Source organism: Thunnus thynnus, chromosome 4 (assembly GCF_963924715.1).
Source record: "Thunnus thynnus chromosome 4, fThuThy2.1, whole genome shotgun sequence".
In the NCBI taxonomy this organism is placed as follows: Eukaryota; Metazoa; Chordata; class Actinopteri; order Scombriformes; family Scombridae; genus Thunnus; species Thunnus thynnus.
In genome coordinates this window covers 2,216,292-2,288,380 of record NC_089520.1, presented here as the reverse complement: position 1 = coordinate 2,288,380, position 72,089 = coordinate 2,216,292, and positions in this window count along the sequence as shown.

Here is a 72,089-nt window from a genome sequence, read left to right as displayed (position 1 = left end):
CAACTGTTCTACTTCCCACAAAACTGAAGTGTGGGAAAAACGAATGCCAAACTGTACGTGTTATACAGGTTTATACCGTTTGTTTACCTACCGATCACCCAAAGGAAGTATATAGACAAATATATGATGAATATAGCTTGTATAACCATATAGTTATGAATTTTAAATAGTACACCTTAAATCTTTTTACATTTGTAATATTTGTATGTATTTGCTATATATTTTCTTTTACAAATGTAATTCAAATGCAACCTACTCACTCTTCATCAATCAATTCATCAACATTTTTATTAGTTGTAAATATTATTATTTAACATATTTATCAGTGACAACAATCAGAAACATGTCCTGGTGGTTTAAGTGTTTAAAGGTTTAAAGTTTACATTGTTTCACTGATAAGCAGCATGTCTGTGGTACAATAAGCCTGATGTGGAGGTTTAGTGCAGGCAGACTGAAGAGGGACCTAACGTCAGGTACTGGTCAGGTACTGGTCAGGTATTGGTCAGGTACTGGCTTCACAGGTTTATGGAATAATGCTTCTTATTGTCGCAACACCCATCTGAAATTAAAAGCACAGGCTCTGGAAAGTCTCCCCTTGAATGTTATATGACAATTAATTAAGAATTGAGAGTTAATTAAGAGTTATGTTTATTCATACTGCCTACATGCCAATCAATGTGTTTTGCAGTTGGACTGTGACCTGATCACCTGTTGCCAAAAACCTCAAAGTGACCATCAGTCGCTCCCCTGGAGAGATGCGGTCCTTGTAAATTAGTATTTTGATGTCTTATAAGTGCTGTAACCTTTTCTCTGCTCTGGTGCAAATTGAGAGAAGATTACAAAACCAGATCTGACTTCATTTTCCAGCTCATGACAAAGATGAAAAGCTCCCTTGTGTTGTCTCCTTAATAACACTGCTGGCTCCAGATTTTCTTCTGATATTTCCAATATTTCTTGCGTGTTTGGAGAGATTATTAAACACAATAATACAAGGAGTGTCTCTAAATTACAGTAGATATCCTCTTCGCTCTTCATTTTGAGGTCATTTTTGAAGTCAACTATTTGAACTGGTAGGTTTGTTTGACCAGTGTGACTTGGGCAGTTAGTTTTGTTACTTCTGGAACAGAACACGGAAGTTCTGGTTTCTGCTTCAGCTCCCTATAATAAACTGTGCCAGAACGCCTGATGTGCCTAACAACAGTAACTAAGGAGGAAGGCACTAAAGCCAGGGACAAACCTAACTGAGACAGACCACACACAAAGATCGTTTCCACCAACTGGCACTGACTGTTTTAGTCTTTGACAGTCAGGAAGGAGCACAAACGTTACGACTGAGTAATCACACAGACAACACAATGAACCACTGCTCAGTAATGTCTGGAAGTCTGAAGGCAAACGACCCTGCAAATCCTGCGTGAACACTTAACTGTTATGTGTTACTGTACCAAAAAAAAAACACGGATGGAAATCAGCTGTTTATATGAAGTGCAGTTTGTGTAGAAAAGGCAAGAAAAGTTGAGAGATCCTGGATGGAGAAGCGTAATGTTGATCATAACTGGAGGTGAGTGAAGTTTGTAAAATGTAGCTAACTTAAGGTTCTGGTCAGCTGGGTTATGGGGTTAGGGGTTAGGGTTAGGGCGTTAGGGGTTAGGGTTAGGAGTTAGGGTTAGGGTTAGGGCGTTAGTGTGTTAGGGGTTAGGGTTAGGAGTTAGCGTTAGGGTGAGGGGGTTAGGGTTAGGGGGTTAGGGCGTTAGGGCATTAGGGTTAGGAGTTAGGGTGAGGGGGTTAGGGTTAGGGTTAGGGCGTCAGCGTTAGGGGGTTAGGGTTAGGGATTAGGGTTAGGGGGTTAGGGTGTTAGGGGTTAGGGTTAGGGCGTTAGGGTTAGGGGGTTAGGGTTAGGGTTAGGGGGTTAGGGTGTTAGGAGTTAGGGTTAGGGGTTAGGGTTAGGGGGTTAGGGTTAGGGTTAGGGTTAGGGTTAGGAGTTAGGGTTAGGGGTTAGGGTTAGGGGGTTAGGGTTAGGGGGTTAGGGTTAGGGTTAGGGGGTTAGGGTGTTAGGAGTTAGGGTTAGGGGTTAGGGTTAGGGGGTTAGGGTGTTAGGAGTTAGGGTTAGGGGTTAGGGTTAGGGGGTTAGGGTTAGGGCGTTAGGGTTAGGGCAGCCCTTTTGCTGCAATGCAACATCATGTCATCGACAGACTATTCATTTACCTCGCAATTGTCACAACAAAAGATAAAACAGTTGTCGCTGTGATAATTTTCCAGAGTTGTAAAAGTGCAGTGACTTTAACGCAGGGCTGATTTATCTGAATGTAGCCTTACTGGTCCTACATCAGACAACTTTTTGTCAACATTGAGTGTATAAATTCTGTGGAGCAAACACTGCAGACATGCAACACAGGAAACTGTCCATTTCATTTAATTTCAACAAAAGTAAAAACACTGTTGATATAATTGGAATACAGCAGTCAGGTGCAGGATTTAGGATAAGTCTGCTAGGGTGTTGTAAATAGATATATACAGACAGACATATGTTACATATGTCTTATGGCGAACATGTTTATTCAGTCTGTTGTGAATTTGGATGTGTTTTGTGTACTGGTCTGAGCCCAAGATACACTTCTTCCTTGAGTGATAATGCAGTAAACACACACACACACACACACACACACACACACACACACACACACACACTAAAAAAGATGAGACTTAACACAGGTTCAAAGCAGTGAGTGATTCATGCTCATCAGACACATCAGACACACACACACACACACACACATCAGTGGGTCATTATTCAAGTTCATAGCACCAAGAATCACGCTTATCACATCCACATAGGTAAATGCACTCGTGCACAAACACACACACACACACACACACACACAAACACACACACACACACACACACAGTACTAGGTCAGGGAGTCATGCTCATCTTGTTTTTTTTCTCGCCCCTGGATTCACTGTTCCGGAAGAAAGTCTGTTTATAATCTAGTGAATAATATTCACTAGGTCAGATAAAAGCAGCCTTGAGGGCAAAAAAAGTATCACATTTATTTAATTATATTTAATTATTAAACCTTCATTAAACCAGAAAAGGTCATTCGGGGACAAATCTTTATTCAGGATAAATAATTCAGAGACTGATACCTTAAATTCATTAAGCGCAGACGGATGTTGCTTTAAAAATCTTCTGGCTATTATTAAATATTCTGTTGTTGCGGAACTTGCTTTGATTATTTTATACATTTCCCACCAGTATGTGAATGTTTCTTTCAATATTCCTTTTATTTTCAAATTGTCTTAACCACACTTACGTTTGTTTGTGTTTATTTCTGGAAGGACTCCAGCTTTAATCTCAGACATACAAGAGAGACCTTGAAGTAAGAAATAAAAAAGAAATGCCTCCTCCGTCTCCTCCCTTGACTACTCGGTTGCTTCACAAGGTTTCTTCAGGTTCACCAAATTAAATTTAAGATATTTAAGACCCATTTAATACCATACAGAATGCAATTTAATACCTTTTTCATGGTCGTACTTGTCAAAGAATGACAGAAAACCAGTAGGGACAATAAGGTCGACAATTATTTATTAAGTTCATGAATTTATTGACATTTATATTACATTTTGTCACTATTTCCCAGCTGTGCATAACAGTAATTCTTAGTAATATGAATTAACATGACCTGGACCCAGATAAGTGGCAGAAAATTGATGGATGGATTAACAACAAAATTATTATGTTTTTTTTTATAAAACTGACATTTGCCCACTATGATTTGATGAGCTTACTAAACCACATTAAGGAGAGGATTAATGTCTCCAGGGGAGGTGGGGATGATTTTAACCTAACCTGTGCTGATCAGCAGACAGCTGCGATGACCGACAGTTTTCAGTGAACTTGCTGCTCCTCCTGTAATTTAAATCCTATCCGGAGCGACGCCCTTGTATTTTAAAGTGAATTCCTGAGTTTTTTTCTTTCTACTTTATCAGTTCAGTGTAAAATTTGACTTTTACTTGAAAATGGAAACATGCTAACACCATCATACAGGCCTATTTGGGAACCAATTTGATGACATCAAATGTGCTGTTGTAATGTCAGCTACAGATACAGTGCATCCAGAAAGTATTCAGACCTTTGCAGCCTTTCGTTAAAATTGTTTAAATTATTTTTTTCCCTCATCAATCTACACTCAATTCTCCATAATGACAGATTTGTAAAGGCACAGACCTGTCTACATAAGGTTTCACAGCTGACAATGTATATCAGAGCAAAAACCAAGCCATGAGGTTGAAGGAACTGCCTGCAGAGCTCAGAGGCAGGATTGTGTTGAGGCACAGATCTGGGAAAGACTACAAAAAAAATTCTGCTGCATTGAAGGTTCCCAAGAGTACAGTGGCCTCCATAATCCAGCTGCGCCAAACTATTTATTTTATGTATTTTTTGGGACCATGTCCAGTGTTAAACATAAATGTTACCATGTGATATACTGTACCAGAGTTAGCTTATAGCTAATTTTCATCTGCAGTCCCTTCAGCAAATCACAATTAAAACATAGAACAGAGCAATAACAAACAGTACAAAGCAAAAAACACACAGAAGACATAATACAAAATAAAAGCTATACACAATAGCACATCACATACACCCACAATGTCAACTGGAAATGACTAATGTATGCTTGTCAAATTAAAAGCAAGATTATTTGCGTTCATGAGAAGACCATAAGATGAAATGTAGATTCAGTGGTTACAGAGCTGCGTAGCTTTTAGCAGACTTTTTAATTTGATTTTGAATGTACTGATGGAGCTGCAGTTCTTCATACCATCAGGTAGGACATTCCACTGAGTTGTGGCTTTCACAGAGAAAGCTGACTGCCCAAATGCAGTGTGACGAAATGGTACAATCTTGTATAGAGGATATTCTGGAGGATCTAATAGAACTTACTGAGCAAGTGTACAAAAACTCGGATCCAGTGTCACACCAAGATATTTAAAATCAGTGAGTATGTCAATCCTATTACCTTTGATGAGAATATCAGCGTTAGGAGGTTGTACCATAGTTTTAGAGAAAAACATACCTTTTGTCTTGCTTACATTTAGACTCAGACGTGATTAATCAAGCCAATGTGTGATCCTTTCTAATGCAATTATTAGCTTAGCAGCTGCTAATTCAACTGTTTTTACATGTGTATACACAACAGTGTCATCAGCATACATTTGTAGTTCTACATCATGACACTGTTGAGGGAGATCATTTATATAGAGGCTAAATAAAAGGGGACCTAACACTAGCCCTTGTTGAACACCCATTGTACACTTCATGTTAAAGTGCGTCAAGAACTTTAACACATTGTATCCTATTAGATAAATATGAAGACATCCATGCCAGTGCTCTTGATGAGAAGCTAAATTTAGGGAGTTTCGATATTAAAACATCATGATTGACTGTGTCGAATCCTTTACGCAGATCTAAAAATACAACACCAACTACTCCTCCTTTATCAAGCCTTAATTTGACCCCGCCCAGCCAAACTGAGCAATCGGGTTAGAAAGGTCTTGGTAAGAGAGGTGACCAAGACCCCGATGGTCACTCTGGATGAGCTCCAGAGATCCTGTGTGGAGATGCAAGAAACTTCCAGAAGAACAACCATCACTGCAACACTCCACCGGTCTGCCTGTCTAAACTGGGGAGAAACACTTTGACTTACAATTATATTGTCCTAATCTGACTTAATTTGGATTTAACAAAATTTGAATTGACATATAAGTAAAACAAACTTAATACAAAATTTATATTCTGTCTACCATATTTTCATCATCATGACTGCCAATTTACTGAGAGGATTTTTAGTTTTTATCATTTTTATGGCTTGCTTTTGGTGCAGCAACTTCTTATGGACAACTCTGTGAATGTCCTTGAGCGACCCAGCTAGAGCTCTGACTTAAACCTAATCGAACATCTCTGGAGAGACCAGAGGAAACGGCTGTCCACCAACTGTCCCCATCCAACCTGAGATGAGCTTGAGAGGATCCGAGAAGAATGTCAGAAAATCCCCAAATCCAGGTTTGCAAAGCTTGTCGTGTCATACATAAGAAGACTCAAAGCTGTATTCACTGCCAAAGTACTCAACTAAGTACTGAGGAAAGGGTCTGAATATTTATGTCTGTGATATTTCAGTTTTTCCTTTTTAATAAATTTGCAAGGATTTCTAAAATCCTGTTTTCGCTTGGCATTATTGGGTATGGAGTGTAGATTGATGAGAGGAAAAAAATGAATTTAAATGATTTTAGTATAAGGCTGCAACATAATAAAATGTGAAAAAAGTGAAGGGGTCTGAGTACTTCCTGAATGCACTGTAGGTACTGCTGTTTCAGACCTGTTTTTAGACCATAATTGTTTACATTTTGGAAACTCTCTCCATTAAGAGTTGATGAATTGCCTGTTAGTTCCTGTTTGTAGTTTGTATTGTTGCCATGGATGTACAGACAACTATCACTGGATCACTTTGATACTGAAGGCAAGTTCTGCAGCCTCTTTTTTCTATGATTTATGGAGATTTACTGGCGATGAACATCAAAGATAATGATATCCTTGGTCAAATTGAATGAATAATATCAAAGCAGACATGGATAAATATTTAAGACCTTTGTAAATGACATGTAGCACTTTTCAAATGTCTAAAGCCTTTTTTGAGTGAAATGAATTCAATGCACTGAGCAGCTCATTGGTGCAAATATAGTGTATGCATGCTCAATAAAACAAGGTTATATAAATAAATAAAGATCCCAAAAACAAAAAAAAAAAAGACAAAACGCCTTCACTGTATCAGTCTTACATGGACGGCTTTCTTCTCCTTTCTGAAAATGTGATAGGGCACCTGCTGACCTCCTGTCTAGCCAGCTGACTGACACAGCGAACCCAACAAAGTCCAGTTTAATAAACTCCAAACCACCACACCACCACAGACATTCAGAGGCCTGAAGGTGGGGTTTGCTGAGTCTCCCCAGACTTTAAGAGGCTTAAGTGCTATACACATCCCAAAGGTACAGAACAGGGAAGAAAAAAAAAGAAAAAACAGAGATAGATGAGTGACAGTGTTAGTAAGCCACTGCACATAGTCCATTTACAATGTTGATGTTTCAATTTCCCAGCATCACTTTGGGATGAATTCCATATTTTGTTTTCCATCTGATTCAGAACTGGCCAAGCTGGACTTCCTATGCTCATGGAGAATCAGGATAAACTGCTCTGGAGGATGTCAGAAGGGATTGTTTTCTCATTTGGACCTCCTTCGCAGTGGACACATAGACAAAGGAGTGGTCTGGGCACTGAGGGTGGAGATGGGACTGCATAAGTGGGCTTGAGGGACAATAGGGACTTATGTTTATATACTACTAAATTGTTTCCCCAATTATGTTGTGTTGAGAAATGGAATTACTGCCTGGATTATGCTCACAGGCAACAGGGTTTTAAATTAATAACTCTACGTACAACTGTTAAATCAAAGGGAAGGCGTCAAGGTGGATGGTGGACGTACGATACGCTGTTGACACCAGAGAGCGATGTTTACGTCCTCAGTTCTGCATGCGTTTAGGCTTAGACAACAAAAACACTTTGGTTAAGGTTAATGAAATATGTTGGTTTCACTTAAATGTTAATCGATATGTTGTGTTTTATGCTTCAAATCACTGTTGCTGTATGGCCTTTCACTAACCTTAACCAAGTACTGCCAGTGTCTAAACATCCATAAAAAATGTTCAGTAATAACAAGCAGCAAGTCCTCCAAATTAAATGATAAAATGTGTTGTTGGTCCATGCACTCCAGAGCGACACACAGAAGCATTTTCTGATTTGAAGCAGTCAGATTGACAATAATTGTCAGGACATCACTGGTCTGTGCCTCCAAAAACTGGGTCCGCACCATTACCACACCGGTGTACGCCATTTAAAAGGCGTTTCTGCCGGCACTGCCGTACACCTTACCTCATACCCATGGCTGATACAAACACAACAGGTTAAGTCTTGATGCCAAACAACAATGCAATACATCAATAAATTGATGAATAAAGTTGGTGTATCTGCTTAATGCATTGCATGCCAGGCTGTACATTAACAACTATGTTGCCTATATTCCGTTTTCTATTAAACAATTGGTAAGCAATTGAATATTTCACTTAGTTGATCTAAGCCAACATAGTATTTGCCTGTCTATCAAATTAAAATAATGTTGCATAGTTGTCATTTGGCCAGAGCCCTGCAAAGCATGCTTCTGGTATTTGCAGATGGTCGACAACTGCAAGTGCTAATTGACCCTCAAATGTTAAACAAACTAAAACAGCCTGATACAAGTGAGTGCTTAACGGTGGTGGCAGCGTAAATGGGTATCTGTAACCAGTTTATCAAAATAAAAACACAATTCATACTATATTCAATTTTAATTGCTCTGTTCCATTATGGCTCATTTGGTTTAATGATTTGCTGCAGACTCGGCTGTAATGGAGGAGCTGTGGAACCAAGTACAAAGTACAAAGTAAGTATCCAGTATGCTGAAGAAAATTTAGGCTCAAGTAATACAAGTACCTCAGACATGACACTTTTTAAGTTTTCTGAGGAACAGTGTCTTCTAACTGTATTATCTAAAAATGGTAAGTTGGCTTGTTGTGTTCATTCATAGTTAAAGACTGTAGAGGCAGAGTGCTTGTTATAATATCGCATTGAATTCATATTGGCATGTGAATCCTGCCATTGTGAATGTGAATGTCCATAATGTCAATGCCCAATTTCAACCTTGGGAACCTTTTCTTCAAAAGATCAAAGGCTCGCTCAATGACCCGCTGCTTTGATGCAAAGGCGATGTTGTAGCTGACCTGTTCTGGGGACAGATTTCCATGCATGGTGTAAGGAGGGTTGTACTGAATATGCAGCATCTCCTAAGATGTGAAATTCAGCATTCCTTGTTAGAGCCGAGCTTCTGTTGACTGGACTTGTGGAATGCATTGGCATCATACAGGGAAAACCCACACTGACATCGATGAATTGCAGGTTTTTCTCTGCATATTCCCCGTTGGATGACACTGTGGAACTGAAATATTTTGGTTTATGGTTGAAATGACTGTTTTCTTAAGGTCAGGGGACCTTCCCTGTAATGGTTACAATAACAGCCTTGTGGTTAAGTTTTGAGGACGAACAGTGTTGACTCACAGTTGGAAATGAAAAATGAAAAAGTCTGATGTTTTGTTGACCCATCCATCCACCCTGACCTCCATAGGCAAGCCAAGGTTATTTGGATATTACATTTCAACAACAAGGCAATTCAAAGTGCTTTACATAGAGCATAAAAGGCATCCTTACATGGACTCTGTCGCTCTATTATATGATGTTTTTCCTGGGAGGAAAGTCTTGAAAAATGTTGTCAGTGAACATATTAATCAAACATTCATTATCAAGATTTTTGAAGAGATACATTAATTAACATTTTCTCATTATGCTGACAGAAAACAGAATTTGGGCACCATTACATTTCCTTCAAAATTAATTTTCTGCTTCAGTTCTGTGGTATATAAATTAATTTCTATTGACAGGGTTGCTCTGAAAGAGGGATATAGATACAGGGTTGAGCTACAGAAACAGACACTGGCTGAGAGGTCGACATATGCTCAGACTGGGAATCAGACAGGCTCAGGTAGAGAAGCAGATTTATGCTCAGACAAAGTGGAACAGACAGACTTTTGTTGAGGAACAGGGACAATGTACTTCAAATGAGTGGAGCTAGATTGCTGGAAAACTGGGGAACTAAATGAGTACGGGGGTAGATGGAGAACTAACAGGTTGGGAGATAGCAGGGCAAAGGGCAAACTAGCTGACAGAGAGGCAGGAGATGAGCATTTTTTAAAATAGAAACTGCTTTAGAGGTCGGTGGAAAGCAGTTAAGTGACAAGCTGAGAGTCCACAAATGATGCCTGCTGGTGCTCGGGGTGGCCATCCAACTGATTTGCTGAAGACTTGGCAGGCTGACGCTGTGGGACTTTGTAAATGCTGGGCTCAGGAAGCTGACACACCAGGCTTTTAGACACCAGGGACCAGGACCGTAGAGGCTTCAAGGAGGGAAGCAGAAGGCTGCCTGATGGAGGTGAAGGCAAGAGGTTAGTCGGCAAAGATGCAGCCATCATTCAACTGCTTGATGGTTTTTAGAATGTGGGAAGATTTTGTGAAAGAACGAGGAGCTTTTTGACAGCATTGAAGAATCATAAATAAGTGAGATTTTCCCCTTTTTCTTCCCTTATCTTATTATTCCACACTGTCTGACAGTATCACACATACAGTTTATATTCATCAACCTGTTCAAACTCTTGAGTGAAATATTCAAACCCAAGTCTCCATGTTTTAAATGGCTGCACCGTTACATGAATTTTATTTGGTATATTTGGAATCTTTGGACTCTTCATGATAATTTAAAGATCCCCTCCAGTTATGATTTAAGACAGAAATCTTAAAATGAAAATCTATTCCTTCTCTCTCATTGAAAAATCCAGTCTATGAATATGCAAATACACCCAGCGAGCACTTTATTAGGAACACCTGTGCAATCCAATAACACACCTCTGCTATAAATTCTACTTTTACGACGCTTATATATTTTCAGATTTTGCTGAGGTGATAATTCTACTTTATGTTTATTATTGAGGGCATAGACAGTAGTGGTGATGTATTATATTGAAAAGAGTTCCTAATATTTTGTCCACTCCATTAACATACTAACCTGACGCGCCAGATGGTTAGAATAACCTAAGAAGTCGTCCAATGGAAACTGTTTGGGAAAAAAGGGCATGCACTTTCAAAATAAAATACTTGGCAGGTGATTGGATGACTCATCTGTCCATCACCATCAATCACCAGCTTATCTCGCGATGCTGATTGGACACAAGCGCATAACTTCCTGATCCTGACAAGATGGATTCTTTAGTGATCTCGTGATGTCATGACCTCGCGAATCCAGCTGCCTCACAAGGTAATTAACATACATAACAGGGATGTGCAGAGAGCCCAATATTTGTATTTGTATCTGTATTTGTATTCGGATAAAAGTGGAAAGAGGCTTAAAAATCCTGTTTTTGTTTTTATTACACTTTTAATTTTAGAAAATTATTATGATTACTGAGCTAAAACTTTGCTCATCACCCTATCTATTTGTACACCCATAAAACAGAGACAGCACATCATGTGACATGTAGGGAGGAACTTCAAAGGCGATTATTGCTTTGCTCTTTTCATTTATTGCCTATTTTTTTACAACCTAACTTTGTGGAAAGGAGAAGGGGAACAACAGTTCATGGAGAGTCTTTAAGAGCACTTTGCTTGTGTCAGTAGTTCAACTTTATCTCTGGGGAACACCCCCAACAAATACTTTTTAAAATATTTGTATGAAACAAATATTCGTATAAAACCCACTATTTATGCTTTGCCGAATAATGTATTTGTATTCGGGCACACCCCTAGTAGATAAGGTTGTAAGCCAAATATTAGGAACACTTTTCAATCTGACTATATTGACATTTAAAATGAACAAAAGAAGAAGTTAGAGACAATAGAGAGTTCTGAACTTAATTTAGTCTTAACAGAGGGCTAAAACGGTGAGAAAAACGATGCGTTTGATAAATTTAGCCGGCTTAGTGTGGACGTAGTCTAAGACCACATCCACACCAAGCCGGCTAAATTCGTAAGTGCAACATTTTCTCTCTGTTTTGACCTTCTGTCCAGACCAAAACAACATTTTTCTCCCTGAGAACAGAGCTTTTCCCAAAACGGTCTCCAGAGTGTGTAAATGTGAAAATGCCAGCTCGGCGTTGTGTTGTGTGTACGGGGGAACATTGTCTGCAAAGGCTTCATAAAGAACAACCTTTTTAATTACAAAATGAGCTGATGTTAGCAACACAATCAGTTTAACTGAGGGGATTTTGGATGTTTCATCTCTGTAAGCCAGTTAGCGGGTCTGTCGTGGTCACTGCTCTGTCTCCACTGGGACTGTCTTGTTTTCTTTGCAATTCCCCACTGACTTCCTGCTCTCTCTTATTTCTTTCTCTCTCCCATTATCCTCGTATCTTTTTCTCTCTCTCTGTCTATACTTCTCCACCACTTGAGTCATCCCTGTCTGCTATCATCCAGACTCGCCCAGACTCTTTTCCCTCTCCTCAGCTAAACCTGTCTTGTCCTCCCTGAGTCCCTCGTGAGCTGCTAGTCCTTCGCCTCAATCCCTGCCCTGCCTCCCCCCCCCCCTCCCCTCCTCTCCTCTCCTCTCCTGCTCTAAGCCTGTATCATTTCCTTTCTGTCAACCCTTCCCCACACTCCCTTCCTCCACATCTACTTCTCTCAGCTCTCTCTCTCTCTCGTCTTGCCCACTGGGCCTGTCCTCTCTTCCTCCATTTCCTATGACTTCATTGTTTTATCTAACCTCTGCCTCCTCTCTATCTCTCTCCACTTCACTTCATCCAAGAATCCCTTTACTCTCTTCTTCACGTTCTTTCTCTTTTTCCTCAACTGAGCCATTGTTCTCCCCCCCTGAGCATCCCTCTTTCAGTCTCCATTTCTTTCTCTCTCCAGCCTGCTTCGCTCTCTTCCACTTTTTTCTCTTACCCCCCCCCCCCCCCCCCCCTTCTTTTTTCTGTGTGTCTCAGCAGTGAGTGCCACGTTAATAATTCATGCTGTCTCTAATCTTAAGTTGTAAATAGTTAATCAGGAGCAGAACTGGGTGACACCTTTTCGTGGCCCATCACTGCACCCTATAGCTCTCTCTCTCTCTCTATCTCAGTTTAATATGATTCGCCCACATGCTCTCTCTCTCTCTCTCTCGTTTGCACACATCTGTTTCTCTCTTGCCTCTTGTGCTTCTCGCCATCTGCATGTTTTCTGCACATTTGCTGAATTTCATTATCATGTTCTATATCACCTAATTGCTTATATTCTCTCTCATTCTGCATCTGTCACTTTAGCCTTATTTCTACCACCTAATAACAGGTTGGGATCTTATTTAATCATGAATTTTACTCATGTAATTGTTATCAGTTACGTTTGTGCAAAATTTACTTTCTTTGGTTTGTTTTTACTCAAATTTTGTCACCAAATTTCACAGATTATATTGAAAAATATAATGTAACACAATCGACAAGACTTTGTTCTTTGTGAATTGCTTTCAAAGGGACCTGTATGACTGTTCCAAAAATGACTTTTTCCAATCTGCCACCTCTGTGGTGATCCCCCCTCTGGTGCAAGTCTGTTGGAAATCAGCAACAATGAAAAGAGTAACACCTGCACACCGACTGTATACTCCACCAGCAGTGCTTGTCAGATGGTCAAATAGCTTTGGAAATCCCCTCCCGCACACCTGTCCAACTTTGGGATTTCTGTAACTTTCTGATACCGACAATCCGACATTCTCGCCCACTTCAGGTGTGTGGAGGTGAGGAAAATCTCTTTTTGTCACTTGTCATGTGAACAGCGTGTAAGTACGACATTATAAATGTCTGTCAGGAGAGACTGTGTGGAAATGTTTGCTGTTATCCCCAAAATAAAGAAAGGAGATGATGCTTTATGTGATTTTCTGTGTTGATATAAACTGTTCTGATGTCAGATGTTAAACAGGGGTTTCCAAAACGTGAGGTTAATATATGTAAAAAATGCCCCCTGCAAATCAAAAGCCAGGGCTTCAGCCTGCTCTGAACGCTTCGTTTGCAAATTTACCTCAACTTCCTCCTCGTGATGACATCATATTATTGAACAGCTTCATAGCGTTTGTTGCTATGAAGGTTTTTCTTCGGGTTGTTCACATTGTCCACTCACATATTTCAAAGGCTGAACTGCAGGGCTGCATAAAGGACCAGTTTTAGATAAATAAGGAGTTTTTTTTAACTATAAATCATACAAAGAACATAAATATAGACCCAGAAATGTGCATGATATGTCCCCTCTCTATGACGGCTGGCTTTTTAAACCACTTCAGCACAACTGTAAAGACTTTTGACCCATCCATCCACCTGGACCTCCTCCCTACGCAGACTTTGTCACTCTATAATGTCACCTGACAGCCGGTTTTCTCGCCAGAAAAACGGCTGCAAATGTCCTGAAGTCTCGCTAAAAACACCCGCTTTTGTCGGTTGAAACAGGTTTTAAGGTGGTCTCGAACCAGTTCTCTGCTGATTTCCAACTTGCTGCCAAGAAACTTACTAACCATCCACCTGCCCCTCCTCCTCCTATAGAGGAAAGATCAACTCATATAGATCACATGTGAACTACGTCACTTTAGAAATGTCGAGATGATACGTTTTGTTGACATTTTCATATGATACGTATTGTTGAAATGTTAATATGCTACGAATTTCACGTGTTGAAACATAGATATTCAACGTTTCTGTGGTTTGGAGAAACGTACATCGCCAACGTTTTATTCTGGCGACCAGGCTGAATGTTTACATGGACTATAATTGATAATATAAAGCACCAGTTTAAGATAAATAAGGAGTTTTTTTTAACTGTAAATCATACAAAGAACATAAATATAGACCAGGAAATGTGCATGATATGTCCCCTTTTATGATGTCTGGCTTTTTAAACCACTTCCTTCCAGTGAGGTCAGACAACATATCATACAAACTAGTTGTGTACTTAGCTTAAACTGTCCCTTTTCCAGTTTATGATATGTAATTATCAAAAAATCTGGACAAACTATGCTGACTCGCCGTTTGAAACGTGACATGAACAACATCCTGTCATGTTAAAGTCTGATGTTTTGTTGACCCATCCATCCACCTGGACCTCCTCCCTACGCAGACTTAGTCGCTCTGTAATGTCACCTGATTCGCTCCCATCATAACTACTGAGGCCGCTAGAAGGAACTGTCTCTTAAACATAAACAAATGTTTTGTGACACTTCCTGAAACAACTGATTTTGTTGGGGTTGCTGTAGCATAAAATGTTTCTAAACCAGATACTGCCATGTCATGGTTCTCATTATCATTCAGGATTTTGCTCTTTTGATGGATTTGAACTTGCTCCTCCAAATGGCTCTTCATGCTGAGTAGCTAGATGAGCCTCTTGAGTTTGCAGCCAAAATATTATCAGGGGTATCATTAATAATTTCCACTGCAGCCTCCATATTTCCCCCGAACCCAGAGGAGAAAGAAAAAAAAAACACATAAAAAATCTCACAGATTATCGAGAATCCTATTTACACATGTAAATGATTTGCTGGTTCATTTTTTTTTTACTGACATGGCAGATTTGTACAGGATTGGAAGCAGATCATCCCTGCAGTTGATGCCACTGCTGTTTAATATGGAATGACGGTGAAGATTAAAGCAGCACAGAATTATGCTGAAAATGCTGATGGCAATTAGGAACTAAAGTGTGATTCAGAAAAGCAGAGATTCCTGTCATGATCCCAGTCAGTTCTCTGTACGGTAGGAAAATGAATTTTTTTTAAAAAAACACATCCTCAAAGTAAATTGCAGCTGAGATGACTTGGATTTTCTTGCACAGAATTAGTGTGCCAGACAAGAAACCTTAATCTTTACCAAAGTACACCAGGCAATCTGCTGTTACAGCCACATCACATTCACACAGGATTTAAATCACTGTAGATCTCTACAATTTTCACAAACCACCAGATGCCCTCAGGTAATGTTAGTCCTGTGTGCGAAAAGGACTTTTTTATGAGCTCAGGTCTTTGGAGTATTAATCTCTAGCTTGCTGCTACCCTTTCACATCCTACTGAGTGTTCAGGAGGCTAAATATTTAAAGACAACAACACTGATATAATGACAGACTAGAAAGAAAATACATGCTGCTGGAGGGTGAGATTCATGGAATTAAACAAACTGTGAGCTTTTCTATATGTTTTTTAGCTCTCCCACCTCTATTCCTGTCACTCTTGTTTTTTTCAGTGTTTTGAATGTCAGCGTGGGCTGAATCACACATTTGCTCGATATCTAGGGCGAATCTATAAATCTGTTTGTTTCAATTTTGCTTCGTTCTCCACCTCTCGCTCTTATAAATTCAAATCTATTCCACTGGCAGCGGAGGATAGAAAATCTGTTGCAAAAGTCATATACTCCATCAACTGAGGTGATGTTTTCCTCCAGACAGGTTGGTATTTACATTTGAGGGCATCTACCTGTCTGTGACTTACTGTGAGTGCAGCAGTGGGATATATGACTCAACATACAGAAGAAAAATTATATATATATATGAGTTCAATTTCAACATCAGAACATAATTTTCACATTCGTTTTTTCATTATCTCTATCCACAATAGTGGAATAATAACAATAATAATGATAATAAGAAGTTTATTTAGTATAGCACCTTTCACAGAAATGAAATCCATAAGTGCTTCACAGGAATAAGAGTTAAAAATAAGACCATAAGAACATACATAGAGTAAAAACATGCCACAAATTAAAAAGGGTTTGACCCTAACCCTAACCCTACCCTAACCCTAACCCTAACCCTAAACCTAACCCTAGCCCTAACTCCCTAACCCTAGCCCTAAACCTAACCCTAAACCTAACCCTAACCCTAATGCCCTAACCCTAAACCTAACCCTAATGCCCTAACCCTAAACCTAACCCTAATGCGCTAACCCTAAACCTAACCCTAGCCCTAACTCCCTAACCCTAACCCTAAACCTAACCCTAACCCTAAACCTAACCTTAGCCCTAACTCCCTAACCCTAGCCTTAAACCTAACCCTAAACCTAACCCTAACCCTAATGCCCTAACCCTAAACCTAACCCTAACCCTAATGCGCTAACTCTAACCCTAGCCCTAACTCCCTAACCCTAACCCTAACCCTAACCCTAACCCTAAACCTAACCCTAGCCCTAACTCCCTAACCCTAGCCCTAACCCTAAACCTAACCCTAATGCGCTAACCCTAACCCTAAACCTAACCTTAACCCTAATGCCGTTACCCTAACCCTAGCCCTAACCCCCCCCAAAAAAGGTACCACAAGTAGAAGCACATGAACAATTGATCATTACACATCACACACACCAATCAGACAACTCAAGAAGACACAAAAGCCAATTTAAAAAGATGGGTCTTCAATAGTTTTTTAAAAGCTTCTATAGAGACCGCTGACCGTATTTGTACAGGAAAAAGAGTCCCATAGCGTTGGAGCCACAAATGCAAAAGGCACGATCACCTTTCGCTTTCAGCGGCGAGAGAGGGACAGCCAGTAGGTCCTGGTTGGACGACATAAGTGACCTACTGGCGATGTAGGGATGGATAAGGTCCATGCAGAGCTCTATATGTAAAAGCAAGAACCTTAAAATGAATCCTAAAACGAATTGGCAACCAGTGCAAAGAACTTAAAATAGGAGAGATGTGAGTCATCCTGCTGGACCTGGTTAACAGTCTTGCTGCTGCATTTTGGACCATTTGTAGCCGGTTCAGAGATGCTTTGCTGAGACAAGTGAAAATGGAATTACAATAGTCCAAACGGGATGATATGAACGCATGGATGATCATTTCTAGTTCCGGTTGTGATACGATGGACTTGAGTTTAGCGATATATAGTGACGGCAGTTTGTTCCAGACTGAAATATCTACAACTATTATTATAAACAGTGAGCTGGAGAGAAATGTGAGGGATGTGGGGAGCTTTAACCTTTAACCTGAATTTACAACTTATCACACCGGCTAAAATCTCTGAATGACAAATAGATGACATTTTATATTTCTGCCATCATCATATGAGCTAAATTGTAGGGGAAAGACTATATTTAGGTTCACAAACTTTATTCAATACGACAGCGTTTGTGCTCATGTACCAATTAATTAATACACATGTCATTGTAATTGTAATAATTATATATATTTTTTTATGTTATTCAGAGTTCTTTACTTGCTGTTATCCTTCCCCTGGCTTTCTCTAACGTTCTGTATTTTTCTCTCTGATTAGCTTCCTGTTGGCCTCTGTGTACTGTATCTCACTTTTACATATATATCCCTCCTGGTCATTTTAAATCATGTTTCTTGTGTTTTTACCCCCCGATTTCTCTTTCTAATTCCCCTCTTCCTCTTTATTCCATTGCCTCCAGTGTTTCTCTCTACCCTAATTTGTCTTCATCTTGTCCTTTATTTTACCTCCCTCTCTGCCTCTCTCTCTCTTCGTCTTGTTCCCACCTCTCCTTATATCTCCTTGTCACTTTATCCTCCCTCCTCTTTATTCTCTCCTCTCTCTCTTTTTTTTTTTGCTCCTTTTCTCATGCATGTGAGATGTATTATAATCAGCTTTGTATCAACAGTAACACAATATTGTATAAAAGGGGTCATGTGTCTATATGTTGCTGATGTCAGGAGCAAACTCCAGAGAGTCAGCATATATGTCAGGATTAAAGATATAAATAATAAAGCATGTTATATATATATACATATATATACAGCTAAAAGACAAAAAGTGCCAGATTGGTTAAGAAGTGGGTCATGCTGCAGGGGTGGTACAAGTTTCTACAGATGTCTAAATCAGGGATACATCTATATAAATCTTTCTGACTCGATTCGAATCCAACACCTCAACTCAAAATATCTGCTGATACCAATTATCAATCTGTAGCTTACTGCGTTGAACTCATTGGGATCATTTTTATGTAAGCTATCACGTGGCTAAAGACTGCTGAAATAGAAAAGTGGCTGATGGTTTGACATTTTGTTCTCTGCACTCGGTGTTCTACGTCGATTCTGTTGCTTTTTGGTATATTACTGCCGCTCTACTGGCTTACGGCACTTAGAAACAACATGCCGCTGCTTCTTATGCTATGATGCTGATGCTGTATGTGACTTATAAATGAATTATGACTCCTAGTTCAGATCATTTTTCAGTGGCAAATTGGTGATGTGACACTATTGTTCTGGTGTCTACTGACTTGAGACGCTTATAAATTGTATGTTACTCATGTTCTGACGTCACATACCACTTCTAACCTGTATATACGCTGACTTATACACTGGCAGATACCACTTTTGTGCTGGCATACCAGTGATGTGACACTCTTGTTGTCATTTACCATATACCTCACCAACTTATGACGACTCCTTACAGACATGTGACGCTGCTAACTTGTGGTACAGTATCTCGCTTTGTGTGCCACATGAAAACAGTATGTAGCTAACTTGTAGCTGATGCCATAACAAAATACTAAAACATAACCACTTATTTAGTAGGGATGTGCAGAGAGCCCAGTATTTGTATTTGTATCTGTATTTGTTGAGGCAGCAAAATTATTTGTATTTGTATTCGAATAAAAGTGGAAAGAGGCTTAAAAATCCTGTTTTTGTTACACTTTTAATTTTAGAAAATTAAAGTGTTACAATAAGTGTTCATGAAGCATGTGTCAGTATTTCTGCTTTATCTCTGGGGAACACTCTCAACTCTGGGAGTGATGTCCAAATTAGGAAATGTGCGTCATGTAGCAGGTGGATGTGACTCCCCTCACTGAGACCTGCTGATAGACGTCACAGCGGAGCAGAGGAGAGACACTGAGATAGTGATGTAACCAACCTGCATGCTGGTATTTTACATGGTTTATTTTTCTTCCTGAAAATAAATAATTTTTGAAATATTTGTATGAAACAAATATTCGTAAAAAAACCCCACTCTTTGTGCTTTGCCGAATAATCTATTTATATTCGGGCACACCCCTATTATTTAGTCAAATGTCACTGATATGATGAAACTTTTTGTGGCAAAGCTAGTGGCCAACATTGAACGCAGAATTTGACACTGTATAATGTTTGCCAATCAGCATGATATCACAATGTCGCTCTTTTTATTTCTCAAATTTGATTTATTTATTTAATGTAAGAAATGCTATATCGTCACCTTCCCAAAATAATGGCCCAAGTCATTTTTTCAGGTTTCTCAGAAAACACAAAATAATCATCATGGTGTGCACAAGCTGCCTCTAGACTCTCCACAACAGGCTACTATAACACCGGTCAAATGATGTTATGATTATTAATATTATGTTCAAGTGAGATTTTCATTAAATAAAAACACTAAAGTAAAGAAGATCCTTTGTAACTTTTTAGTTATACACATAATTTCTAGCTGTTAGATTATAATACGGTATTCAAATCTTTCTTAATTAGATCATGTAATATGGGAAAAAAATGAGACAAAAACTGTAGATGAAATATTGTTTAAAAGGCAGAAAAGAGTTAACAGAAAGTCTTGTAATCACTTGTGACAGCCACAGATTCTGGAGCCTTTACACTCTTTGCTAAATGCTAGCTCTATGCTGACTAAAAAGACTAAATAACTACGCAATATGACGATTTAGTCACACTCTTGACATAGGCTTTTATACTTCAGGGGTAGAATCGCATGATCTGTTCGACTGAGGATGTAGGCGATTATACCAGAGGTGGCCAGAATCATGAGGAGATGATTTTTATCAAAAAATGACTTGGGCTATTACTTTAGGAAGGTGACAATATGTAACATAAAGCTTGTGGATGATTTTTCAGGTGGCATACAGAAGTGACATATGCCGGTAGAGAATCATTGCATGTATGTCAGTGAGGATGGTATATGGCAGTGGAAGAGGAGAGACTGTTTTCATGTGCAAAAATGTCTCCTATTCATCATTTGAAGACATTAACCATGTGCCACATGCCGGTTGAAAAGCAGCTAGTCAAAGTGTCAGTGAAACATGGTATCTGCTACTGAGATGGGAACAATGGAAACACTAAATTTGATTATGACTGTATTTATTTTGAATCGTCGTCCTCTGGCTGATACCTAATCCACATAATGGGCTCAGTATTGCAACCCTACTGTAGTTTAAATACTGTTTTTCTTCTTTGAAAATGTGTTTCAAGCTCACAGGGATTAGTCTCCACTCATACTCAATAGATACATCTGGTGTGTGAAATATAAAGGTGTATGTTTTCAGTCACATCTCAATTTTTTGTCTAAAGATTTTTCAAAAAATTGTCTTGTGCCACTGTCCCTTACAGGAAAACCTACAACTGAAAAGAGCGAAGCTGCTGCTGTAGCGACCAGGGGCACCGAAGCCATAAAGGGGTTTTTATAGGTTTTATTTTCTGCCTTTACTGCATCAACATTAGAGTGGAGAAAGATCAGATAATATGGCGCTCTTGACCCAGAGGGGACGGACGGGGAGATAAAGAAGGATGAGGAGGAAGGATGTGGAAGAGAGAAAAAGAAGTAAGAAAGATTGAGGATGGAGAGTGAAAGAGAAACAAATATCCTCTTCACTGCTGAGCTACTTGTAAGTGTCAGCCTTGTTACTTGAACTTCATTCAATGAAAAGTCTTAATGGGAAGTGCGAGTTTAATAACCTGAATGGCTTAGTTTAGTGGACAAAAGGTAGTGATGATACATAATGGCAAAACCAGTCACCACTGAAGGGCAATTACACCTTTACACAAGCACACTACTAGCTAACAATATGTTCATTCATGACCCCGGCCATGTGTGCCCGGGAGGCAGTTCACAACAATATGAATCAAAGTGTAATTAACTGGACTCGCATGTAAAAATCATCACTATGACAGTGTTTATATTGTACGTTCCACACATTTGGCCTCATGCAAGAACATTTTTCTGTGAAAGCTGTTGTAAATCTCCAATGAACGTCACCTTTTCACGAGAGATCATCAGCATCGTCGACGCCCCTAAAATGTCCGTATAAGGCGACCTAATCGGCTCCATTTGTGGACGAGTTTCATTCACAAAAGAAGAATTAGAGGTTGCTGCTGTCAGAAACCAGCAGACACATTTATATTAGAGGAGCTGAAACAATTAGAAAATATGAATCCATCAGAGCAGCAGCTGCACTGTGACAGAAATAAAGAGGGAACACTTTGACGTGAAGGTAGATGCTAAAAAAAAAAAAAAAACATCTTTCTAAGGCAAAGCGATCCATGACTAATATGACAGACGGTCATGTGACGTCACAGAGATATTAGAGGAGAGAATATTACAGCCTGTCAGCTGCAACACAACATGATGCTGGACAGAGAGCTGCTGCAATAAAAATGTTAAATTCTAAGAAAAACTCTTAGTTAACTGGCAGCCATGATGCTGATGATATCATGAACAGAATATTCATTTAACATTAAGTTTGTTTTAGTGACAGATTTTACTTTAGTTGTATCATATTTAAACTCAAGTGTTTCTCCCCTCATGAGACTTTCTGTACACGAATCATACGACAGCTCTGAACTCATAAATATCTTGTTGTACCTTAGAGGAAAAGTTGATGCAAGCAACAGATTTTCTTAAATCACTTGTACGTGCCTGTTATGAACGAATCTGCTTCTTGCATGAGGCTCAACGAGTAAACAAATAAAAGGACATTTGGTCAAAATAACTGTTTAAAAAGCAACAATAACCAACTGGATTTGTGTCGTCCAAACATCCAGATGTGCACAAAAGTACAGAAACACACTGGATTAACACTCAACTTGTGTGCACTTTACCCAAACACACACACAAAAAAAACCCCACCCTTGAACACTGAGCGTGCCCCACAAATACACAGATATGCATGAAGACACTGAAGGAATTAAAATGAAAGAAGCTTCCTAAATAGCTAATGTCTCTCACAGTCTCAGGCTTTAGTCAGTGACTGAGTCACACCAGCGTCAGCCATCCTTGGCGCGCCACTATGCCAAGCTGTAATGGTGTTGGCTGGATTAAAAAAAAAAAAAAAGAGAGAAACTAGAAATATTCATTGTTGCTTTGAGACCTTCAGCGTTAGTCAGTGCATGCCTATAAAAGCCTGCGTTGTCAGGCAAAATGTGGTCAAGGAGTTGGTGATTTTCTGCCAATCAGGTACATTTATATCAGAAAATCATGTTTATTCTCAACTGTTTTTCAGTGAATTAATATATTACTTTAATTAACAGTCAGAAAATGGGTTAGGGGTTAGGGTTAATATGTGTCATATTAACAAACTATTATTTTCTCCCATGAAACAGTACATTAAAACAACAGTCTGGTGCTGAAATGTACACTGAAACAGATTTTTCTTGCTGTATTAATTCCTCCTGTCCATACTGGTTATAAGGAGATCCTTTCCTAATGTGCTGGTAAGTGATGGGGAGTCTATCTGACATTTATATGAGGCTTCAGTGGTCCGAGTTAATCAGATCAAATGAACTAAATTCCTTCTTTTTGTGTCCGCAGACTGTTTCTGTAATGAACTGCAGTGTTGGGAATTTTGCACTACAAAGACTGCAACTTTTGAAGATACCAACTTGATTTGACAGATGCAGACAGCTGAAGCCCTTTGGAAGTTTGGGATTTATTTTTACACAAAACGACGGCCGTGGATTTTATCTCTTTAGGGTCACTATAATAATACACTGTAACACTATAACTACAGCAAGAAAAACCTGTAACAATGGAGGCAGGAAGTGGGAGGAGCTATTTCAGGCACCCTTGGCTCCAGAAGTCAAAATTCATTTTTCCCATAGACAGCTTATTTTCTCATTTATTTATCAATTAATTTTCAGTAAATTACTGTCCTGTTCAATAAATCAAATCAATATCCTTTAAAGAAATATTTCAAATGGGAATACAGAATGAGGAAACAGGACCAACGAACTCTCACACTTCGCAACTCTATGTTCATACAAGCATCTATTGGTTTAAAACAGACTTGAAAATATGTGAACCTGTTTTTAACCCATAAGAACCCATGGAACCCTTTCAATGTTCTGGAGAATTCCTTTAACAGCTTTATCCTTGATTTTAACTCATGAAGTCCCTAAGTGACATCTACTGAACATCCTGGTGCCGTCATGTGACAACGTGTGAATCTATGTACCCGTGACATCACTTCCAAAATGGCGGTGTGCCTGGTCAGCAAATGTGACAGAACTAGCTAATTTTAAAAAGCTTGTTTTTCTGTTACTAAAGGTAGGTTTCAACTCATTTAACAATTCTGATGCTTTAATAAGACGTCCTGTGTTACATTTAACCTGTTCTGACCACATTTCCTTTGTTCTTTTTGGTCTTTTTTATATTCCCCATAATTTTCCTTTAGGGAGAAATGGGTCCAGGTTCTTATGGGTTAAAGGATTTATACCTACTTGCTGTCTATGTTACCTTAACCATCACAACTAAATGCCTAACTAACCCCGACCCTTACTGAAACCCTAAACTGAACCCTTAAACCAAGTCTCAACCCTCAAACAGCCTTTTGATCGTCAGTCCCAACATGAGGACTCACTGCCAAGGTCTAAAACTGAGATTGGTCCTCACAAGGATAGAAATGTCCAAGTATATACACACACACACACACCAGTGTTATATGTGCTGCCATGTTTCCTCCTGCTGTCTCCAAATGAGCCTGCTGAGGTTTTGTGGATGGTATGGGCGAGGTGTAATTACTATAATCACCTCTAGGTGGGGATGTGTCATTGAAAAATATCTTCTCTGTTCTACATGTTGTTGTGTATATGCACCGTTTTCTCTCTTCACTCTTCTGCAGAAAATATGAGAGACCCAGATTCACAGTTCATCCTCTCAGTTAGACGTCTGTAAACACTACAAATCATCTTCTTCCTCAGTGTGTCCACGTCACGTTGTTTTAAGAGTCTAAAAATGTAGGAATGTTCATAATGATGACAAATAAGAGCTTTTTTTGTGGATATTAATGAATATTATGTGTAATGAGCTTGCACAAAGTCTCCAGCAGAACATACGAAAACAGCTGAATCCAGATTTTTACTGATGGAAGAGTTTCCTTTCAAAAAGAGAGAACCTTTGATGTAAAATGAGTCAAAGCACAAAATGAAATGAAATGAAGGTGTTTTGGCACAGTGAGTCCTTGGTTGATGAAAACGTGGAGACAGTCTATATATTCCAATACATGAGGATGATATTTAAGTGATTCACTGGGTGACCTAAAGATGAAGTTCAAGTCATTTTACCTTGAAAAAAAGAAATAAACTCAAACCACGGTCATCAGAATAGAAGGAAACGTGTTGAACCATGTGTAGATGTATTTTACTCCTGTGCAAGTTGTTGCATCATGATAACTGGATTCATTATGTGTTAATTAGTAATGCCTGTAATCTAAACCAAATGTTTTACTCCTATTTTAACAAATAATCTCTGCATTATTTACAGAGTTTGTGTAATTACACGCTGAGCCTGCTGAACCCTGATGTAAAAGAGAGAAAGGAAGGAAGGAAAATACAAGCAGTTTGTACAGTAATGTTTGATAAAGGAAATGCTGCCATGGTAACCGCATTAATACTAAAAGAGGACAGATGAATGAATCGGAGCTTCGGTGACAAGCTGCCACCAGAATAAACAACTACAGAAATGAGCTGAAAGATCTCAGAAAATCCCATTTAAAGCATTAAATGAAAATAATGTTTTAAAGAAACGTGTTTTAGTGACAGAAAGGAATGTGTGTTATTGCAGAAAAAGGTCTTTGGTGATTAGAAATCACTACTGAGTGCAGCAGTCTTTGCTCTGTGAACTGCTTTGGGTTGAAGCATCATCTATGAAGAGCACCTGCTCTGAGTGACTGAGTGGATTTTGGCTAAAAGAGCAACATTATTCCAAGTTTCATTTAGAGTTATTTCATGTGATTTGTGCAGAATGTCGATCCTCTCCTGATACGGTTGAACCACAGTGTGATTAATAATCAGATGATGTATCTCTGCTGCTGCGTGACTGAACTGAAATGAAATTCCAACACATCCTCATAATTAAAACGACCAAATAGATCGATTGTATCATGTGACTCCAGAACGACCTGTAGGAGCATTCAGCCTGGTCGCCAGAATAAAACGTTGGCATTGTACATTTCTGCAAACCACAGAAATGTTGAATATCTACATTTCAACACGTGAAATACGTATCATATTAACATTTCAACAATACATATCATATGAAAATGTCAACAAAACATATTATATATACATTTCCAAAATACGTATCATCTCGACATTTCTAAAGTGACGTAGGTCACATATGATCTATATGAGTTGATCTTTCCTATATAGGAGGAGGAGGGGCAGGTGGATGGTTAGTAAGTTTCTTGGCAGCAAGTTTGAAATCAGCAGAGAACACGGTTCGAGACCACCTCGAAACCGAAACCAATGTCCGCTTCCTGTTTTAGCCGACAAAAGCAGGTGTTTTCAGCAAGACGTCGAGAAATTTGCAGCCGTTTTTCTGGCGAGAAAACCCTAACCCTAACCAAGTGGTCTTTATGCCTAAACCTAATCAGAACCTAATATGCTACGTTTGTAGAAATGTTGATATGATACGTAATTCATGTGTTGAAACATAGATATTCAACGTTTCTGTGGTTTGCAGAAACTGGCGACTGAGTTGGAGCGTTTTCTAATATGTCGCCTCTATCGGCAGCTTTCTAAAACCGTCACTGTTAAAAAATAATGATGTTTAATGATGTGACAACACTGCGGTTCAGGTCTGGTTGGGTTTAGGAAAAGTTCATGGTTTGGGTCAAAATGATCACTTTAAACGTGGTTTATACTTCCTTAAAGTTACGCAACCTTCGTCATCATGGCAACAGTAAACAACACGACAATCATAGTTACTGTTTTTAAAAAAACTGAGTCATAACTACAAAGGCCACTAGATGGCGTCTGTCACTCAAACGTAACCATAGGTCATTTTCAGCGACTGGATTTATGATCTATACTGTCGTTTTCTTGGGAGGACGAGCTGGAAAATTCACCACATGACCACCAAACCCGCCGTGTTGCTTCTTCTTTTTGTGAGAGATGATATCTGCTTCCAGAATGAAACCAATGAAATTAGAATATAATCAGACGGCTGATTAGTTGTCCTGCTTTTTGTGACTGTGAAGTGGATCCTGAGCTACGTCACGTCATGTTGGACAGATTATCGCATTTCCACACACGGAACATCTGGATAATCTGTCTCTCAGACCGACTCATGGAATGATTTATCCAATTAGATTTCAGTCTTTTTCTTAATGTGTCTTTGGTGCTTTTTTTTTAACCCTTTCATGCATAGTGGTCACTACAGCGGACAGCTATTCAAAAGCCATTTTCCTATATATGCATGGGGTTTTAATGGTATAGTTGCACATCAGCCAACACAGTGGACTCTAGTGTGTCATCCCATACACTGCCATCCATTGGCCAGCCTTTGTAAGTGCAACACAAATGTCTCAAAACCAAGATGGCCGCTCAACAGCTCAGGAACATCTTGCCAATCCCTCTATAGTAACAGACCCTTGCAGGTAAATAAAATTTTGTAACATCAAGTAACAACTAAGGAGTAATACAATTGTTAAAATTTCCAAGTATTTATTTTATGTTGGGAGAAAATGACAATTAATCATCTGTCCACTAAGTTGGACAAACTCCACTTCATGCCTAAAGAGGAATAAAAACACTGACTGAGGTTCTCATAATTCATGCATAAAAGTAGCTAATCTCTGTTATTATGTAATCTACACACTCAACATGCATGAAACGACCAGTAATTATAAAACCATACAGAGTTTTATAGTGATCTAGTCTTGTTTTGATGTTTAATGGAATTGTTTTGAATCCATTCTAGTTTTTAACATCACATGTTATACTCTGCTTCAAAACTGTGCAAATATAGTTGACAAAAATATGAAAATGTGTTATTGTACAGAATATGTACTTCTTGAGTGATACAGCTGCAGCTTGGAGCCTTATGTGAAGCAGAATTTATCCAAAAGTCAAAGATCTGTGTGTGTGTGCTCAGTAACGTTCAGGTACATTAACATCAGCTATAGAAACAGGCAGATTTACTGCTCTCTCCCTGAACAGAAAAGACTGTTTGCTACGTGATTTTAAGTGAGACCAAAGACGAAGTCCATTTCCTGTTTTATTGCTCATAATATGATGATTCAACGGCTGCACTGTTCAGTAAAATGTCTTTAATTTCTGATGATTTTTTCTGGATGAATGATTATAATAAACTTGAGCTGTGTTTGAGGAAGAGAAGCTTTTTTTTTTTTTTGGTGCCTGATTTTATTTGTAGAGCAGCTACAGAAGACAAAGTTCTTTGTAATGTAAATTTTGTGTGTGTGTGTGTGTGCGTGTTTAAGCTTTTCTCAGTGTATTTTCATGCATGTTTGGTTTTGTATAACATTTTGCAGGGTTACAATTAGGGGTAGCCATGTGTTTTGACAATGAGCGTTTACATGGCAATTCATTTTATGTTGTGGAAGTCTGATGTGGTTTTGTGGTTTTGCTCTGTTTTTTTTTTTTTTTTCTTCCTCCTGGCTCTAAACTCAGGATTCAGAACACAGCTGATGTTCATTGTAGCTCTTAATTAGCTTCTGATCCTCAGCTGGGAGTTCAGGTGAACACTTGTTGGTAGAATATGCTGCAGTCGTGTCATATGGGATGGATAGTAGAGATTGGAAAGACTTGCAAGCGTTCACGTTATCGAGGCTGCGTTCAGTCACCCAAATCATATTTAGTGTGAACAAACCAAACCTGATTTATCAGATCCGAGTCATTTACATACTTTTTCTTCCTGGATCCGATCTCTGGCTATGTGTCCGCTATCAGAACGGTCAGATCGGACTACGTGTGGTTTTTCAGATCACCTGTCGACTTCATTCAGTGTCCTCACAGCCCGGTAAAAATAAACATGGAGGAGATCTCATTTACCGTATAAAATTACAGACTTACTACAGACGGGAAGTTTAACCTTCAGAGTGGATCCCAGCTCATAAAATTTGAGTAAAACTTTTTTTTTCTTCTCTTTTTATGGATTTCTCTTCTTTGCTGTCCTTTTTCTCTGAAAACCAGTAATACTGGGATGCACTAGAGCTCTTATTTGTGTTACATTAGTCTTGTAATGTTGTTACATGGCTGTGATTTGTGATTTAGGGGCTGTTATTCAATGGAGAGACGAGGAAGTTTCACATTTATGGAGAAGCTTCTATTCAAGCCAAACTAGAAGGAAACTTATCTGAATGCTAGCACAGCGCTCTCGTCCATGTTTATGATTTGACTGCTGCACAAATGATATTATTGTTGTTATTCTGGTACGAATGTGGCTCACGATGTAGTTAAACCTGCGCATGTGTGGCAGTTTAGGACCTCAGCAGTGTCACAAACATGAATATGAACCATCAACACAAAAAAATCAGATCTGACTGATGTTGGTGATGTAAATACTAATCATAAGGACCTTTTATTTGTGTATATTACAATACAATACAGAATTATGGTAATACAATAAAAATTGAGGCTGAATTAAACGTCTTAACTGCATTACACAAGAAACAAACACTGACATTGACAATTGAACATCATACCCATTAATTTTGGGTTTAATAACATTGATGTGAGACGTCCATATTTGTTTGCTTTTCAGAAACTTCCTGTATTATTATGTGCCGAGTCAAATATATCAGACCATTCAGAAAAGTGAGAGTTTCCCTCCGTCGTGATTAACAACAATTACAGCAAGTCAGAATCTCATAATCATGATAACTCAGATGTGACAGGAACACAACAGCACTGCTGCGGGTTCTGAGGATGAAAAAAACCAGAGACTGAAGACCTTTTTTCTGTGTTGTGCATCTCACAGGGGTGTAAACCTGTGACCTTCAGATACAGGAAAGCCTTTTAAAACACCAGCGCCTGCTGCCAAATACTGTATATCATTCCAGAAATTATTCAGCTGCTTTTTTTTAAAGCAATAATTTATTCTGGCTCATTACCCTCGTGCAACTTTGAGACATGCACTGGCGGACCTATGAATGATTCTGGGGAATTCATAACACTACTATGCCCCATTTATTATACAAGAGTAAATCATACAGGAGTAATGGTGATCTCAAATCCACTTTGCATTAATAATATGTGTGGTAAGCGGAGAGGGTCTTGAGGGTGAGCGTTTGGGTCAGCAAGGTGTGTCTGCCCTCAATTACCCCCTTTCTCTATATCTCCGTCTTTCTGTGAATGTGCAGGTAAATGAGACACAGACTCTGACGAACTGCGGGGGAGATGACGTCACGTACGGAGGCTGCAGCAGGCTCACATGTCTGCACAGAGACTGCCAGACTCATTTCTGGAAGAGTAAACATTTGTTACACCACTGGCAGTCTGTTGCATCGGTTTGGATTTATACTGTAAATCAGCGTAACAACTGGTGCTGAATTCAGACAGAAACAGAAATGTGTGTCACGACTGACCCGAGAGACTGAGTAGCATCAAAAAATTAAGTTTATTTTGTGTCTGTCCTCCACTCAAAGCAACTCACTATGAAACTCCTCAACTGAAAGAAAATGAAACCTGTGACTGACTTCACTTACACTTCTCTACTTCATGTGTTAGTGTCAATCATATAGTGTATATAAAGATGGATGTAGCCACGTTGGGCTAATGTTAGCCACATACGTTAGCTAAGGACAGCTGTCCTATTAGCACAATACAATACCCTACTGAAAAATCCAGCTTGAGCTGATAGCTGGCAACCAGCTTGACCAGTTTGAGCTAGGTTTTTGACAAACCAGCTACCAGCTCAGAGCTCATAGCTGGTTTGAGCTAGGTTTTTGACAGCTGGTTGACCAGCTACCAGCTACTACTGGTGACACCAGATACCAGCTCCTATTCTTACCAGCTTAGATTCTTACATTACCATTTCAGATTCTCACCATTAGCTCTTATTACTTCACCAGGCCCAGCTAAGATTCTTCCCAGTTAAAAGCTCTTATCGTTATCAGCTGCCAGTTCCTATTGGTGGGACGAGCACCTGCTAAAATTCACCAGCTTGTAGGAACTAGTTTTTGGTTTACAGTTCTTTACAAAGGATGTGCTATGCCTAGCTTCTCAAATGTCTTTAAAAATGTACTTCTAAAAAAAAACACACTCATCCTCTAACATACTTATTTGCAGCAAGATACATGTTTTGTCTACAATAAACCATCTAATGCTATTTAGACAAATAACCTTGGAAATTCTTTGAAAATCTTTATTTTGTGTTTGAATTACTTCACCATCGAGCAAGGTATTGAGTAATCGAGTAACATTAAATTTAGTGAAATATTGTGACAATAGTCCGACTCAGTGTGAGTCCTGAAGGTGTCACAGCTGTCAATCACAGCTGTCAATCACAACTGTCAATCAACACCCACACAGCAGACATTAAAGCTACTATAAGTCAAATCTCATTAACGGAGCAATAATTTCCAAAATGACCACCAGCACTCTTATTAGAGGGCCTGAATTTAGAGATTGTTGTCATGTATATACAGAGGTTCCAAAATATTGGACCCCATCTTCCAAACATTTGAGATTATCTTGTTATGTTTGCAGTGAACTGCTAATGTCACTAAAGTATCTTCCAGTTATCAGGGCTGAAGTGCTTCACTTAACTGATTATTCTCACACATTTGCAACTAAACAATAAATATGCGCAAAAATAAATAAGCGTTTCTTTCCTTTTGCCAACATCTTACAGCCATGAATGTTGACAGACTTGAGGCCGACGTGTGTGCCGGATACAATTTGAGATTAACTCGTGATGCATCGTTTTTAACATCTTTGCATCAGTGAAATCCGATTTATTTATATAAAATTATTAGAAGAGGCTTTTTATACCTTTATTTAGAAATGCAACCTATGGTTTTCTATTTAAATTGACTCCTACTTTCTGAACTTCTTCTCAACTGCTAGCATGCTACAGCTAAGTGGTGTGCTGCAAAAACGTTCCGGGTGGAACTCTAGAATTAAATGGATTATTAAACTATTTTAACATTAATTGTTTGGGTTATGGAGCGTATGCACATAAACTAGAGACAGAGAACATTACACCACAAAGGACTTAAACGTAAAAAGGTCCAAATGTTTTTTTTAAAGGTCAAAAATAAACAGCGTAAACAAGATGCTCACAAAAATGACACTTTTTTAATTACTTTATCATTTGCTGTAGACTTAAGAAATAAAATCAAGCTCTCTGTACCATAGTGAATTGCACAGCATTATTCTTTTGCATTGTATTGAATCACACTGCATTACGACAGGGGTGAATTGCATCATATGGCATCAGTAGTTGCATCATATGTATCTTTAATGTATCGGATCGATGTCGTATCGGCCTCAGTGATGGAGATGCACATCCCTGGAGGCCGTGGAGGAAACACAAATTATGTGACTACATTGTGAAAAGTAAAAAAAAAAATAAAATAGGTATCTGAGGAGATCTGCAGTTTGCTGTAAACTTACCTTATATGAAGAGGCAATTTGTTTGCCATAAGTCTGCTGTGTGCAGTAGATGATGCAAGAAAACAGCACACATAACCTCATACTGACCTCGTGTTACAACAGGAATATTTGAAATGGAATAAAAATATATCTGAATAAATCAGATTCCCTACAGTTCGCTCTGCACTGAAGAAACAGCTGCAAGTGCAACACAGTATAGGAAAAAGACTGTGGTCAGAAACACAAGCTGGAGTTGCTGCGTTAAAATTTCACTTAGAAAAATGAACAACTAAATAAATCAGCTCTCAGAGTTTGCTACTTTTTTCTTGCAGGCACAGATTCAGAAAAAAAAAACATGTGAGGTCAGATTCTTGTATGATGTGGATGGATTTTTACAGAAGCTTGGGCCTAAAATGTGTGTACTAGTCATGTTGAGTCGGCAGGCTTCTGGTCTGTGTGCTGGTTTTCTTTTTTTTTTTTATCTCTGCTGTAATGCAAATAAAGTGAAACAGCTTCACTCAGCAGGGAGGACGAAGGAAAATAGTGGCCGACAAAAGGTTACAGCTTCAGTGAGCAGTTTGCTGATGTGTTCAAAGACACATTCACACACACACACACACACACACACACACATAAATGCTTCTACATACATTTATTATATTATATTATACACATAAATACACATTATTCTCTCACACACACACACAACATGTGCTCTGCAAAGCAAAGATGCTTCTGACTGTGTTAAACAAGCCCTTAAATCGTCTTTGCCAAATGGAGGGATTGGAGAGAAGGAGGAAGTGATTTCCCTCGCAGGGAAAAATGCCATAATAAGTGTATTGTTTTTCAAAGTGAAAACCTTGAATCCGAGTCTCATCTCCCCAGAGATGCAAGAGGCTTATTCTTCTTAGCTATTTGCAATTTAAAATAAATTTCTATGGCTCTGTGTGTGTATGTGTGTGTGTAAAATATGTATGTGAGAGACCGATTCTTGAAGAAAAAGATGGATGCAAGGGACCATTGAGGAGAAGAAGATGGGAAAAAAAGACGCAATTATATTCTCTGCTTCATTTTAATGAAGTGCAAAAGTAATTCCCCTATGAAAGCTGCGGTAATTGCCCAAAGAGTCTTATTATGTGACAATCATACTTAGAACAAAATGCAGTATGAAATTGCGAGGGAGCGAGAAGCCTGACAAGTTAAGATAATTAAAATATATTTTGTTTTTATTTTTGGAACAGAGTTTCTTTCTTTCTTTCTTTCTGTCAGCATGTCAGGGTGTCAAGCTCCGCTCTCTCCTCTCTGTCTCCTCGTGAATATAAGAGGCAATTATACAGCGAGAGAGATTTGGCTCATGTTCCCAAAAAAAAAAAAAACAGTCGACATCAGAGAGCGGACCGTAACTTCAAACACAATGTAATCTCCCTGTCCCCAACTCTAATCTGGACATTAGGATGATAATCTATTATTTGACTGGTTTTATATAACATTCTTAACTTTTAAAAAAAAAAAGCTCAAATGAAGCTGTTTTGGATAATGGGACTCTTTGGATATGTTTCATTTGAAATGCTTGGAGTCACACCAGTCACAGCGTTTTGAATGGAGACGAGAAATCCTGATTCAAAGACTCCGTAATATTCAAAACTAGTCAAGTTTCTGTGACACTTTGAATAGATAATCCACCCTTGAATACTCATAAACTGTTATGCATCATCAATTTCCAGTTCAGTCTCCGAGTTATTTTGTAATGAAGTTTTTTTTTTTGAAGAGGCTGCACAGTCCTTCCCTAACCGCCTTCACCTAGTTGTAATTCAGTTTATGATTTCCTCCATTTTCTCTGAATGACTCCCTGCAGTCCTCAGAGAGGATGACTGAACCTGTTGAGTTTCAGCTGTAGATTATACTTGTGACTTGAGAGAGCAATTAGTGATAGTGATTAATCGTGATAGAGAGAGATGATTCCAGTCCCATTGTGCCTCGCACTTAAAATTCGACATCTTGCATTCGGCGCTATCGAGGCTTCTGTGAAGAGGAGGAATGATTTCCTTCTCTTCTGTGATGGATTTCTTCCTCATATTATCGTTGATGGAGAATGGTGGTGCTAAAAGGAAGCTCTTGGACTGATAACAAAACCGTTTATCATTGATATTTGAGATGGCTGAAAGATTTTCTAGCAATCAAACTTCATTCTAACAGCTCAGAGAGAAAAGAGAGAAAAATACAAGACAAAACAACAAAATGGATACAGATGTGCAAGGTGCCGAGCTAACAGCAGTTTACTGATACAATTAAAGTGTTTAAAGGTGGAATCTGTTCCACAAAATGCTTTTCACAGTCACTCTGACACTGATGTCATGGGGCTAAGTGTTGAAGAACCCTTTTTTAGGGACCAAGCCCAAAAGGCAGAGGACTACTGTAAAAACGTTTTTCGTGTGTTTGTTCGTTTGTTTGTTTCTTTATTATTATGCCACTTAAACCCTAAATTTGACCCCCTAAACATGCTTAAAAACTCACCAACTTTGGCACGCACATCAGGTCTGGTGAAAATTTTGATAAAATGTAAAAATTAACCCCCAAAGTGCCAAAATGTGCTCTCTAGCGCCACCTATGTAACTAAAATGGCCGCCACAGCCCATAGGAATGTCATAGAGAGATCAAACCAAAACTCAATTATTCATCTCATCAAGACCTACAAATCATACACTGACACCCCTGACCTAATTCCAACAGGAAGTCCGCAATTAGCCTTTCAAAATAAGACTTGAAAACCATGATCTTTAAACCTAACCAGACTTTAACCACAGTGTTGTCACATCATAAAACATCATTAACAGTGATGTAATAGTTTTGGAAAACACAGACAGATGATACCGTCCTGCTGATTACTGCTGATAGAGGTGCCAGATTAGAAAACGCTCCCATGAGTCGCTCTGGAGTCACATGATCAAACCACATATCTGCTTGTTTCATTTGGAGTCTTTGTTGCACATTTCTCAATACTGAGTTCTGAGTTCAGCACAACAGAAGTCAGTGTGGACTCAACAATGGGTCACTTTTCATCGCTTTGACACAAAATGCATTCAGTGACCACATCTTTCAGATCTATTCATGACCTGCGGTCTCACTCAAACTCAAACCAACAACAAAACTCTGTGTATTAACAATCTATTTTGCACACGACTGTCAAAACTATATTTAAAACTTATGTTCAAAGACCAAACATATAGTGGAAAGGTAATGCACACTGAGGGCTGTAGTGAGGTGCTGATCACTGGAGGCAGATTTAAAAGCAGGAGAGAGGTGTCGCACTCTTTGGCTCCGTATGTATTTCCTCTTTTATTATGATGACATTTCAGCCCTGAGGCTGAATCTAAGGATCAACAATCAGGCTGTTTGTTGATCTTCAAGAACGCCTGAGGGCCAAAAAAGTCATCATAATAAAAGAAGAAATACATACGGAGCCAGAGTGTGCGACACTTCTCTCAATCTCAATCCCAATCTTTGTCCAAAATCTAATAGGCACATTTTTGGATTAACAAAAACCCAAGTACCAACCCCTAGGTGCACCTTTCTAGTTAATGAACCAAATATGGCATCACCCATGTCCCTTCTTGGACAACAATTGGCCTGAAGTCACATGACCATATATCCAACCAATCGTTGTATGTCCCATTGGGTGATATGTGTCTGGATATATATGATTGGTTGTCTTTTATATTTTTTTTTAAACTTTTTTTTACCTTTTTTCATACCCAACTTTATTTAAATGGTGTTTGTAATGTGTTTTATGACAAATCCTGATGAAGGCCACGAGCCGAAACACGTCGGTCAACTAATAAAGTTGTTCTTCATACTACAAGTGTTGCTGGAGTTCTCATCTTTCTAAATTACAATAACTCTGACATGACATGAATGCAGCATCAGCCTACTGAACTCACCGCTCTGTCAATCTCAATCTTCTCAGACTAGAGGAGGAGCGGATTAATTGGAATATAGCTGAACTTTTGTTTGTGGAAACTGCTCAAATGGTACAAAAAAACTGGTCAAATTATCACAACTCACCACCAAAGAAAACCACCAGAGAAAAGCAAAACTAGCAACCAAGAACACATTGTGCAATGTCATAGAAATGAAACAGTTATGTGTGTGTTGTCTAGACATCATCAAGTGTGTCAAAAAAGAAAGAAAAAAAAAGAAGACAGAAGGAAGCATAAAAGAAGGTCGGTGCTCGATTAAATATAGATACAGACGTGATGGTCAATGACATCAGCCGAGAGCTGAAATGTGAAGCTCCACTTTCAGACAAATGCAGTAAATGCATCGTTACCTCTTTACCAAAAGCCTTCAGTCCACAGAACTACATGATGAATACATTTCATGCAGAGTTAAAAAAAAAATCTCTTAATACTCAATATAAAGGAGCCCCAGTGTTTTTGGCCAGATCTTTAAATTAATCTGGGATTTAAAGGCTACCAGTGCAGTGAAGTCAATATTGAAGTAATGTGAGCTCTGCATGGGGTCAAAGTCTTACTGCTGCATTTTCAAACTGTAACTGAAAACGGTGGCTTGACTGAGGCTTTATCCAGATGGGAGGAAATGGAAACGTGGGGTCTTTGTTTTAGATGATTTGTATAGGATGTATTTATGTATAATCTATAATTTATGTCTGCTGTGACAGAACAAGTCCTGCATGTGTTTAGGTTTAGGCAAAAGAGTCAAGAAAGTACTAACTGACTTTTTTCTGTATTAAACCAAGAACATGATGTTTCTCTGACACAACCATATATAGTTTAACATTGATGTAGTTTCTTCTAGCTGATATTGTGCTGCAAGATCAGATGTTTTGGTGGGAAAAGAAACAATCAGGTACGTTTTATCTGAACAATCCATGGATACGTTCAGTATCAACATTTTTGCAACTTGCCTGATACGTTAATTAACAACATTTTTTCATTATGTTGAGAGAAATTTTGGACACAGGACACAGCGTTGGACAGATAATGTACTTTTTTTTTAATCAAAATTGAGTTTTTAGAAAGTCAGAGCAGCAATTCTTTCACTGTAGCGTCAAACAACTCGTTCAGTTGCTTTTATCCAACCATGGCTACTAAAAATTACATTTCTATACTAAATTTTGTTCCTAATTACATGACATTGAAGCCGTAATCGCTGCCTGGTTTATGTTCATAGTAGGGATGTACCGAGATCCCAGTATCTGTATTTGTTGAGGCAGCAAAATTATTTGTATTTGTATTCAAATAAAAGTTTAAAGAGGCTTAAAAATCCTGTTTTTGTTTTTGTTTTTATTACGCTTTTAATTTTAGAAAATTAAGGATGAAAATTAAAGTGATGTCCAAATTAGGAAATGTGCGTCATGTAGCAGGTGGATGTGACTCCCCTCACTGAGACCTGCTGATAGACGTCACAGCGGAGCAGAGGAGAGACACTGAGATAGTGATGTAACCGACCTGCACGCTGGTATTTGACATGTTTTGTTTTTTTCTTCCCAACCTGGAGTCAGAGGGATCAGCTCGGCGTTGTTTAGGCAACACAAGTCGTAGCCTTTAATCTTAAAATCGAAACTGTGTCAAACCAGAGCACACAGACATCAAACACACACAGTGTGAACACCAGCAGAACCTCCCATTTACAAAGATGATCTCTGTGATCTGTTCAGCATCAGCATCAGTAAATCTCCACTTTGAAATATTAAAAAAAAAAAGTTGCTCCTTATAATCTGAGATCTTTTGCTGCCTTTTTCTTCTCCAGTAAAAGTTTTTTACAGCTACATTCATGACTGTGTGTAAACAGGAAGTGAAGAAGCAAACGCAGCGTGTATGAATGATGTCACTAAACATGAAAAAACATGTTTCACTAAAAACACTTAAATATTGATCCTTGCTGGCTGATACACAAGAATTACAATCAGCAAATCAATCAGAGTTATGAAATCAATGAAAATGTTGGTTCGGCTTCATCAATAAATCTTCTGACATCACTAAGGCTCTGAATGTCCCATCAACACGGTTCTTATATCCTTGAAACTCTGACAGTCTCCTCTATACACTCAGATATGGAGATCAGTGCTGGATTGAAAACTTCTGCACATAAAGACAAGAGGTTGTGCTTGTTTCATCTGATTGGTCTCAGCTGTGTTCAATATGCTTCATCATCAGCTGTGGCACGTTCATGCAGGTATACACCATAGACATCTTATATTTTAACTAAGATTAACTACTGAGATTTTAACTAAAGATTTAATGTTCATGTATGTTTAGATTTAATGTTCTCGTCCCCTTCGCTGCTTGGATGCTTCGAACGCTTCCTCAAACAGCACAACCTGCATAACCGTTCGCTATAAATGCTCATTCCTCGACATAAGTGTCTCTGACTGAATTTATTTATTTTCATTAGTTCAGCACATATGCTTGTCATACATGGAAACAAAATGCCGTTCCTCATGGAACATAGTGCAAAATAGAACAGACTTTAAAGGGGACATGTTCTGCTTTTTGTGATTTTCTGTTATTTATTTCCTGTTATGATATTAAACATGGTCAAAGTTCCAAAACTTGAGGTGAACGTATGTAGAAATGCTGCCTGCAAGTCAAAGGTCAGGGCTTCAAGCTGCTGTGAACACTTTGTTTGTGAGGTTTTTTTTCTACCTTGCACTTGAGCTGATGTCAGCTCGTCATTAATGCCCATTAACAACCATCCGTTCTGTAGCCTTGGTTGCTAAGGTGGTTGCTAAGGTGTTTCCATGTGTTGAAATGTTGAAAATACATGCAATTAAAGTTAATACACTAAAACATGCAAAGAACAGTTATGGATCTTTGCTTTTTGTGATTTTCTGTCATTTATATACTGTTATGATGTTGGATGTTAAACATGGTCAAAGGTCCAAAATGTGAGTGTGTAAAAATGCTGCCTGTAAGACAAAATCCAGGTTTCAGCTGCTCTGATGCTTCAATTGACATCTTTTTTTTTTTTTAACTTTCCCGATGAGATGAAGTCAGCTTGTTGCTCATGTCCATGAACGTCCGTCCGTTCTATATATTATACTATATATTTCGTTTAGCCTCCAGAGGAAGCTTCCTGAAGCTGACCAATCAGAACAGAGTGGGCTCATCAGGAGGCGGGCCTTAAAGAGACAGGAACTATAACGGCCTGTTTCAGACAGAGGCTGAACTGAGGGGCTGCATAAAGGACCAGTAGAAGATAAATAAGGAGTTTTAAACTGGAAATCATGCAAAGATATTCCAGTAGAGCAACAGAATATAAATATAGAGCTGGAAATGTGCAGAATATGTCCTCTTTAAGGACATATGTGAAACAACAAATAGATGCAAGAACAAAATAATTGTAGACTAAAAGTAAAAACTGAAAACTAAAAATTAACATAAAAGGTGCAAAAAACACACAGTCTTATGAATAAAAATGCATGTTACTAACATGCAGAACGCTGGTATTTCTAAACCTCAGGGTGATGCACGTAGTGACTATGCAATAAATAAAAAAATTCAGGAAGTTAAAAATGAGCAAAAGCACTCTAGAGTTCAAAGGTTAACGATACTGTGTAGCAGGATGCGGCGCGTATTCTCTGCTCTTGAGATGGAAAGCGATCAGTGAATTTTCTCTTTCTCTTCTGATCTCTAAATCTGTATTTTCACCAACATATTTTCATCTTTTTCCAACCAAAGTCTCACACACACACACACACACACACACACACACACACACACACACACACACACAGGGTGATGTTGTTTCACTGCACTGTATTTCAGGGGTGAAATTTGAACAAAAGGAACTTGATCAGATTCCCGGTGTGTCACAGTCTGCTCAGTTAGCTGCGCTGACAAATTTAGAAACACGTTTTAACACTAAACACGACATCTACCGATGCAGCCCAATTACTCCCTGAATTGACTCAGCTGTGCACTTATTATGTAAGTCTCATTTCCAGCTTGTAATCCACACAGGAGAGAGAGAGAGAGCGTCGGCCTGGAAGCAACTTCTCTTGTCTTTCTTAGTCAGCAAAGACTTCAAGTTCTGTGTGTAAAAAGGAACTTTACTCAGGATTGATCTTCCCCGAATGTCCCACATGCCTCAGTCGTTAAGTGGAAATGCTAGTTAACATTCATGTGCTCAGTTTGAGCACTCTGGTTTCTTCTGGGGTTGAGTGGCAGTCCCGCAGGATGTTGTGAGAGGAGAAAAAAAAGAGGGGAGATGTGGAGAGGTTTGGAGAAAGTCAGTGAGGGAGGCATTAAGGAACAAAAAAAAGAATTTAATGACAAATGCATACAAGAGAAAAGGTTGACAGGGGAAAAGAAAAGGGGTGAATTAAAGAGATAGAGTTAGAGTCTACATGTATGAACGAGCTGCAGATCTTGCAGGGAAGAGAAACGGATATAAAGACAGAAAAGTGAGGATTAGACTGAGAGTGAGCAGAGCTGGAAAGTTCTGAAAACATGAGAATGTATGTGAAGGAAAAAGAAACGTAAGAAGGGGGGGGGGGTATAAGATAAAGGAGAAGAAAATGTGGAATAAGATTGCAGATTGAAAGAAAGAATGCAGAGTGAGGAGGTTTGATAAAAGCAAGTTGCACAAAGAAAGAAGAGAAACGATGAAAACAAAAGGAGGGTAAAGTAGCTGAGAGGAGAGAGAGGTGGTAGGACAAGTGGTGGAAAAAAACGAGGAGAGGATGTGACAGAAGGTGTAGATGTTAGATTAGACGGTGAAAGAGGAATAGCAATGTAGAGAAGGACAATGTGAAGTACACAGGAGAGATGAACAAACAAAGAGAAGAAAATGAGATGTAGAGCTATCGCAAGGACACGAGGAGAGGAGAGGAGAGGAGTCCTCTCTCTCTCCTTCTGGATGAATGGAAAACAGACGAGGAAAGGATGAGAGACGAGTACGAGACGTGATGCAGAGAAATTAAATGAGAGAGGATGAGAGGAGATGATGAATAGCGGAGGAGAGCGCTGAAGGAGAGGAGCGAATTGGAGAACAGTGAAAGGTGACAAAATGAAACGAGAGGCGAGCAGACAGACAGCTGTGTGGAGAAGAGTGAAGCATCGACGGAGAAAAAAAAAGAAAGAAAAATCACATCCTGCAGAAAGTTCAGTTTGTCTCCTAATCAGCAGATCCACCAGGAGGGATTATCCGAGGTCCCAAAAACCCTCCCGTGACCAAAGTGCTTCACTTTGTTGAAGACTTAAACTCTGACAGAAAGAAGCAGAGAAGGTGAGACAGACAGCGAGACCTCCAACCTAAAGAAGAGACGTACAAAACCACCCATCTCTGAATGTAAAAAAATGTTTTATTGAACATAATCAGGCCTCAAATGTCTTTAATATCAATATTACACACTGAGTCGGCCTATTGTTGCAACATTTCACTAAGTTTAATGTTGATTATGATTCCTGACCTGTTAGCACAATTTAGCTAAAGTAGCTAACATGTTTCCAGAGCGTGAAGGTCCTTCAACCTCCAACCTCTGGTCTCCAAACCTGCTCCAGTGAAACCAGCGGGTGATGTCACTCCTCACTATGTCCATCTCTATAGTAGGGATGTGCAGAGAGCCCAGTATTTGTAGCCCAGCAAAATTATTTGTATTTGTATTTTATTTACGAATAAAAGTGGAAAGAGGCTTAAAAATCCTGTTTTTGTTTTTATCACGTTTTTAATTTTAGAAAGTTAAAGTGTTACAATAAGTGTTCATGATGTGTTCCCTTGGGAGCACTTCATTTGTGTCAGTAGCTCAGCTTTATCTCTGGGGAACACTCCCAACTCTGGGAGTGATGTCCATATTAGGAAATGTACGTCATGTAGCAGGTGGATGTGACTCCCCTCACTGAGACCTGCTGATAGACGTCACAGCGGAGCAGAGGAGAGACACTGAGATAGTGATGTAACCGACCTGCACTCTGGTATTTGACATGTTTTTTTTTTCTTCCTGAGCACAAATAACTTTTAAAATATTTGTATGACCAAATATTCGTAAAGAAAACTCCACTATTTGTGCTTTGCCGAATAATGTATTTGTATACAGGCACACCCCTACTCTATAGACAGGGTATGAATCGATCTCATTGATGTCTCTTTCACACCTCCTCTGTGTGTGTTATGTTGTGTCAATATGCTTCTCTGTTCTCCTTTATCTGTCTGCTTTTCTTCTCTTTGCAGACCTCATATAATACTTCTTCTTCTTCTTCTCTGTCCTTTAGCTTTATTATCCCCTATGACATGCCCTCTATTTATCCTTCATTCCTCTTTCTTTCTTTAAATCAACACCTTCCTCTATAGGCAGCAGCAGTGCTTTTTCTTGTACAATAGTTTAGAACTCAGCAGCTTCTTTCATTTAGATTTTTATATATTTTTACTACGTTTACTATATTTTATTTTTAACTGTAAACTTTATTTATATATTTACACCTGTCTTTTGTATTTTTCTCTTACTTTGTATAGGTGCCTGTGTATTCTCTTACCTTCTATTTTTTGATTGTTATGCTCTGCAACACACAGGCAAATTCATCATATGTGCAAACCTACTTGGCAATAAACCTGTTTCTGATTGAGTTTTTTAATACATCCTTCCTTTTCCTATTTTTCTCTGCCTGCCATCCCTCCATCATTGGCATTATTCCCCCTCTCTCCCTTGACTGGACATCAATTATTCAGCAGGGGATCAGGTGGCCTACTTACCCTAGATTGACACACACACACACACACACAGAGTACAGATGTGTGCATGCACATACATGAGGTTCAAAAAGAGGTTAGCATGCACACAAAATATGTTATCAAATGCACAGTAATTTACACACAAACACACACATTTATATTCACACTCACATGTTCAAAAGGAAAATCAGACACACACCAAGTGCAGACTTCCTCCACAAACACACACATATTAAATTTATTCATAGATGAAAGCAAACACAAATGTAAATAAAGTGGAAGGCTCTCACATTTACATGCATCCAGAAACACACACACACACACACACACATGCAGGACTGATACCTTTATAGGCAGAGAATCCAGACATCAGAGGAGTTGACCTCAGCAGGATGAGATATAATACAGACTTTACTGTGGAGGAAAGTTCGGAGATATTTTATATTATTCGGTTTGTCAAACAGCAGCTGATAATAGTTCTTCAGTTTGATTCTGCATAAATGTTAAAGATCCTCTCCGTACACTTTTAAAGACGTATACAAATCTTCTTTGCATAATAATTTATGTCTGATACGATTTTTTCCACCAAAACAGCTTACCTTTAAATCTTTATAATAAGAAGAACAATAATAACAGTAATAATAACACAGATAAGACATGATGAGCCTTTTTTTAAAAAAAGATTGGCTCTGAGAAGTGATTTTAAATATTTCACTAACTGTGACTAAAGAAAACAGGACAGATGAAGTAAAATAAGACAGAACAGCACTGAACTCATAAAACTAATAAATATAAAATATTGATAAGATTAAACAAGGTAAACATATAAAATGTAATAAAGTCCAATAAAACACAGGTTGTACATTGGGGTTAGAGAGTTGGGGTTAGAGGGGTTAGGGGGTTGGGGTTAGAGGGTTAGAGGGTTGGGTTTATCTTTGCATAATAATTTATGTCTGTCAATAATAACAACACAGATAAGACATGTTGGGAGTAATGGTATCAATTAAACAAAAGCCTTTTTAAAAAGTGATTTTAAAGATCTTACTGACTGTGACCAAAGTGTCTGTGTCTCCTTCATCTGTCATTGAAAACTCATGAATCTATAAATATGCAAATATTTTTCATTTCAAACATTTAACTACTGAACACAAGATGTCTCGTCTCCTATTTCACCGCAAAGTCAATTTCAGAGGCTTCAAAGTTTCCACATCACCGTTAAGTAATTGTGATGTCAGAATCATGCTTTTACAAACATGTTTAAACTTAGATTTAATCCGGATAATTTGGTTCTACATGATTCGATTAACTGTAAATTTGTTGGAAATTTGCGGAAGTGAACTCTGACAGGTCCTCCATCTCCATCTTGTGGTCCTGGTATTGAAGAGGGACTCTGGGTCAAAATCTAGTTTGAAGACTTTAATTGTTTTAGTTCATTTTGAGCTCATTTGTTATCGTGTTTAATCAAACTGCACACAGAAAACTGAGGGGCAGGTAGTGTTATTACTCCTCACTGTAAGGCTGCAAACAACTATATTGATTGTTCATTGTGTGAAGTGTTGATCATTATTCCCTGAAGCCAAAGTGAACATATTCAGATGTTTTGTCTGAGAAAGCATCAAAAACACAAAGATGTTGAGTTTATGATCATGAAAAACTGGCAAAACTAGCAAATACTAGCAATAGTTCACATTGGAAAAGCTGCAACCAGAGAATTTTTGGCAATTTTTAGTTAAAAAATAATACAGCACCTCAATCAATCATCTAATCATTTCAGGTCAGAGAACACTACCATGTACAGCGAAGGTCAATAGAAGGTTAAAGGACGAGTTCACAGTTTTCCAAGTCTGTCTTAAAACAGACTTAAAAGAAAACTCTTTCATTCCACTGAAGACAAACTGGTAGCTGTGACAGTTGTTGACTGACCGACTGTGTGTGTGTGTGTGTGTGTGTGTGTGTGTGTGTGTGTGTGTGTGTGTGTTTTAGTGTGTGTGTGTGTGTGCATGCCAATGTTTCCCCTGCAGCCGAGCAGAGCGGCATCTCATCTGAAGTACAAGGTACTTTTGACAGGTGATAATGGAACTGAATGTATGGCTGATAACTTCCTTTCTCTCAGCGTCTCCCCGTCTCCTCTCTCTCTTTCTCTCTCTATAAAGCACTTGATATTTTTTTTTTATCTGTCTTGATGTCTTATTCACAGTCAAAAATACATTATTATATAATAGAAAAAAACATGCCAAATGCAATTACGCAGAAGCGACTGCACATTTGTAAGGCTGCACATTTTCAGACGATGAAAAGTGTGAATCTGTGGCATCAGTAAGCGTCCAGTGCATCATGCATCAAATAATCTAATGACCAGTAAGCTGAAATGCCCTTAAATGTCTTTTTTTTTTTTTTTTACATATTCCAGTTGGTTATTATTTGTCTGTCAACACAATTTTTATTTCATACAGCTTTTTTTTATGTTTGGGTCAACGTTTTTTACTTGAATGTGGATGAAATGCTCATTTTTTGGTGTAAAATTTCCTGAAAAGTCCATAAACAGTGTTGATATTACTGTTTCAGTACAGAGAAAAACAAGAAATCTCATAGCTGTATCGTCTAAATGAGGTAAACACAGATGAGGGTCAAAGTACCTGCGATATTATATATATATATACAGTTGTACTCATAAGTCTACATACCCTGGCAGAACCTGTAAGATGTGTATCATTCATAGTGTCTATAGTTGTAACCATAAAGCTCAATTTTGGTCTCATCACTCCAAATAACTTTGTTCCAGAAGTTTTGAGGCTTGTGTAGTTGCTGTTTGGCATATTGTAAGCGGGCTGTTTTGCCAGTTTTTTTCTGGCAACTTGCATCCCATTTTTGTTCAAGTGTCTCCTTATTGTGCATCTTGAAACAGCCACATGCAACTTTCAGCTGAAGTTGCATGCTGAAAGTTGTTCAGATTGCAAAGAAAAACCCACATGCAACTTTCAGCTGAAGTTGCATGTGGGTTTTTCTTTGCAATCTGAACAATTTTCTTGGTAATTGTGGCTGAAATCTTTGTTGTTCTACCTGTCCGTGTTTTGGTATCAACAGAACCCTTAATTTACCACTTCTTCATCAGACCTTGAACACTACTGATTGGCATTTTCAAATCCTTGGATATCTTTTTATATCCTTTTCCTGAGCTCAACTACATTTTCTCGCAGGTCCTTTGACAGTTCTTTTGCTTTCCTCATGGCTCAGTATCTAGTTAAGTCAGAGCAGCCCTGGATGAAATGTGCAATAAATAAAACAAGAGTTTTCAGCATGATCAGTCATATTTTCCCCAAAAATGGCCAATATTTCACCAATTCTACCAGGGTATGTAAACTTATGAGCACAACTGTATATATTATATTATGTTCATATTGAGTCAAAATTGATCTACAAACACTGTGAAGAGACGCGTGCACATCCATACTAGAGAGGTATCTTAATTTAATCCATCTTAACAGTATTTGATGATATTAAAGTGCTATTTGTGGTTCAGATGCAGCAACACTGTCACTGCTGTCGTCGTAGACAAGATGTCAAAAGGTGAGTTTCTCTAAGATTAACAGAAGAGTTCACACAGCAAGGGTGTAGATTTGGATATAGACGGTCAACACCGATGTCAATGTTGCTGAACTGTCATTATCAATATAGTGGTAAGATCTATGCGTAGTTGTCAGGATTGTGTTTTTTCTGTGTAAAGAGTGTAAGAGATGGATACGGGAGATACGTCTCGACGGTAAAATAAGTGAAAAACATCAAACATGGCCGGCAGATGTAACAGCCTACTGGAAACCATTTTTAGTAATTTATAGTTCATGTTTATTTTAATGTTATTCCAACCATATCCTTATATATAAAAATACACATGAGGCAGAATGAGATGTTCCTCTCAGGGCCCATAATACATAAAACATCTGAAGTGTGTAGTGGATAAATTAATTTAAGTGCAGAAAAGAGGCCTGAATCATTGGTGGAACAAATAAAGGATCAAGATCTATTAACGATGTGTTAATTACATGATTAATTATTATGAATGTGTCCTTTAATATGGAAACCAACTTGTAACGCAGAGAATCATTGCATGCATGTACAGATTTGCAGCATCTAGTAAGAGATGTGGTCTAAAAGTCTCTTCATAATACAAAACTGTGATACTTGATCAGGGGGAATGTATTGATTCCTGATCATAAACGTCACATGCTCTATTATTAAATGTGTGAATGATATAATAGAGTGGGACAGTTGATCTTTGTTTCGAGGGAAAATGATGTAACCCTGATGTAACCCCATGTCTCTGATTAATTAATAATATCCGCTGTGAAAGCAGAAAACTGAAGACACCCAGTAATTTATTGTCATTTGAAAGACATCCCTGCAGATGTGAGTTTTATTGAACCGCTCAGATTAACATGAGCCTGCCGAAGTCTTTTAAGAAAAAAATACAGTAGCACCGACTCTTCTGTTCCCACGACTACAAGAGAAACAGTCCGCGATCGCACAAATTTCCAGTGTGCAGTTTGAAGATAAACAGATTAAAGAAACACGCCGCAGGGTGACGTTTTGTTTCTTAATTCTGTGGACTGACACTCTTCATCCATCATTCTGCGTCAGACGTGTCTTTGTTATTGTTAAGACTCTGAGTCTGTGTATGCGTCAGACTACAGCGTTCAGAGAGGAAATGAAACCAAACTGTTGCTTCTTCATGAATCAGGTCTGTCAGATGAATCAGCAGGTGCTGCAGTTCCAATAACAAGGAGATGAATATGAATGTTTTAAATGTGTCAACAACAAAAAAAAGAAAGAAAGGAGACTGATAAAACGAATGATGTCATGTTAAACATGATGGTTCGTGTTCAGTTGCCTTTTGTAGATTTTGTCTTCTTCAAAGAAAAAGGCAAATATCCACATTTGTATTTAGTTTTTAGCTTTGTTGACATGTTCAGCACACAAGAGCCTGTAAGACAAATATTTATTTTGTTCTACAAATACAACTTCTTGATATTACAGCGAGCAGACTTTTCGACTTCCTGTTCGGGAATCTGTCAGCTTCTCTCTGATGACGTCTTTTACAACTTTTTTTATTCTGCCACAAAGAACATCAATGCAGCGCTGTGTCTCTCTCTCTCTCTCTCTGCAGAAGAGACTGACAGTAGTCAGATCATTAAGGATGATCATTGACAGGCCTCACTTCAGATCAAGGTCAAGACACCTTTTTCCCTTTAAGGCGCTATTTAATGGAAACGCTTAATGCTGCACATATGCTTCTAGACGAGGTGTAATTTAGTTATTGGTGACGCAATGAAAACCATAAATCAATATTTCTGCTTCTTTTTTTGGTCATCATTCCTATCAGTAATCAGACTTTACTCACTATTATTTCTGAAGAACTTGTTAACACTGTTTTGAAAGGTGCTATATAAATAAAAGTTATTATTATTATTATTGCTAATATCTGGAAATGCAGGGAAATGGCTGAAAAGAAATCCAATGGAGCAGGAAACAGAATCATACTGATGTCAACCAAACCTGTAGATGAAGTCATTTGAGTGCGATTGCCTGTTCTTTTAAACTTCTCTTAAATTCTGTCACCTTAATGGTGCAACGCTTGTTGACTCATACGTACACACAGTCAAAATCACAATCACACAACAACATCAGCTTGCTACTACGTGTTCCATCTCCCTATGAAGCTGGTGGGTTATGGGAAGCATTAGGACAAAGTCCAGGACTTTGTTCCCAGTTTGTCGCTTCTCCCCAGTATTGGTGGGGTTTTTTTTACGGGGCTACTTATAGAGCCTAGACGGAGGCGCTGCCTTTAAGACTGAAGTCAGGGGACAAAAGATTACATGAAAGACTGTGCTGCCTTTCTCTCCAGTATGTGCACTGATATGTATCTTTGGATATTTTTACGTAGACATTAGGGATGTGCAGAGGTTCCAGTATTTGTATTTTTATATGTATTTGTTCAGGCAGCAAAATTATTTGTATTTGTATTCGAATTCAAAGTTGAACGAGGTTTAAAAATCCTGTTTTTTTTTTATTACGCTTATAATTTTAGAAAATTAAAGTGTTACAATAAGTGTTCCCTTGAAAGCACTTCATTTGTGTCAGTAGTTCAGCTTTATCTCTGGGGAACACTCCAAACTCTGGGAGTGATGTCCAAATTAGGAAATGTGCGTCATGTAGCAGGTGGATGTGACTCCCCTCACTGAGACCTGCTGATAGACGTCACAGCGGAGCAGAGGAGAGACACTGAGATAGTGATGTAAGGAACCTGCGTCCTGGTATTTGACATGGGTTTTTTTCATCCCAATAACAAATAATTTTTTAAATATTTGTATGATATAAACATTTGTAAAAAAAAACCCTATGTGCTTTGCCGTATAACGTATTTGTATTCGAGCACACCCCTAGTAGATATCATCATCGTTTGCTGCTGCTTCTTGTTTTCTGCTCATTATACTTTTGACAGATTCTCTCCCTGTTCATACACCTCAGATTTTTGCTCACAATGTCATTATTTAAAGGAAAAAAATATAAATATGTATGAATCATACGGTTGCATCGCTGTTCCATGTAGAATCTCACCTTTCCTCTTCTCCTCTGAGCGTGTATTTCTGCAGTAATCCTCCATCACCTCTTGGTCTGCTGCTTCAGTCAAGGGTCGGTCTGTACAACCATGGATCCCAAATGTTTTATGGGAATGCTTAGGGGTAAGACCCACTGTAAATTCTGATGCGGTGGAACTTTGGCTGGCAGAAACCCTGTCTCTGACACCCAGTTTAATGGTCCAGCGGACGCATCAACCCCGCTGATCGATCTTAGTCCTTCTTTCTCTGCTCTTTCTCCATCCTTCTTTAAACTCTGTCACTCATAAGTCATACTGGGCTTTATGTCTTAAAGGCACAACGGTGAAATAAACAACTGACCTCTTCTGCAAGTGCTGCGATTTCTCTTTTGTCTGAGACTTTCTGTGTGACTCTTTATCTCTCCAGTGTCCTCATCCTCACCTTGATGTTTTACCTCTCTCTCTCTCTGTCTGCTCTTTGCTCTCCTCTTTCATATTCAGTCCTGAGCTCACTTTTAACCACAGAAAAAAGGAACTGATCACCAAAATTGAATGAAAACTTGTCTATTCTTGGCCCTCCCTCCCTTGCACACAGTTTCCAGTTCCCGCTCTGTCTCTCTTTCCACCCTCAGTCTTTCCTCTCTTTCACAGATTCTTTCCTTCCCATCCTTATCTCCCCCTCTTTATGCCAGTGTCTCTCCTTCTTTGTTCCCCTCTCCCCCTCTCATTCCAGTAAAAGGGGAACATTCCAGCCAAAGCAGAGGCGACAGAGGCCTTGTGTTGGAAAGGCCACCTCAACAAGAGAGAGCATTGTTTAAGTTTCCAGTAGTGCTTCAGCCTGCTGAAATACAGACGGCAATAAAAGCCAAGTGGGCAAAAACAGGATTCTGATTGATGCATGATGACGTTTCTGTGCAGAGAGGCTGGAGGACGGTGAAAGTGAAGGTGTTTTATTTTACTGTTGTTTCCTCACTAATTGCCACATGGTTAACTGCATCCCCTGTTTTTACCTGTAACATTAACTGTTAACATTAGAGTAGGTGGTCTGACTGTGGGATGAGAACACGTTTAAAGGGGACATTTCATGCTTTTTTGTGATTTTTTTGTTATTTATATCCTGTTATGATGTTGGATATCTACGCTACACTTGGGTAAAATTCCAAAACTTGAGGTTGCACATGCCCATAAACAGCCGTCTGTTGGTAGTATTTGTTGATAAGGTTTTTTCCACGTGTTGTTTACGTTGTTTATTCTCATATTTCTTTTAAGAAGTTGACATTTGGAGGAAAGAAGGAGAAAAAGAAGTGAAATCCTGCTACCTTAGTTTGTTTATGAAGCCTTTAGAGCCTCAGCGTTTAAATATAGTTCTGAGAATATGCAGAATATGTCCACTTTAATTAAGTGCTGTTACTAATGTAAAGCATATTTTAAAGATAATTAAGTAGTAACTAGATAGCTGATTAGCTCATGTGTCTTTGGCTGCATTCAGGCTGGAAACAGCTCTGTGTTGAAACAATACAGAGCACTGTTGTGGTGGTGATGGGGTTGTGTTGGTTGAGGTACTGGTGAGACAATGAAATACAATCCAGGAAGTGGAGTTGGAGCTACAGATTAATGCATTTAAAGACTTATCAGATGCCAGCAGCAACTATTCATCTTTCGTTATAATGATCATAAGGTAAACAGCAGAAACATGAAGTTGAGGTTTCAAAGTAATCAACCAGGAATGTGCGCTTACATGTATCTTTCTTGAGTCTGAGGAACCTTAAAGTGCCACCAACGGCTGCTAGCTGCTCCAACTGACTTCCATTCAAAAAGCCTCAACTTCTTTCTAGAAATAAAAGTAAATCACTGTTTTCAACAGGTCATTATGGTCTCAATCTCTAAATTCAAGCACTCTAATAAGTGTGCTGGTGGTCATTTTGGAAATGATTGCTCCATTAATAAGATTTAAAGACTTACAGTAGCTCTGATGTCTGCTGTGTGGGTGTTGATTGACTCACCTGCTGCTCTCCTCGGCTCCGGGACTCACATAGACTATTGTCACAATATTTCACTAAGTTTAATGTCACTTGATTATGATACCTGCACTGTTAGCACAATTTAGCTAAAGTAGCTAATGTCAGCCGAAGTGTGCAGTGCTCCATGTTCCCAGTAAGCTAGCGTTAGCTTGGGTCTGAGGTAGCAGGGCTTGTTTCCAGAGCATGAAAGGCAACACCTCACACTCCTTATCTGGAAGTTCCTGACTTCAAACAACTGTATGCTGCAACTCTTGGTTTGAAACCAGCTCCAATGAAACCAACAGGTGACATGACACCTCAGTGCGTCCATCTTTAAATACAAGTTATGGTTGCACTGTTCTGCTGCAGCTCTCTCTGTTGAACCCTGCTGCATCAACGCATAGGCTAACGTTTTTTCATGCAGAGCTGATGTCGGACTGAACTCTCTCCTCCTGATTGGACATCGCTGTTCATTCGATAGCATGTTTATGTCTCTAGAATCTGTAAATTGTGCTGACGATGATCCTTTGACTGAAAGATTCACTTTTTGCATATGAAACAAATAGATCCTTAAGAACTTCACACTCACACTATCTTTGGAAAAGCCTGGAGTGCAAACCCTGTTACTATTCTAAAGACTTGAATTAAGAGAGGGAATTCAAATTTTTAGTCAAATTGCACATTGCATTATGTAATCAGTGTCTACTAAAATGATGATGATATTCTACAGTAGATTCAGGATTTGATTCAAGAGACTTTATAACCATTTGCACAATCACAAGGTACATGTGCACTGAAACGATTGATTGTTCACTCATCCAGGTTAAAAAAAAAGAAACTAATTTACAATAAATCTAAAAAGGAAAGAAATCATAATATTTAATTTTAGTTACAATTATTTACAGCAATTCTTGTCTTCTAAAACAATGAATGTAAAACTTTATAGACTTTTTGGACTAAAATATGCAACATTTTCATGTTTTTGACATTTAAATAATGTTGAAATGAAACATTATCAATATCTGTTTATTTAGCATTTACTGTCGTCGTCTTCTTCCTGATGATGTCACAGTTGCCGACCACAGTACTTTAGCCTCAGCCTTCTTTTGACCAAATTTTTTTTTTAAAAGTGTATCTTTGTGTGTGTGTGTGTGTGCACGTAGGAGAGAGAGTGAGGGCGAGAGAGGTAATGGAAGATGTGTGTGGGTGCTGTTTGTTTTGGGGATTAATGATCATCCATATAAATTACAGACATCTGTTTGGAGGTGTCATTGTTTAAGTATGCAGCCTCATGCCTCTCTGGGTAGTGTGTGTGTGTGTGTGTGTGTGTGTCTCTTTGGAGTCGGGGGAAGCCATAATGACCTCATTTCCTGCTGAAATATATGCAGGCCCAGCGCCACCACATAAACCTCCAAATAAACCTTATAAACTAAACACAAGGCCTGCTACTTTCCAACACACACACAACAAACAGCCATTAGCCACGACTGAAATATACCCAGAATACAGCTGGATATACTGTATATGGAAATATATATGCGGGTACTACGGCATGGAAGCAGTTGAAGGTTATATTTGAGAAAACACACACACACACACACACACAGTTGTTTTCCTTCCAGCTCTCTCAGTAAATGGGGTGATAAAGTCGACAGTGGAGACAGGTTGATAGAAGTCGTCTTAGTCGCAGCCACTCTTAAAACTTAACAAGACATTAATAGAAGAGCCGACCCTGCTGTTTGCTGCATCTATCTGTCTCCATTTTCTCCTCTTTTGCTTTCTCTAGTAAATTATTGTCCTCTGACTATGATTCATAGTGTTTTTATAAAACTGTATTTATTACTCTACTATTCTGTCTCCACCTGTGTGTCCGACACTCTCCTGGAAATTACCTTTATATACAACTAAATAGTTTTTTAGATAATCGTTGTCTGGATTATGTTCAGAGACAACGTTAGAGAGCTACATGTATATATTGCTCTGACCTCAGAGTGAGGTGGTCGGGGTGGGAGGGGCGTCATAGGGCGAGCTTCACATCCTGAGTCCTGTGTATGTTCAGGTTTAGCCCATGGATGTATTATAAGAGCTGGATACCGGATTAAAAATGGCGCCCATTCAGTCCTGTAGGAATTGCTCATCTGGCACATACGCCAAAAAAAGTTGCTAGCGTTTGCTTTTGCGTTGTGCGGCCCACTGAATATACGCAGCAGTGTTTCCCCCGCTGGCCCCGCCCACGAGTTCCCGCTCGGCTCATAGACTTTACATTGTGATGACGTCATAGATTTTTAAATCACTTTTCTCGGCTCGAGGAAAGTCTGACAAATATAAAACCTCCATGGATCAAAAGTTCATAATAGAAAGAATCATAATTGACGTTGTTTGCAGTTCAAGGCGTCCTGTCAACAGTTTTACAGACGTCTGGTTTACAGTGGTGGTCTATGGGTGAAATCCTTTTTGGGCCGCGGGGGGATTTTTCGCTGCAATACCGCGAGTGGCCACTGGAAAAAATTGGCTGCAAGGCTGAGCGGCAGCGCTCTATCCAGCTCTTATTATACAACCATGGTTTAGGCAGATTATTGAAAGATGATGTTTTCAGTTCAGTATTAATATTCACACAAGACAATGATCGTTCCCTAACTTTAACTTAAGTGCTGCCAGAGTCATTAAAACACAATTATAAAAGAGTTAAATATTGCTGTAGTCACTACCAGCCGATATTTTACTGTAATATCTGGTAATAAAAAAAAAGAAAATTTCCCTCATATGTTCAGTGTCAACAATACGTTAATTAACATTTTCTCATTATGTTGACTGAAAACATAATTTGGTCAACATTACTTTTCCTTTTGAAATGTATTCACTGTTGCAATTTTGTAGGATATGAACATAATATCTGGGAGACAGGGTTGGTTTGAAGACTGAAAACAACACAACAGGTTGTACGGTTACGCCCAAAAACAACCTATAGTTACGTTTGAGTGACAGATGCCATCTAGTAGCCATAGTAACTGTGAGGTGGAGCAGCGGTGCAGTTCAGATGATGTATGTATATATATATACGTGGACAGATTTCCTCATTCAGAGGAGGAGGCTTGATGGAGGCTTTAACCCAACACAGTAGACCGTTGTTCATTTCCTGTTTCCAAACGCGAGTCGGGACAGTTCTTTAAAAAGCATTACTACACGTTGCAGCCATGACGACGAAGGTGACCTAACTTTAAGGAAGTAGTAACTTTAAGCCACATGACATGTTTCTCTCACCTTAACAAAGTGATCATCTTTAAACCTAACCAGACCTGAACCACAGCGTCGTTACATCATAAAACATCATTATTGATAAATTAATATTAAATTATTGATGTAATAGTGTAAGAAAACACAGACAGATGATGTCGTCCTGCTGATTACTGCTGATAGAGACGCCAGATTAGAAAACACTCCTATGTGTCGCTCTGGAGTCACATGATCAAACCACATATTTGGTCATTTACTTTAGAAGACTTGTTGTTGGTTTGCTAAGCTAAGCTTTTTCTCTATTATTAGTCTGTATGTATGTAAAATATGTAATGTAATGTAAAAGTTAAAACCAATAAAACAAAGCTTTATTTATGGCCGTGTAGTGACACATGCACAATAGTCATCGTCCTATCAATCACACTTTCCTTTCAAACACACACTCGTAATAAATCTTTGGACCTCGATCTGCAAAGTTTCTGCAGATGTTCCAAATCAGCTCAAGAAAAACTTCTCTTTGGTGTCCAAAAAATCATCAGGAATCAGGGTTCAGAGCAGCAAAACCTTTCTTCAAAAGGTAAAAACACTCTGAGGTGTAAGGGCCAGTGCTCCTTCTGGTCCGACCCCTTCATACTGTCCAATTACACTATTAGAAAACTCTTTACATCAGCTGTTGCCAGGACAGGTCTCAAATAGGCCTAGACAGGTCTGAACATGTTTTGTTTGTACGTCTCCTTTTATTTTGTAAAGATTGTTCAGGTTCGTTTTACACTTTTTAAAGTTATTCTTGCCTTTTTTCCACCCTTATGTTTTAATCCTCTTTTGTTTGAAGTTTAATACAAACACACTTAGAATTTCAACAGTGCACTGAGTGTGATTATCTTTAACATATTACGTGCCTTTACATTAATCACAAGATTCTGTGAGGTGTACATATAATATGACTGGTATAATGCTTCGTAATAATAACAATTCCACATACTTCTGCTTAAAACTTATCATATCAATAATCATCATTTTGCATTGCATTTTGTTCTCCTTCAGCACATCACAGGTTTTTTAAAATTATACCACAGAGCCAGTTAATTGCCAAAATTACAGTTTGATCACAGTTTGTTATTTCAAAAGTTGAATTTCAGATATATTTTGGTACACTTCTTCTCTTACCTTTTGCCTATTTCAGTGCATTTTCCTCAAATGTGCCACAGGAAAAAAAAAAAGAAGCAGTTTAACTCGACCATATTAGATTATTTCTGCCTCCAGAGTCGTGCAGCCACCAATAAATATTTAGGTAAAAATCCAGTTTGCATTTATGACTGCAATGTGTCTCAATCTCTGTATCTGTTTACCTTTCTGTGTTTCTCCTTTCCTCATGACATTTTTTCTTATCTATCCATCTGTCTTCCTCCTCCTCCTCCTCCTCCTCATTCTCTGCCCTTTCCCTTTTATAACCCCTTTCTTTCCCATCTCATGCAGCCTATCATTAAATGTAATTTGTCTTGCGGCGGGTCTGATGTGCAGAGGGCCAAGCAAGAGGTGAGCCTGCTGTTTAAACCACTTACATTCACCAGAAGGGTTCTCACTCTCTTCGCAGAAAATAACCCCGACTGAGTGAGGGGCAGGGCCCGCTCACGTATTTACACAACCCACCGACCATGTGTTGCTACGCTGCAGGAAGGAAAAATAAATAAATAAATAATTACCTGTATGATTGTAATCATAACATTATAACTTACCTTCTTCTACTTGCTTTAACATGCAGACAAAAAGTAAAGTTTTGGAAAAAAATTATGTAAAATTAGTATTAAATTACATTAATTCTATCACAAAAAATTATAATTTAAATGAGGTTTAGCCAACATTTCATCATTACTGAAGGTTTACTCAGATTATATTCAATCAATGGAATAATAGGCTTTGGCCACAGAACATGACTCATGTGTCTTAAAAGGTTTAAATAAAATAATTTCTCATTAAATTCCAATTCCATTATGACCTTAAGATAAAAACACTTTGTGTAAATGTATCCACGATATCGTGAACACAAATATTTGTCTATGGCAAGTACGATATTTTCAGCCAACAATCCCACAATGCAATGCTTCCTATTTTATAGAGCTCTACAGATGTCAGTGGTGACAGTTAATAAGCGTCTGAAATCTTGATTTACTAACCCAACGATTTTGTGAAAAAATCACAATTTGATTCACAAAATATATCCACATAATGAATCAGATGTAATCTGAACACTATGTATTATATATACATATATATACATATATATATACTCTTATTTACACTCTGAGGGAACATATTGTGGTACAGGAGCCGGTTGCGTTTGAGATTGCATGACTAGTGAGCAGAGAATTCTAAATAGCTTGATAAAAGCAATGGATTAATAGTTTAAGGAATGGATAAAATAGATAAAGCTGCTTTTAGTGGTGTATAAATAGTTCAAATATTATCTAATATAGTGGATAAATGGTTTAGCTAAGTTAGCTAAAAAGTAACAGATAAACAGTTGCCATAATAATATAGTATATAAACAAAAGTCTCTTTCTTCTTAATGTTTTTATTCATATTTAACAGCCCTACGTAGTATCAGCATAGTCGTTTCAACTTTAGCATCAGTGATTTTAACTATAACCCACAAGTCATTAACATTAGCTTGTTGTGCTTTGCTAATATTAGCAGCTAAATTATTGATTTTGTCAATAAAATTAGCAGCACTGAAATGCGTCGTACAAAGCAGGATGGACATGAGAGTTAAGAGCTGAACAGTGTTGTAAAAACAGCAGCAACATGTTTGTGAGCTTTTTATTTTCACTACACATTAAATAATCAAATGCTGCTAGCTAACCAGCTAACGTTAGCCCTGAGTTTAAAGCCTTTTCACTAACATTTTCTTGTTCAATATTGCTGTTACAACCCAGCTCAGGGCCTGACAAAGGACCACACACCAGTTATAACTAAAATAGATTTATTTGACATAATAGTTACTGATACGGAGGCGATTTGATCATAAACATAGAAGCAAAAGCAGATAATTATGCTAACAGCTAACAGCTTGGTTTGGTGTGAACATTAACGCGTGCATTGAGAAACTTACTGCATGACGCCCCTCGCATAATAAAGCACTGTAACAATATCCACTTAGATAATCAGTGGTGTTAAATACCACCCAGTGTAAAATATATTCAAATGAACACATTTGGAACATGGCAGATGGTGTCGATGTGGTACATCAGACTAAAAAGATTGTCCACCATCTTCACTGAGTTCTTGCTGTTGAGGGAAAATACACAGCTAAAGAGTGTGCAGTTTAGTAAAGCCATATTTTCCCCCAAAAAACCATGAGTTGCTGCCGTTTGGAGCTGCTGAAGTGTTTGAGCTGCAACATGTAATTTGAAGAAAAAAATAAGATTATAACACTCAAGACTAAACAACCACATATGGATTTGTTTGCAGTGTGGAGGCTGGCTCAGCAGGTTCCACAACAACAGCAGGAGTAGTTTGGGTTGCATCATGTTGTTTCCTGGGTTGCATCATTTATTCATTTAGTTTTGATAAACAAGAAGTGGAGCTGTGAATTTTTAAGCAGTGCTGTGTGTGTGTTGCTGCTGCTTGCTTGTGAATGTCCTGAGAGGCGGACGCTACGACTTGTGTGATGTCAGAGAGAGATACTTGTACTTTACTTGAGTATTTCCATGTGATGCTACTTTCTACATTTCAGAGGGAAATATTGTACTTTCTACTCCACTACATTTATTTGACAGCTTTAGTTACTTTTCAGATGAAGATTTGACACAATGGATAATATAACAAGCTTTTAAAATACAACACATTGTTAAAGATGAAACCAGTGGTTTCCAACCTTTTTGTCTTTTGACGTCTTACAAAAAGCAGTGTGTAGTCGGGGTCACATTTCACATGTCTATGAGTTGTTAACAGCTCCACCAAATAGTGATTTTTCCCTCTAAACTTCTCACATGCTTTCATTTCAATAAATGTTCAAATGATCCAATATTTCAGCAAAAATCAAAGATTAGAGAAAAAGTCCAAAAACTGAAAACAGATTTGTATATCAGAACTTTGTTTTTTCTTCTTTCCTCTCCCACTAATCATCTCACCACCCCTCAGATTTATCTGCTGACCCTTTGGAGGGGCCCGACCCCTAGGTTGGGAACCACTGGACTAAACTAGCTAACTGTATATAAAGTAGTGTAAACTAGCTCCACCTCCAGCAGCTACAACAGTAACATGCTGCTCTAACACTGATGCTTCACTATTAATAATCTAATGATGTCATATATAATAATATATCAGTCAGAGGGACCAAACCACTACTTTTACTGCAATACTTTAACTACATCAAGCTCATAATACTTATGTACTTTTACTGCAATACTTTAACTACATCAAGCTCATAATACTTATGTACTTTTACTGCAATACTTTAACTACATCAAGCTCATAATACTTATGTACTTTTACTGCAATACTTTAACTACATCAAGCTCATAATACTTATGTACTTTTACTGCAATACTTTAACTACATCAAGCTCATAATACTTATGTACTTTTACTTGTAATGGAGTATTTTTACATTGCTGTTATTGGTACTTTTACTTAAATAAAGGATCTGAATACTTCTTTCACCGCTGGTTAAATATCACAGAAGTTGTCTCCACTATAATCAAAGTCTGTATTTATGTCATTAATAGAAGAAAGGCTTCGCTGCATATCCATCATTCTGAACTCATTTAATTGATTCCTGCTCTCGCTGCTTCCTGTTAGTGTCCTTGAAACGTACAGTATCTGCATCACACATCATTTCTCTGGATATACATTAAGTGACATTCAAAATTATGACAGTAATTATTCAGCGTGTCTTTACTTTATCTTCCAAAGAAACTAAGATAAACACATGTTAAATAACACATATAAACATGATATAAATCAGTTATCTTGCGTGTTTTGTCATCGGGTTGCTACTGAGCTCTGCTGATTGACTGCTATGCCATAAACAGCTGCATGATGAATCATACTGTAATCTCAGAGCCTGATGACAACAAATCAGCTCAGATAAATAACTGAGATGATGAAACGTTGATGCCTGATTAAAGAAAAGGCCACTGAAAAGTATTTGTTACTCACAATAAATAGACATTTGCTTTCAATCATCAAGCTATGGAAGATAACCCCGTTTTCTACAGGTCATGTTTGATTCATGAAACCATCTAAGCTCATTTTACGAGTCCCGGCCTTTTCAGAGGCAGGTTTGTGCAATCCTGACATGCATTACTCACCAGAACATGGCAAAACATCTACCATGGCAACCAGGCTTCATAGACATTTGCCTACATGAAGCTCAGACCATCCAATTATCCAGTTATGCTGCTCAGTTTGCCTCCATCTGAAGCCTATAATTTGTACCCCTTAAAGAGGCAGTTTATTCATGCTTTTGATGTAAAAATATACAGTTGGCATCGCACTTCATAACATAAGTGCAAGTAAAAAAGTAGACAGAAGAAGCTCAATCTCCAAACAAATGAGCATTTCTTTTAAAACAAGCTTTAATATTTTCAAACCAGAAGTGAGATTGATATGACAGTCACAAAGAGGGAATATATAAATGATAAAATAACTATAATAACTAAATGAAAGTTGAAAAAAGATCCTCCATCTGAAATAAGTGATATTTTTACTTACAAAATGGCATAACTACAAAATAATCATGATAATAATTTCAGTTTTAAGTACCTTCCATGTAAGGAGGAGGTTAGGGTTAGGACACATTACATACAGAAAAAGGCAAAAAACAAACAAACATTACATTAAAAACAAACAACAACCAAAACATTAAAGGGGACATGTTATGTTTTTTGTGATATTCTGTTATTTACATCCTGTTATGATGTCAGATGTCAAGGAACTTGAGACCTGCCCTGAATGCTTCATTTCCAAAGTCACCTCTACTTTCTCCTTAGATGATTGTTTCCACAAACAACCATCCGTATGTAGCCTTTGTTGCTAACGTTGTTCCATGGATACATTACTGGATACTGCGTTCAAAGATGGCACCCGGTTTGTTCCTGTGAAGGTGGTGCATGAAGCCGAACACTCGTCTTCCTACTGTTAAGAAACGACCCGGATGTTGCTCAGGCTCCCTGATCTTCGGACCCATAGAGCATGCTCAGTCGAGACGTCCGCCGGCCGAACCGTCTGACTTCCTGTCGGCTCTCCGCTCACTTGAACGGGAATAAATTAATTTAATCATGCGTCCCTTTTAAGACTTTCCAAATGTTATTAGACGGAGTAGATCAAAGTCTGATAATAAAACGAGTCATTTCACTCAGAAACATTTATTTGTTTTACAGCCGCTGCTTTTCCAATGACTGTGTGTGGAGAAAAATGCTTTTTGGGTCAGTGTGCATTACGTGATGGACCCAGAAGCTGTAATTACATGGTTTTACATGGTTTGGCCACTATGTCATATTGGCTTCACAGCCTTGGCACTGGTCCTGGGGGTTTGGGTTGTTCCATGTGTTGCTCATGTTGTCCACTCTCATATTTCACATCTGATTCAGCTCCATCATGTACGGATGGATTTGAGAAGTTGATATTTGGAGTAAAGAAGGAGCAAAATCCTGCTACTATAGTTTGTTTATGTAGCCGCTGGAGCTGGAGGAAGCTTCCTGAAGCTGACCAATCAGAACAGAGTGGGCTCATCAGGAGGCGGGGCCTTAAAGAGACAGGAGCTAAAACGGCCTGTTTCAGACAGAGGCTGAACTGAGGGGCTGCATAAAGGACCAGTAGAAGATAAATAAGGAGTTTTTAACTGGAAATTATACAGAGTTATTCCAGTAGAGCCCCAGAATATAAATATAGAGCTGGAATTGTGCCGACTTTGTCCCATTTAATGAAAAGCTGGGCTAAAAAGATGAGTCATAAGTTAGTATAAGAATGTATAGAAGCATATGACCACAGTTTTGAAAATAATAATAACAAAACTTTATTTATATGAAACATTTCACACAAAATGATGCAATAAAATTGACTTCACAAAACATCAAGAAAAAGCAGATTAAAAAAAAGAAAAAAGAACATTAAAAACAGACTATTAACAGGCTTTTAATACTGTAGATGAGTTCAAAATGTATTAAAATTTTTGAGGTGAAAGTGATACCTAAAAAAAACCATCACCTACTGAGAGATTTAGCACTCGACACTGAGGAGAAGTTCAGTGTTTAAAGATCATGTGTGAATAACCTGCATAAGAGTCTGTGATCTGTTTGAAAATGAAACATCATTTTTGCTTGCTCTGAATTTCTAAGATCCTTATAACTCATTTAACATCAAAGTGCACTGAAAATGACCCAAGTCGGGTTGTTCTCTGGAGCACACATCAAAGATTAGTAATAATTAAACCCCTCTCTAAAGCAAACAGTGCTTTCATTCTGCAGTGTGAAAGTAGGTTTCAAGTACTGTGAGCTTCTGCTGGGCCGTGATGAAAACACGCTGTGGTGTAACTTTAGGAGTCTGTGTGTGATACAGCTTGCAAGTGGGTCCCCCTCATTAATGTGCATGGTTTATTTGTTTTGTTTTTTTGTTTTTTGGAACTGTGATGTTTTTACAGATAAACAACAAATTAGATTTTTTTCAGCTGCGGAGGAGGGAGCCAAACAGTCTTTACAAAATAGCTTTCTAGAAGGATCCATATTACTGAGGCAACAGCCAGGATATCAGATAATACTGAGGTCAGTCAAGGACCAGATCTATCGTACAGACATTCATGATCCTCAAAGGATGATTTGGTGATTTGGCCTCATGCAAGAACATTGTCATATTCTTCTCCTGAACATCTCTGACTTTTTTCTGTAAGGCACTGCTCCAGAAGGTTGGGGACTTTCTCCTTGAGGTCGACGGTTGCTCCATCTCCCCATCCCCTGAGGTCCTGGAACCTGGGCATCATCCTGGACTCTACCCTCTCCTTCCAGTCACACATCAAATCCACATTTTTCCACCTCAAGAACATCTCCCGACTCCGGCTGTCACTCTCCAACACTGTTGCTCACACCTTGATCCATAGCTTCATTTCAAATCGTCTGGACTACTGCAATGGAGTCCTGTTCGGGGTTCCCATTAAAACCCTGGACAGGCTCCAATATGTCCAGAACTCAGCTGCCAGGGTTCTTATCCACACTAAACCCTGGCAGCACATCACCCCCACTCTGATTCACCTATGCTGGCTCCCTGTGAAATACTGCATCTCCTACAAAGTCCTCCTCCTCACCTACAAATCCCTCCACTCCCTGCCTCCCCAGTACCTCTCAGACCTCCTCCACCAACACACATCTTCCCGAAGCCTGCAGCGGTCCTCTGACTCGGGGCTGCTCTCCAGCCGACGCACTTTTGGAAACAGAGCTTTCAGCGTGGCAGCCCCCACCCTCTGGAACTCTCTCCCTTCTGAAATACGCAATGCTCTCCTTCATGACAGTCGCACCCCATCTACCATCCTGACCTCCAGACACTTACTTTCATCCTTGCTAGAAGACACACTGCCTCTTGCTTTAGCAGTGAGCATTAAATGTAAATCGTGAGGAGCAGATTCATCCAATATGACTCCAAGGATGATGTGCTGAAGTGATGAGAGGACAGTTTCCACAGTACACATTAGGATGTGCTTTGCATCAGTAGACTCCTGTTATCCTGTACAGGGCAGGTGGTGGTTTCAGTGTGTGTGTCTGTTGTATACAGTGGAGTCTGCACCCTTACCAGAGAGTAAACCATCCAGCAGCATCCAAACACATCATTAGTGGAGTTCATGGCCTTTTGTTTTCAGGCAGGGGGGGGATGTGTCTGGTGTCTGTGGTGAAGCAAGGGCTTGCCTCAACTTGAGCTTATGCAATAAAAACACATCAGTTCAGTCAAAGCTCAGCTCAGCTCAGTTGTTTTTAATCTGCAGCACTTTGAATTCCCTGCAGAAAACCAGATAGTCAACACACTGGAAATTCAATTCAGTTCAATTCAGATTTACTATATTTCAAGTGTTTTGCATAGAAACAACAACAAAAAAAGTGCAGATAAAAAGAAACATCCATGCATACATGCACATAAAAACACACATACATACAAGCAGACATACTGTACAAATACAGTGTGTTCATTTAAGAAATGCTCGAGTGAAGAGGAAGGTCTTTAGTTGTGAAAGAACAGTGTTGGAGAAGAGTTCAGCAGGCAAACTGCTCTATTCTTTAGGTGCATAAATACTGAATGCCATCTCACCAGACTTTTAAAGCGCTCGAGGCACATGGAGGAGATTTCCACCTTGTGATCTCAGAGATCTGCCGAGGTTATAAATTGACAGCATGTCTGAGATGAACTGTGGAGCCAGACCAGCGAGTGCTTTGTAAACCAAAAGGAGGATTTTGAATCGTAATGTAAAAACAACAGGCAGCTGGTGAAGGTTCTGGAGGACTGCAGTTATATGATCTGATCTTTTTTGTCTTGATTGGAACTCAGTTCTGGATAAATTGTAATCTATGAATTGTTTTGTTTCTAAGACCCATAAAGAGAGAATTGCAATAATCCAATGTTACATTACAAACATTCTAGATTTGAGGCCTACCCCTCTGGGTTGGAAAGTCAAGCCATTGACTGTGGTGCATCTGTGTGTTTTTGACAAGATGCCTCCCAAAGTACAGAAATATCCTGAGGAAGAGCTTGTGACAATGTTTACTCTTCAATCCACGATGGAGCAACAAAAGGACTTTTACAGAGAGCAGCTGGAGCAGCAAAGTAAGAACTTTAAATCTTGTATTGAAATGATCTCAGATGGTGTGCATAAGAGAGTAGACGGTGCACTTAAAGAGACACAGGAACTCAAGACTAGTCTAGAGTTTGCTCATGGAAAACAGAGTCAGGACAAAGTTCTACATGAGAATTGAAAAAAAACCCTGAAACAACTGGAAGAGAAACTGACAAAATGATGGGACTGAGAAAAAGATGGACTATTTGGAAAATCAATCACGGAGGAGCAATATCATTATTGACGGTGTCCCTGAGGAAAAAGGTGAAAACTGGGAAATGTCAGAAATGAAAGTACAAGAAGTACTAGGAGAGAAATTGGGCCTGAATGTGAAGGATATTGAAATAGAAAAGGACCCATAGAGTAGGGACATTTGATGAAAGTACGCCGAGACAGATTGTAGTAAACTCCTGCGCTACAAGGACAAGCAGATGATACAATCGCAGGCCAAGAAACTTAAAGGAACATTGATTTACATCAATGAAGACTACTCTGACCTTATCAAGAAGAAAAGGAAGGAGTTGATGCCCGAGCTGCGTGCCGTCAGGTAGAAGAGTGATTCTGCAGTGCTGAGGTATGACAAGCTGATCATCAAACTTCCTGAACTATGCACATCTGATTTTAGGACCAAGGTATCTCCTTCCCTCAAATAATGACATTGAACCCTTTAACGCTCCCAAACTAAGGCTTGGTAATTGCACATGCGAACATTTGTAGCATAAAGAACAAAATACATGACTTGAATAATCTGTTGCTTGCTAATTCCATTCATATATTGGCGGTATCTGAGACTCATTTAGATTAATCTATTCAGGACTCTGAGTTTCTGGTTAATGGTTTCTGCCTCTTTAGGAGGGATAAAAATATACATCCTGTTAAACTGTGTTCTGATTTCACGCTGACTGATGCAGAAGCGCTGCGGGTTCAGGTACATCTACCCCACCTGAAACCAGGAGCGGTGGGCTGCTGCTACAGACCTCCTGACGCTAGCGTTGACTATCTCACTCAGTTATGTGAAATATATTTAGTAGGTATGAATATTGACTGGATAGCCAGTAACTACCCAAGAAAGACAAAATATTGTCATTAATTAGTGCTTGTAATTTATCACAAATTGCTTCCTTGCCAACAAGAGTTTTCACTAATCAAGCAGGCCATACTTCCTCTACATGTATTGATCGTATATTAGGGGTGTGCCCGAATACAAATACTTTTTTTTTTTTTTTTTTTTTTTTTTTTTTACGAATATCTGTTTCATACAAATATTTTTAAAATTATTTGTATGGCTTGGTGTGGGGACCTCCTTCATAAGATGGTTTATTCATGCACACTTACAGTAACACTTTAATTTTTAAGCCTCTTTTCACTTTTATTCGAATACAAATACAAATAATTTTGCTGCCTCAACAAATACAGATAAAAATACAAATGCTCTCTGTACATCCCTATCGTATATATATATATGTATATACTAATGTCCCTGAACTGCTCAAATACAGTCGATGTACCAGCAGGTTTTAGTGATGGCTGCTCTCAGTAGAAAAGCTAAAAGTTCTAAAGCAAGAACCAAAGTTGTATATAGTTGTATATATACACAAAAGACCTGCTAATGATCACTTTGTGTTGGATGTTAGACATATTGATTGGAAAGGTGTGTATAGTGCTGACGACCCAGAGGTTTCCTTAACTGCTATCATGGATATATCTATGGAAACTGTTAATAGACGTGCACCTATGAAACAGTTCACAGCTAAAACTAAAACAGCCAAATGGAAAATTGTTGTTGAATAAGATTAGTTCTGTTTTTAACTAAGCCCCAAGATATCACTTACTATTTTAATTACTTATTTATCATTAAGATGAACATCCTGTGGCAGAGCCTAGGGGCTACTGATTCTAACCCTTGTGAACTGATAAGTAATGAAATAAAAAAAAAAAGTATGTTTCAATTCAACTGTGAAGAAGCCAGAGATGTTAAGATATTGCTGAAGACTCTTCCTGAATATAGCAGTGCAGGCACAGACGATCTTGACAGCAAGCTGCTGATTACATTTCGGGTCCCTTAAGTCACATTTTGAACAGATGTCTGCTATGTGGGGTGTATCCTAGACTGTAGAAGGAGGGAAAAATCATTCCGTTGCTTAAGGATAATGACTCACCTTTCAGTGGGCCTATTAGTAGGCTTATAAGTATTCTTCCTGCACTTAGCAAGGTTATGGAAATGATTATTCATGTTCAGATCTAAGACTACTTTAACAACAACAGCTTGACGATCAAATATCAACATGCATACAGAAAGGGTTACTCAACTTGTACAGCAAACACATGTCTGAGAGAGATTGGTTGAGAGAGATTGATGACTCAAAATTGGCGGGAGCAGTTATGTTAGATTTCAGTGCTGCATTTGACGTCATTGATCATGATATTTTAATTGAGAAGCTCAAATGTTATGGTTTTAGCCCATCTTTGACTACCTTAATGAGGAGTTAACTTTCTTCTAGAACACAGAAGGTCCTTTACAACAGCTGTCTATCAAATTGTAATAGTTTAACATGTGGTATACCTCAAGGAAGTTGTCAGGGACCACTGCCGTTTTCAATTTTTATTAGTGACTTGCCCTCTGCTGTGAAAAATGCAGGTATAACAATATATGCTGATGATTCTGCTGTATATTTATATATTATAAGTTTTGTGTAGTGAGTTGAATATAGCGTATGCCTGGATAAGAGCAAATAAATTAGCCTTATATATATCCAAAAATAAAGGTATTGTCTTTGGGTCATGACACAAAAACGGTTACTAGCCTAAACTGGAGTTATCCATATCTGATGAACACATACAACAGGAGGACAAATCTAAATTGCTGGGCCTAGTCCTCGACAGTCATCTATCATAGATTGAGCACATTAATACAGTTGTTAGAAAACTGGGCCGAGGCATTACAGTCACAATAAAGTGTTCTCCTTATGTACAATCATACCTTCTGGGTCAAGTTTCTAAATCATTTATTTTGTGCCACCTGGACTATTGTTCAACAGTATGGTCGTCTGCATCCAAGACAAATTACAAGTCGCACAAAACATGGCTGCTAGACGTGTTCTGGGCTGCGATATTATAACTAGCAGCTCACTATTGAACAAAGGATTTCTTCAAGCATGGCCACATTTTTATGCTGCACCATTAACTCAAAGATGCCAAATAGTTTACTGCAACAACACACATATCCACAATACCAGATTTGTTGGTAACAGTCATATTGTGGTACACAGCCGAAGGACTAACTCGTTTAAAAAGACATTTACAGAGCCATAACAAACTGGAATAATTTACCCTTTAATATCCACCTAATAAAAAATAAATCAACCGTTAATAAAAATATGCAGAGGCATCTATTGGCATGCAGATGACAGAGTGAGTAGTACTTCATATGAGTTGTATAATTCTCATTTAAAAAAACAAAACAAAAAAATCATCTTTATATTGAAATGTATGCTCAGTATTGACTGGCTTTGGATTGTATATGAATGTAATTTTTTTATTTCATATCCATGTAATGTATATTAATACAATTTAATGTTTATCATGTAATGTGTTATGTACAGTATGTCAGGTGTGAACCACAGGAAGATTAGCTGACTGCTGTGGCATCAGCTAATAAACAAAACACAGATGACAAAACCTTAAAATGATCTTTTCTGTCTTATTTATTAATATTATTTCTGACTTATTTTAAAATAAACCCTTTTAAAGTTGAAAAATAATCTTATATCATGGTTTCACCATTTTGGCCAACTGAACATCCCAATTATGTGCAACTTGAAAGACTATTGTAAGACCCAAAAGGATCTTTTTAGTAAGAAAAAAACATTCCCTGTAGACTTGATAAATTTCTGTAAAAGGTTTGAGGTTTTGATTTTTAGGAGCATCACTTACCTGTCACTTTATTGTTGATCATATGTCTGTTGTCTCCTTATTATTTAAGCATCACTCCACCAATCTTTCCAATGTCATAAATGCCAAAATCTAGATTCAGCCAATCCAAATACAAAATAAGTACAGTATCTTTACTTTTAAGTTCATATAACTCATCCAGAACGCTGCACCCCATCTGTCTTCAACCTCCGTGAATTCTCCCGTCTCCTTCCCCTTTGAGTCCGTCCGCTGGCTGCTCATATCGAACTCTGCTGCTGATGTACGAGGCTGCTAATGGAGCAGCACCTCTGGGCCTCCAGGCATTAGTCCACACCCAGCGCAGGCCGTGCTCTGCATTCAAAACACCTTTGGCCACTTAACTCACTCTTCCCACCAACAGCCTGGTTATCGTTAAGCTGGAGCCGCGTCTACTTTTAATTGAGTGTAACTACAGAATCCTACATATATGATATTGTATTTCATAGTCTTCAGTCTAGATGTGCAACAATTAGTTGATTAATCGATTAGATGATTCCAGCTTCTCAAATTTCCTGGTGTCTTTCGTCCTCTATGACAGTAAATTGAATATGTTTGTGGACAAAACAAGACATTTGAGGACGTCACCTTGGGCTTTTGGAAACTGTGATTGACATTTTTCACCATTTTCTGCCATTTTATGCCCCAAACAACTAATCGATTGATCAAGAAAATAGTCGACAGATGAATCGATAATAGAGATAATTGTTACTTGCAGCCCCACTGACTCTGACTGCCTTCTTACTGGTCCTACTGTTTTTTTGTTTTTGGTTAATCCTGATTTATCATGTTTTCACCACCCATTCACCACACTCCCACTCAGCTACTCACTCCACATGTCCTACTGCTGGTTTGTGTGATTTTTGTACATATTATTCCTCTTCTACTTCTGACACTTGACACACTAATAAATAAATGATGAAATTGTTCTATGCGTTCTCTGTCCTCTGCATCATCTGTTGTAGTATTAAAACACATCCTCTCATGGTCCCTTCCTCCATATCTTCCTCCTCTCTGTGCGATCTAATACACTCTTATCATGAAGTAAAATGAAATCTCTAACACCTCTGTTTGGTGTTTGTTTTTCCTAATGTCTTCCTGAATACTTCCAGGCTTCTGCAGACCCTCCGCATTGTGGCTTCCAATGGTGATGTTTCAGTAATTGAAACCGACTGTGATGTTGAACTCGCTGCATGTCACTAAATGCGTTAACTGCACTAGCTGTGTAGAGCTGGATGCCCAACAGATACGGGGCTGCTGGTGGTTTGAATGTAGAGACTGTGGGAAGAGCACAGACCACCATTTAGAGTTAGAGTTTGTGCCCCACTGAGCTCGGACCCAGCGCACCAACCCTCAGATTTATTTATTCACATCAGCTGCTGCGATGAGCTGAGGCATGATGCTGCTCAGCCAAACTGTACAACTGAAGTACAGGCTTAAAAGTGAGCGTTAAAGCAGAAAACACCACTGTGCTTTCCACCAATCGCTCTTTTTCTAATACATCTCAGGCATCTGGGTGAGGAGGTGGGACAGGCTTTCCAACTATTCCTCATTTGAATACGTCAAAGGTCACTAATGAACTCAGCAGTAGTGGCAGAATAGTTTTGAATATGGTTAAAAGCGAGGTGGAGCCTAGAAAATAAGTTCCACATTAGGATTGTGAAAAATAGATAATATGATGTTTTATGATTTTGCATTAGGTTCTTTATCCTGGGATCAAGGCCTCAGTTTGCTTTGTATTTATTGTTCTTTATGCACAGTAAACCTATTCACGTTGAATTCTACCAGCTTCAAGTGTATTTCTTTGAGTCTTTCTCTTATAAGTTTTGAATTTAATGCTAAGTTGTGGGTGACCTGAAGATTTATTGGCCCATCTGAAGATCTCCCTCCAGCCAGCTGCTACCTTATTTAGGTTTTTGTAGTGAAATGAGGAGGTATCATAGAGATACTAAATGAATCAGCTGTTCCCCATCCATGATGCGCTTTCAACACGAGCGACAGGAAGTAAACAGAAACAGGGCATGTGACAGAAGTTCAGCTCAAAGCGGCGTGCTGCATCAAGCTGCACAGTGCTGCGCTGTGTTCGGACACAGTGTCAGGGCTAACGTTAGCTGGTTAGCTAGCAGCACTGTTGATTATTTAAGTAAAGAAAGCTCACAAACATGTAGCTGCTGTTCTTACTGACACTATATAACTCTGTTGGATGTACTTCAGTGCTGCAAAGTTGTTTTGACAGAAACAATAGTTAAGCTGCTAATAATAGCAAAGAACAACAAGCTAACAGTAATGACGTAATGTTAATGACTTGTGGTTATAGTTAAAACCACTGATGCTAAAGTCAGTTTAAAGGGAAATTCTGAAGCTCATTTACAAATTAATTCAAGTCAAAGACCTTCATCTCGTGAGCTGAGATTGGTTATTCATACCTCACACTGTGGTTAACTGATAACTGATACTATGTAGAGCTTTCTTGCTCTTCCCATTGATCTTTCTTCCTTTAGCCAATCAGTTCTTGGATGCCGATTTTAGACCTACTATTGTGCAAACCACCACCTTCCCATCACCACCATGACCTTCAGGATAGCTATGGAGATATAGCATGACACATATGAACATGTTGTACTACGCTAGATAACTGTATGAATGTATACCTTTATAGAATTGTGTATTGATCTACCAGGCTGTCCGTCCTGATATCAGGTAAACTCACGAAGCAGGCAGATCACAGGCGGGTTCATCAACAAAACATGAGCAAGTGGGGGAATCAATTTCAAATAAATCATACATCAAATGAACTGAAAATGGTTTGAGAGTACAATTTTTTTGTGGGGGGAGGATGGGGGGTTGTAGGAGCTTGTGATCGGTACAAATGAGATGTGAGGGGGAAAGAGAGGGAACAAGAGACAGAGCACGAATCGGAGAGCTTTACGTTTAGAAAAGGACCTCTATAGAAAGGCGCTATTGTTACAGATGAGGGAGAAAAGAGAAACCAGGAAACATCGAGTGTATCAGCTCGTCGGCTGAATGCAGATTTCAAAGCTGGGCCTCGCTTGACGCCTGTAGTCAATTTCCCTTCTTGTCTCCTTGAATTGCCTTTAATAAGGTGCTGGACGGACAAATAAGACAGAACGCTCCATCACAGAAAATTACAGCAAACAGCAACAAATCTAATATTCATTTCACACCTCCACTCTAATTTCAGGCACATTACAATCAATACGCAGGTGCTCTGCCAACTCCTTCTCTGTCCCTTGCCTTGTGCCTTATTCTCTCACACTACAGGCTGCAGACAGATAGAATAATAAACAAATAATACAAAAAGATCATGAAAGTACAGTTATGATACTTAGATTACTGTGCAATTGTGAATGATGGTTTGTCTGCAGCAGACATTATGGTGTTGCAAAATTATACAAGAGGAGGACTGCAAAGAAACAAAACCCAATTCCTTCTTAACCAAACATTTTTTTTGTTCAGTCGAGCCCTTTTGTAATGGAAGAGAGGAGGAGATGAAATGCACGGGGATGAGGACGGAGGGGAGATAAAGATAGGCGAGGAGAGGGAGCGGAGACAGGAGA